General features: G+C 50.9%; 3 protein-coding genes across 3 annotated transcripts; 2 read left to right on the forward strand and 1 right to left on the reverse strand.

Annotated features, from left to right (window-relative positions):
• Positions 1-9,407: 9,407 nt before the first annotated feature.
• Positions 9,408-60,149, forward strand: NEURL1B (neuralized E3 ubiquitin protein ligase 1B). The gene is made up of 5 exons (XM_034960968.3): positions 9,408-9,966; positions 38,457-39,002; positions 52,044-52,763; positions 54,797-54,922; positions 55,307-60,149. Exons 1-5 carry the CDS (start codon positions 9,936-9,938, stop codon positions 55,549-55,551), a joined length of 1,668 nt encoding a protein of 555 aa, XP_034816859.1. The 5' UTR covers positions 9,408-9,935; the 3' UTR covers positions 55,552-60,149.
• LOC112439840 (translation machinery-associated protein 7-like) lies at positions 24,837-25,222 on the reverse strand. The gene has a single exon (XM_034960969.2). The coding sequence runs from the start codon at positions 25,201-25,203 to the stop codon at positions 25,009-25,011; it is 195 nt and encodes a 64-aa protein (XP_034816860.1). The 5' UTR covers positions 25,204-25,222; the 3' UTR covers positions 24,837-25,008.
• LOC134730406 (uncharacterized) lies at positions 27,168-37,798 on the forward strand. Its single transcript, XM_063604356.1, has 2 exons — positions 27,168-27,288; positions 34,135-37,798. Exons 1-2 carry the CDS (start codon positions 27,168-27,170, stop codon positions 34,617-34,619), a joined length of 606 nt encoding a protein of 201 aa, XP_063460426.1. The 3' UTR covers positions 34,620-37,798.
• Positions 60,150-70,060: the final 9,911 nt, after the last annotated feature.

Here is a 70,060-nt window from a genome sequence, read left to right on the forward strand (position 1 = left end):
TCCCAGCTGGGTAGAAGGGGGCTGGTTGCATACCCAAGCCAGGGGCCCAGAGCTGGCCTCTGTGGCATCTGTGCCAGAGCCAGATGAAGAGCCTGGTCTCTACACCAGGCCATGGGGCAACAGAAGGGACACACACTTGGCTTCATTTATTCTCCCAGTAACCTGTGAGACAAAACCTGCCACCCTCCTCATTCTTCAGAGAAAGAAACTGAGGCTCAGTGAAGGAGGCTGCTTGCCAGAGGCCACATGGCTGGGAAAGATAGAGCAGTGGTTTTGAGCCCAAGCCAGCCTGGCCCCAGAGTCCAAGCTGTGCCCTGCTGCACTTTCTTTTCTTTTTTGAGACAAAATCTCACTCTGTCACCCAGGCTGGAGTGCAATGGCGTGATCTCGGCTCACTGCAACCTCTGCCTCCTCCCAGATTCAAGCAATTCTCTTGCCTCAGCCTCCCGAGTAGCTGGGATTACAGGTGCCCACCACCATGCCCAGCTAATTTTTTGTATTTTTAATAGAGACGGGATTTCACCATGTTGGCCAGGCTGCTCTCGAACTCCTGACCTCAGGTGGTCCACCTGCCTCAGCCTCCCAAGGTGCTGGGATTACAGTCGTGAACCACCATGCCCAGCCCCTTGTGTGCTTTCTGAGGCCTGCTGGGTTGCACCCTCCTGATCCTCCACTTGTCTCGCCAAGATCTGCCTTTGCTCTTCTGCCTTTTCCAACCCCACCAGCCTCCTAGCAATACCTCAAGAGATGCAGCCGAATCTCGCTTTACACTATAGATGTGCTTTAGAGGAAAAGTGTACGCTACGCTGGATCCTACTGTAAACACGAGGGAATTCTAACCTCACTCTTGACTGAGCCTTCACTCTGCACCAGCTCCTTCCCAGGCTTCATCTCATTTCATTCCCACTCTAGGTGTTTCTGTCTTCACTCTACAGATGAGGAGCCTGAGGCTCAGAGCAGGAACATGACATGGTCAATATCCTCCCAGCTGGGTAGAAGGGGGCTGGTTGCATACCCAAGCCAGGGGCCCAGAGCTGGCCTCTGTGGCATCTGTGCCAGAGCCAGAGGAAGGCCTGCGTCTACTCCCCAGGGAGCCCAACTGAGCCCATGGGTGGCACATGAGGACTGGCCTCCTGGACAAACAGAGCCCAGCACATTAAGGTTTGGCTCAGGAGGACACACATGTCCCTGCTGTCCAGGACCCCAGTTCTGCCCTAAATCCTTCCCAACTTGGGATCCCCCCACTCAGGTTCCTGCTGCAGCTCATGTTACCCTGGGTGCTTCTGTGACTCCGCTGATGCTCTGAGCCCATATGGCCCCAGCTCAAGGCAGCTGAGAAGTCCCGAAAGACCACAGAGCAACAGAGGCACCCAAAGGTTCAAGGCCCATCAGTCATGATTCACTTGCACAGTTCAGTGTGGCATCATCAAGCCCCTGGCTGGCCAACCCCTCTGGTTCCCTGCTTGGGTTCCCAACCACTTGGCTGCTCCTGATCCCTCCCAGCACCAAGACATGAAGACACCACAGTGATCAGGGCCAAGAGAGGCAACTTCACCTACTGGGCCCACCCTGTGTCCCCACCCTGTTCTTTTCCTCTAGGAGAAATGTGCCTCCACCCAAGCAACTGACCCCAGGAATAATCATAATTAATAATAGTGGCGACTTCCCTTTATTAAGCACTTGCCATGTGCCAAGAACTATTCTAAGTACTTGATACATATTATCTCATTTAATCCTCAAAACAATCCTATAGGGCTAGTACTATTATTAGCTGATTTTACACATGAGAGAAGTAAGCACAGAGAAGTTGAATAACAAGCTCAAGGTCACATAGCTAGATAGTCAGGAAGCCAGATTATGAGCCCAGATGGTCTGGTTCCAGAACCTGACCCCTTAATGAATACCCTATAACCTGTGAGTGAATCCAGTCCCCGCCACTGGGTTCATCCATCCACTCATTCATTCAGTAAACATTTATTGAGCACCTACTCTGTGCCGAGGACTTTCCATGCATTGCCTCATTACAAGTTTTATCACCTGTGAGGTAGATATTCTGTCATTCCCACTTTACAGATGAGGCAACTGATGTTCAGAGAGGTTAAGTACATGCACAAAGACACACAGCCAGCAAATTGTTCAGCAGGGCAGGAGGATGCAAGTGCTCAGCCTTCAGAAGGTGGCATGGGCCAAAATATAGTAGACCTGCTGTGCCCAGCCAGGAGGCCTGGGCTCTGCCCTGCTCACAGATGATCTCTCTATTTGGCAGAGGAGGTGGAGTGGCCGCAGAGGGCTGAAATGACTTGGCCAGACTCACCCAGCCAGAGAGTGGCAGAACCAGGACTCAAACCCAGGCTGCTGGGCCCCATCTAAACTCTGTCTGCATGGGAAGGGATTTTTAGCAGAGAAGGGCTGCAATCAGCTTATGGGCATGCAGGGGTGGTCCGGTGGGGGAGATCCTGAGAAGGATAAGGCCTTCCCAAGCCCACATCTACTGACTGTTCACTGTGTGCCAGCCCCTTTTGATCAGTGCATCTATTTCTCCAAATGCCCTATGACATAGACTGTCAGCAGCTCCATTTTACAAGTGTAGAAGCTGAGGCACAGAGAGGACATATAACCCTTAAGGTCACTCAGTTAGTAAGTAGCCAAGCCAGGATTTCAGCCTGGGTTCTTAAGTGCCACACAATCCATTATTCCAGTTTTTCTTCGAAAGTCCACATCCCCCTGGGTGGGTTCTCTGCTGCTCCAGGAAGTCAGGAGGGGACAGTGGTTTATCCCAGGGCCAGACCAGGGCTGGGCACTGGACTCAGATGAATTAGCACAGCCCTGCCCTCAAGTTACTGCAGGTAGGATGAGCCAGGCCCTCTGCAAATTCTCAGCCATCTGAAGGGCCAAGAGGAGGAAAGCACAGACTCTGGGGTCAGAGTGGGCTGGGTTCTAGTCCTGATCCTGTCGCTCTTGGCTGTGTGGCCTTAGACAAGTTGCTTCACCTCTCTGAGCCTCCCAGCATGCACTGTAGAATGGAGATGATAACAGCCCCTACCTTGCAGGAGGAGGTGAGGATTAAATGAGGAGACAAATACAAGAGTCTGAGAAGCAGCTCCTTAACCCTTAACTTCCTTTCCTGTTAATAGGGTTGTTATGAGGATGAAAGAAATCAGAGTCTAAGATGTTTAGCCAAACTGTTCTCTGTCTGTGTGACTGTGGCCAAGCTATGTACACTCTCTGGGCTTCAGTTTCCCCATCTGTAAAATGGGCATGTTGACCGTACTATCTCATAGGGTAATTGTGAGGTTAATACATCTATTGTGAGGCTTAGAACATACCTGGCACTTAATAAATGTTAGCTATGATGTATAGCAATTATTGTAATCATACAGTGAATGCCAGTTATTGGGATGATAGATTGATTTCAGTTCAGTTCAACCCCTGCTGCAGGCTTCTGTCCCATGCCCATGACATGCATTTCAGAGCATCTAAGCTCTGTCCCTGTGTTGTGAGAAAGTTGAGTGTGGAGCACCCATGACCCCAGCTCCCAGTAGTGCTGCCTCCCTTGGATTTCAGGAAAATGTCAGTCCTTGGCCTTTTTAGATGTCTAGTATGGGACTATCCATCTAAATGCTGTTGATGCGTCTTTGGCCAAACTCAAGAAGAAGTTCTGTCTACTCAGCCTTCCTGTGTACCGCCGACGAGCTTCCTTTGGAGCCGGCCCCAGGACCAAGCCTGTGTCTGCATGCACAAGACAATGAAAACCAGGCGGTGAGCCTTCTTTCTTTTTTTGCCTTGGCTGCCAGGTACATGCTGCCAGACTCTACCACATAAAAGTGACTTGCTCGGCCAGGTGCTGTGGCTCACGCCTGTGATCCCAGCACTTTGGGAGGCTGAGGCAGGCGGATCATGAGGTTAGGCGATCAAGACCATCCTGGCTAGCACAGTGAAACCCAGTCTCTACTAAAAATGCAAAAAAAAATTAGCCGGGCGTGGTGGCGGGCACCTGTAGTCCCAGCTACTCGGGAGGCTGAGGCAGAAGAATGGCGTGAACCCAGGAGGTGGAGCTTGCAGTGAGCCAAGATTGTGCCACTGCACTCCAGCGTGGGTGACAGAGCGAGACTCTGTCTCAAAAAAAAAAAAAAAAAAAAGTGACTTGCTTATTGGGGACAGTGCAGTGGGAGCAACAGGGTTTTTTGGTTTGTTTTTACTTTTTCTTTTTAAATTTAAGATTCAGGGGGTACATGCGCAGGCTTGTTACATGGTTATATTGTGTAATGGGGAGGTTTGGGCTCCTAGTGTACCATCACCCAAATTGTGAACGTTGTGCCCAATAGGTAATTTTCAGCCCTTACTCCCCTCTCACCATCCTGGCTTTGGGAGTCCCCAGTGTCTATCGCTTCCATCTTTATGTCCATGTGTACCTGTTGTTCAACCCTCACTTATAAAGTGAGAACATGTAGTGTTTGATTTTCTGATTTGTGTTTGTTTGTTTGTGGAGTCTCATTCTGTCCCCAGGCTGGAATGCAGTGGCACGATCTCTGCTTATGGCAACCTCCGCCCCCTGTGCTCAAGCGATTCTCCTGCCTCAGCCTCCTGAGTAGCTGGGATTACAGGCGACCGCCACCATGCCTGGCAATTTTTGTATTTTTAGTAGAGATGGGGATTCACCATGTTGGCCAGGTTGGTCTTGAACTTCTGACCTCAAATGATCTGCCCACTTCGGCCTCCCAAAGTGCTGGGATTACAGGCGCATGCTACCACACCTGGCTAATTTTTGTATTTTTAGTAGAGATGGGGTTTCACCATGTTAGCCAGGCCGGTTTTGAACTCCTGACCTCCAGTGATTTGCCTGTCTCAGCCTCTCAAAGTGCTGGGATTACAGGCATGAGCCACTGTGTCTGGCCAGTGTTTGATTTTCTGTTTCTGAGTTATTTCACTTAGGATAATGGCCTCCAGCCCCATCCCTGTTGCTGCAAAAAACATGATTTCATCCTTTTTTATGGCTGCATGGTATTCCACAGTGTATATGTACCGCATTTTCTTTGTCAAATCAACTGTTGATGGACACTTAGTTTGGTTCAATGACTTTGCTATTGGAGCGCTGGTTTTGAATCCCGAGGGATGCCGGCTCCTGGCTCCTCTGCTCACTGCTGTGCTACATCAAGCAAGTGGCCTCATCACCGGAGCTTGTTTCCTCTGCAGAGAGGACTAAGAACCCTCTGAGTTCTGCCCCCTTCTAGCTGTGTGACCTGGGCAGCTCTTTTCCATCTCTGAGCTTCAGCTTCCTCTCCTGCAAAATGGGAATTGACTTGTATTAATGACCATGCCGCCACGCTGGGACAAGGATCACTCAGAGGGTGCAGCGTGGGGCCCATTATGCGGCTGGCACTTTGTAACCAGCAACTGAAAAATGATGCTTTTTCAGGTAAAGACCTGTCGGAAATTGAAGGTTTCATAGTCAGGGTTTGTAGAAAAGCACAGCCTTCCTGCAGCCATTTTAAAACCGAGCTTTGCAGTGTGACTGCAGATACTCGGCTCTTGAGTTGTGAGGAGGAGGCTGGGCAAACACCCTGAAGGAAGGGGTCATTTCACGCAGGTATCTGCAGTGGGCATACCCCCTAGCCTGGCACAGCAGCTCAGTGTGCACCCTTTTTACAACATGCACCTGATTGCCTGTTATTGCATGGGGCAGGGCCTGCCAGGGCATGCCCCCAGGGAGCAATGCCAGGGAGCCCGGCCAGGGCACTCCCACTACCAACTGCCCCGGGAGGCTCTGCTGACGCTGCATAATCAAGAGAGACAGCCCCACCCAGAGGCCCCTGCAACCCATGTATGGGTACTGGTGCTAAAGGAGGGTGGCACAGTCTGTGCAATTCTGGATGTGATTGGTAGAGATGTGTATGTGTGTGAAAGTCAAATCCAGGAGCTGCTGTGACTGGAGGCTGCTGCCCGGGCCCGAAGATGTCCCCACCCCATGCTCTGCCCCACAGGCTCTATGGCAGCCGTTAGTGTCTGCGGGTTCTGGTTCTGAGACCCCACCCATTCCTCTGCAGCCCTGGTGTCCTGCCGCCTTGGCGCCTGGGCAGAGCTGTCCTCTCTAACTTTAAGGGACACTGCTTAGAAGATGAGGCTTGGATATGGGCACACGTAGGTTCACATCCCAACTCCTCTTAGCAGCTGCAGAGCCTTAGGCATGGGACTTTACCTGTCTGAGGCTTGGTGTCCTCGTTTGGAAAACGGGGATGCTAGAGCCTATCTCCTTGGATGTGGTATGACTATAATATTTGGAGAAGGAAGAGATTCACATTCCATCCCTGTGGTTATAAAGTCTCCTGTGCGGCAGGTGCCGAGTCCAACAGTCCCTTCCCTTCCCTTGTTGCTGTTAGACATAGTGCCTGGATCCCAGGCCCCTAACACATGCAGACAGCATTTCCACAGTGTCCCGGCCAGCCCTGCTTGGGAGCTAGTGGGAAGAGGTGAGATTGGGAGAGGCAACAAAAATGGGAGGCCCACATCCCAGGAGATCAGCTTGGTACACAAGCTGCAAAGACAGGGGAGCACCTCTGCAGTCCTCTCAGGGTCAGTAGAGGCAGGACCAATCAGACTCATAAACCTCAAACCATAAGTCACCCCCATGGCTTCATGTGGGTTGTAGGGGCTCAGTGGATGATTGTACTGGAAGGTATACTTTAGAAGACGTGTGACTCAGGAAGCCCCTCCTCAACTGCCTGGCAGGAAATGTATGGTTTCTATCTGCACACCTCCTGGGACAGGGATCTCCCTCTCTCCCAAAGCCACCCTTCCACCTTTGTGGACTAGCTTTGTCCTCCTTCTCTAGTGTGGTGCCCAGAGCCAAAGCGACTTCTGGAATGGTCTAACCAACATGCACTGGAGCAGCAAGCCCCTCCTTTGTCCTAAAGACTATATTTCTGTTAATGCATCCCTATTTTGCTCATTTGCTTATTTTTCCCTGCACATATTACTATTCATCACACCAGGGTCTAGGGCTACTAATGGCAAAAACTCATTCTGTCACAGCTCTTTCTCTCCTCTCCCTTCTTCTCTCCCTCTCTTCTTCCCTTTCTCCCTTTCTCCATTCCTTCTTTCTTCCCTCTCTCCTTCTTTTCTGTTTTTCTCTCAGCTCAGGGCAATGCATCTCTGCAGTCAATTTATGCAAATGTGTATTGAGCACCTGTGTCTGCCAGCCCTGTTCTGGGCTCTGGGGTTTCATAGATGATTACAGCCTGCTTCCTGCCTACAGGAGCATCCTGTCTGGCAGTGGAGAGGACACAAAGGTAACAGCTGCAACACCTGTCTTGAGGGTGTAATTGAGGGACAGCACAAAGTGCAGAGGGATCTCAGACGGGTGAGCAACTGCTGTATGTGCCCCAATATAAGGCAATCCAAGTAAAGATTACAGGCAATCCCCATTCTCCCTATGAGAAGATGCACCTTATTATTGAATAATATAAACTTAACGGGGTGAAGATGAAATAGACATCTACTTGAAATATTTCATTTATTACTTTAGTTATATAAACATATTTGCAATTATTCTCATATAGAATACTAATATGGAAAGATTGCTTTTGTCAGTTTCAAATTTCAGGAAACAATTTGATTCTAATTCCTTTCTGTGTGGCTTTGACACTAGTGTCACCATCGTGTGTGTTGGGGGCAGCTTTTTACTAGAGCAGGCCCTACTCTCGGAGATCCAGAAGCTAACACACAGCCCTTTCCAATCCACATGTCAGGCAACTGCTGGGCACTGTGTCTCCACCGCAGGTCCAATCTGCATCACATTTTGACAGTAGGGATTCATTTGCTGCAGGTGAGTATTTGTGATCTGCACAACATGGCCACTTACTGAGGTACTCTGAAAGTGGCCTTTAAAAGGCCTGTTCACAACCTCTCACCCTTGCCGTCACAAAATCATATTTGTTTGCATTGCCTTATCTGAGGAAAATTCCCTCAATTCCCTTTATAATATTGCTGACCTCCATATGCAACCCAATGTCACATAGATTAAAGGAGGATCAGCCAGGTGAGGTGGCTTAGGCCTGTAATCCCAGCACTTTGGGAGGCTGAGGTGGGGGAACCGCTTGAGGTCAGAAGTTTGAGACCAGCCTGGCCAACATGATGAAATCCCATCTCTACTAAAAATACAAAAATTAGCCGGGCGTGGTAGTGGGTGCCTGTAATCCCAGCTACTCAAGAGGCTGAGGCAGGAGAATTGCTTGAACTCGGTAGGCAGAGGTTGCAGTGAGCCAAGATTGTGCCATTCCACTCCAGCCTGGGTGACAGAGTGAGACTCTGTCTCAAAAAAAAAAAAAAAAAAAAAGGGATCACGCTAATGGACCTTTCTCAAACAGAACTTTGGGGTTAAAAATTAAGTCACTGGGCGAGCACCTGTAATACGAGAAATTAGTAACTCAAATGCAAGGCAATCTTATGTTCAGACATATGACGTCAGGGGGGAGTGGGGAATCAAGGTTTCCCGGAAGTGGAAGCTTAGAGCTAGGCTTAAAGACCCTAGAACCCTCTGGGATGGGTCATGTACTGTAAGCAGAAGGCACCGGAGATGCAGAAGGCTGTCTCCTGAATACCCCGCTTTTATTCGCATAGCTTCAGGCTAGCTTTGCCCTGTACCATTGGAAGATCTTGGGCACCTCTCTTCCACTCTCAGAGCCTCAATTTCCCTATCTGTGAAATGGAAGTAATAATACATATTTCATAAGGTCTCAAGGGATACAAGAGCATGGAAAATAGAATTGAAAAAAACAGCTCATTTGGAATCGGGTCTTCTTGGGGAAGTCATTGCACTTCCTGGGCCTCAGTGTTCCAGCCTGTGAAATGGAGCTCGGGAAGGGCACAGCTGCACTTCCCACTGAGTGTGGTCCAGGTGCCTGAATGAGGAATGCCTGTTACTGCCTCTGCCAGGAACACTCTACCTATCTCTTCTCATGGCCGATGCCTTCTAGTCCATCAGATGGAGCTTCTGTGCCCCCACCCCAGATTCTCCCTATGCCCCCAAACAATGTCATCTCGTCACTCTACTGGGATCTGTTTTATTTTCTTCCTGGCTTGGATTATTATATAATGTGATCGTAATTGCTTGTTATTTCTATCTTCAGCATGCCATCTCCAGGGCAGTGGGGACCTTGTCTGTATCTACCCGGCCCAGCACAGTGCCTGGTGCATAGACTGTGCTCAATAAATATTTTAGTGAATGAGCGAATAAATTAATGAATATGGGTTCCCTCTTCCCAATCTCTGGACACTGGGTTTCTTCTATTCCTCGGCACCTGGCCTAGGGGATAGAAAAGACTCCACCCAAACCCGGGAACCCTGGGTGTACTGTCTCCAAGCCCTTTACATGGTCCCAGGGGCCCGTCTGCCTCTGTGTAAGTTCCCCCGCGGCCGAAGCACTCTCCAAAGAGGTCTCCCGGGGCTAGGACTTGGCCGGCTGGGGCCCCGCGCCTGGAAGAGGGCCTGGCACACAGTGGGCCTTCTCAAAGTGTTAGAACAAATGGGTGACAGGCCAGCAGACTGCCGATCCTGGCACCCGAGGGCACCCAGCTGCCCTGCGCGCCTTCCCGGCCCGGGCGCGGGAGCGGCGAGGGCGGGAGGCTTGGCTGTGCTTCTCCCGCCGCCTGGTGCAAACTTTCAAAAGATGCGGCGGCCGCGGCTCCGCCCCTGCACTGTTGGAGGCGGTGGGAGGCGGGGGCGGAGCCGGCGGGCCCGGGCCGGTGGCTCCGCCTCCTCCTCCCGCAGGCGCCGCCGCCGCCTCCCTCCCGGCTCCCGCCCCAGCTGCCGCCCGCCGGCTCGCCCGTGCAGCGGCGATGCCCCGGAGCGTCGACCCCGGTCCTGGTCCCTGGCCCGCCGCGTAATTAGCCTCCGCGCGCCCAGAGCGCGCCGCCGCCAACGCCGCGCCCGACGCAGCGATGGGCAACACGGTGCACCGGACCCTGCCAGGTACGCCGGGGAGCCCTGCCCGGGAGGAGGGCGCCGGGCTTCTCTCCTCCGGGGGACCCGCTGGGTGACTCTGGAGAGCTACCCCACGCCCCTTGGAGCCCTCGGCTCGCAGCGGGCTGGAGTCTCCGGTACCTCCCGGACCTCAGCTCGGCGCGCGCCCCGCGGCTGGGCTTTGCGCCCCGGGAGGGCGGGTACCGCGTCCTGGTTACCTTGGGGACCCCAGTCCTCATTCTCCCGGCTTTGGCCAGATGCGCAAAAAGGGCCGCTGGGGCGATGCCGCGCGCCCCCTCGCCTTTGTTCCAGCCCGAGGGCGCTGATGAGCAAACTCAAGGCGACCTGGGTGGGGGTGACTGGAGCCGGGCTCGCCAGGGCTTCCGACGGTCAGAAGCCACCCGTGGTGCCAAGACTGCAGCTGCCGAGAGTGAGGGGTGCTCTCAGGGGCACCCCAGTTTCCAGCCTCCCAGCGCCCCCGCGGCACATGCTGCCTTGCTTTGGCCACGTTCCCACGCGCACCCCGGTTGCGCCCCCCTCTGGTGTCCGCTCCACTGGGGACTCCTTCGCCCCCTCGGAGTCGCTGCTGCAGATCGCATCGCCCCCTAGTTAAAATCGCCCCAGAATTTCTGGGACCGGAGTGAGGGGATCCGGAGCAGGGTAACGGGGTAGGAGGAGGCCTTACTGGAAAATACATGGTAATTGTGGGAACACATCAGCGGTCCCGCGCCCGCGCGCGCCCGTGGAGGCTCAGTGCCCAGCACTTTGCATACCCCAGCTCGGTATGCAAAGAAGCTTCGCGATAAAGATGTGTATCCCAGTTTTACAAATAAAAAAATTGAGTGTCAGAAGAGGTGAAATGACTCACCCAAGGTCACACAGCTAGTAGTGGGAGAATCTGGAGTGGGACCTGTGTCTCTCTGCCCTCCCTCCCCTCACACGCCCAAGTATTTAGAAGTATTTTGTCTTAAGGCTGGGCCTTTGTAGCATCCTTTGGGCAAAAGGTGAGAGGAGTGTGTGTGTGTTTAAAGTACAAAGGCTCGGCTCAATGGGGAAGCAAGTCAGCTGTGAGGTTCATTTAGTATGAGGTTCTGGAAGAGGGACATATCACCCCATCTCTGCTGTAACACTCCCATATAGCTCTCCCTTCTAGGCATTACATGCTCTTAAAGAATAATTTCCCCTGGAGCGGGCTGAAGTGGACAGTGCTGAGCCCAGGATTCCCAGGGTCAGCTTATGGAAGAGGAGCCAACTCCTACTTTACAAGCCTCTGAGCAACTGCACTCAAACGTTCAAATTCCCAGAGAGCTGTAATCATCAGCAGAGTCACCAGCTAGTCAGTGGCAGAGGTGGGATTAGAACCCAGGTCTGCTTACTGGAGGGTGGCCTCTACCTCCTGTGGACAGGGCTATTGCCAGGTTGGGGGAGAACCCACCCGCGGGTCAGGAGATATCTGGGGATGTTGGCAAATAGGGCAGCAGATATTCTCGCCACAAAGACACTGGGATGAGGCACCTCAGCACAGGCCCCTTTGCTTGGTTTCTTAATTTAAAAATGTTTATACTATTCTAGTAAAAAGCCATTCTGCCACCTGTGGGTCAGCCTTGGGGTGCATAAAGGGACAGACACACGCCAGGCAGGCTAAATATAGCTGGAGATTTATGTATTCTCCATCCCTCTCAACTCTCTCTCTGTGGGCTGGGCCACCCTAGTCTGGGAGCTGGCAGTTAAGGTTGGTTACCCACTGCAGTGTCTAAGTATGGGGAATTCAGACTCTCCTCTGGGGCTTGAAGCTTGCACTGAGTTTGAGGAAGGGGTCAGAACCAGAATTCCTGAGTCACATCAGGTGGCAGATGCCAAGAATATGAAGGGCCGTTAATTGTTTTCCGACCTACCAGTATGAGTTTCTTGCACACCCTGTGCTGTTTTTTATACCTCTGTGCTTGGCATGTGATGGTCCCCATGCATGGATTGTCCTTTCTTGTCTAGTCTGCCTTTCAAAATCCAGTTGTCGTTACCTCCTCCAGGAAGCTTTCCCTGACCACCCACAGTCTCATCCTTTGCTCTGCTATCTGGATACCTGAAGTCCTTTCCTGCTCATCGTTGCAATGACTGCATTGTCACTGCCTGTCTCTGTGACTCTTTGCGGTTCTCTGAGGACAGAGCCCTTGTCTTGATCATCTTGTATCCCTGGTTGCCCATCCCAGAGACTGGTGCCTGGCAAGGGCTCAAAAACTGGTGGTGGAGCTCGAATGTTGCCTGAATCTTAGGCTGAAGGAACACTTGGCACAGTCTTGCCCTGTAGAATCCTTGTGCTTTCGTTCTCAGGAAAAGGACACATGCGTGGGGTTCTTTCTGCGGGACTTGAAATAGAGAGCTGGCATTTGCTGAGCACCTGGATTCCATGCCAGGCTTCCTGCATATGTGGCTTCATTTACACGCCAAGCATGCTTCTCCTCAAGGCTTCTGCACTTCCTGATCCCTCTCCCCGGCACATTCTTCTGCCCTCCTCCCCATGGCTCCCACCAGGCTTCCTTGGGGTCTCTGCTTGAATGAGGAGCCTGCTGTTGCCCCAACCCCACTCACTCCTTTGACCCAGCTTTAAGTTTCTCCTTAGCATGTGTCACTATGCGACACGCTGTATGTGTAGTTAGCAGTTTCTTGTCTGTCTCCCCCAGGGAGATTTTGTCTGTTTTATTCACTGCTATACGTTTAGCACCTGGAGCAGTGGCTAGTACAGAGTAAATGTTCAGTAAGTACGTGTTGGATGGGATGAATGGATGAATTTAATTCTTCTAACATCCCTGCAATGTAGGCATTATCATCTCCATATTACAGTTGAGAAGCCAAGGCTCAGAGAGGTAAAGTGGCTTGTCCCAGCTCACACAGTTCACCTAGTTGGCAGAACTGGGATTGAAATTTATGTTAACTTAGCTCGAAAGTCCTGCATTCTTATTCTGACATGCTGTGGCCTCCCAGCCCATGATTTAGATAACATTTATTGCGTTCCCCACCATGCACGTGGCATGCTACACTATACAATAAGGAAATGCCAAAGAAAGGGAAGGTTGTTTATGATCGATTGCGGAAGCCTCTTGGCAGCTCTTGCAAAGTGCATCAGCATATTCAGAGAAATGCCCTTTAAACAGAACGCGCAGCACAGGACCTCATATCTACTAAGCTCCTACTGTGTGCTCTACATTCTCTTTCCAGTTGCAACTCAACCCTGCAAAGTAAGGTGCCATTCTCCACCATTTTAAAGAGATTAAGACACTTTGCATACAGTTAGGCAGTGGCAAAGCTGGGCTTAAAAGACTGAGACCTGTCTGACTCCTCATACCATGTAGTCCTTCTCTCTCGAGTCCGTTAGCCTTCATCTGGGTATTTGAGGGGAGAAAAAAAGTGTAAGCAGGTGGGGATAGGGGAGGGCAGCGTTCCAGGATGAGAGTGAGGGGAGGTGGAGGGAGGGACTCATCCCCTTCTCCTAACAGCACATTCCAATCCCTTCCTTCTCGCCTCTTGGGCTCACCCGCAGCTCTGGTTGGAGAATACACTAAATTCAAACAACAGGTTGGGTTTCATCATTAAGTTGGCCCACGCTTGACCGAACCAACAGCTTTTTCGTATTAGCTCAATAACCGGGCATCCCGGAGCTTTGGAGTGAGGAAAGCGTGTTGATCCCGCTCTATACCAAGCCCTTGGTCAAGGGCTTTACCCACAGTATCTATTTGAAATCCTCATAACAACCCTTTAGAGGGACTATATTTATCCCCACTTTACAGGGCAGCAAGTGGAGGCTCAGAGAGGTCAAGGACACAGAGTAAGGGGAGAAGCAGCCTCCCCTAACCTACATGGACAGTCTGTAAGTGCTGCATCCAGACAAAGAAGCACTCGCTTACCCCAGACAGCCTGACATCCTCCCTTGCAGAGCCCCTTTCTCTTTTTGGCCCAGATAAGGGGCCATGTGGATGCTGAGCCTAGCCGGGACACATCTGCTGCTTCCTGACTTCCCATCTGAGCCATGGGTGGTGTTGCTCCCAGGGCCTGGCAGCCACTGTTTTCCCTGGATCTGGACTTTCTCAGCTCTTGGGAGGACAGCGGCCCTTGTCAACCTCCTTCCAGCCATGGCAATACTGCGTGGATGGCCCATGGAGTGATATTGCCTTTTCTCTTTCTACCTCTCCTCCCCCTTCCCCAGGCACAACTTCACGTTCAGTTGGGCTTTACCTTGCTTGTCTTGTCCCATCTTCCTCCCTTCCACCAGGTCATTAAGAACCACCTCTATCAGTGATTCTGTAGAATCAGAATCGCTTGCTACCCTCAGGAGCTGGCCCTAGTGGAAGGGGCCAACATGCTCTAACAGAATGGGACACCCAGTTGGTCACATCACTAAAGAGCACAAGTTACTGCTACCCTGTGACTCAGAGAGGGAAAGTCAGCACCCAACACTCCACGCAAGGCCTGGCCACCAGACCAAGTGGTCTCTCCACCGTGGGTTGTGACCAGCTGTAAAAAAAAATCTTTAATGACATAGAATTTTTAAAATCTGGTGCATTTATGTAGTAAGAGTATTTTTGCTTCATAAACTTTTGTTTCAGTTGCGCATGCGGGTGTGTGTGAGATGTGTGTTTTGTGTGTTGCCATGTAAAATGCATTTCTTTCCCTGGGTCACAGCGGGAGCCATTGAGAGTTGGAAGGCCCCTGGCCTACAGCAGTGCAAGGCTGGTGTTATGGTATTAGACTCAGATCTTAGAGTCAAGCTGCCTGGGTTCAAATTTCAGCTTGGCCAGTTCCCAATGGCATGACCTCTCTGTGCCTCAGTTTCCTCACAGGGAGACTAGGGGTCGCTCCTTCATGGTTGGTAGGGGTGGGAATTACATGGAATAGAGAAAGTGAGTGTTCAACAAATGCCCAGGATGGTAGCCATCGTGGTTCTGGGAAGAGAGGCCTCGGGCCTGCTCCTAGAGTCCCTGCACGGGGCTGGCTGACAGGTGCCCTTCACTCCTTGCCTTGAAAACCCTGCCCCAGGTGACCACAAGCCTCAAACCAAGGGGCTGAAGATGGGGAGGCACCCCTTTCCTGTCTACTGTCAGCAATTCCCAAGGGTTCCTTGGGCTCTTTCCTGAACACCTGATTTCTGCTAAGAAGGATATGCCTGGTGGGTTGCATTTACAGTTCTCCTGCAGGGGAACACAGCCTGGGTTTAAGGACTCAAGTTCTAGCAGGAGAGACCAACAAAGACACAGCAGTTACAGTACGTGGTCGGCGGGGAAGCTCAGGGAGTTGTGAGAGCCCAGAAGATGCAGGGGAGGCTTCCTGGAGGAGGTGCGCTCTGTCTAGCTGAGCCCGGAAAGAAGAGACATCAGCTAGGAGAAGGGAGTGAGAAAGGCTGTTCAGGGCACCATGTGCAAAGGCCTGAGGGAGGGGGAGCAGCACAGGTGTGGGGAGCTGTGGAGTTCTGAGGACCCCAGTGCAAATGGGGGTGGGATGTGAGGTCACAGCAGTGGGAAAGTCTGGAGGCGGGGGCCGGGGATAAGAGGAGGCTCCTTGTAGGCCAGGCTGCAGTCAGGAGGCTTGGCTTTCTCAGCTGCCACACTCCCAACCGGGATAATGTGCTGTGTTTGCCAGCAGGTGCGTAGCATTTTCCCTGGGCTGGACCTCAAGGGCCGCTCAGAACAGGCTGTTTAATCTCCCCCATGGAGAAGAGTCAGCTCTGCCTCTCTTTTGGACCAAAGGGTTTTCTGTACTTATGGTGCTCTCTGAGGGCTTAAAATAGAAGCCCAGAGGCCAGGTGTGTGGTTAGAGCTTAGAGCAGAGAGGGAAGAGGGAGGGCGCCAGGTCGCAGCCCGGCAGGTAACACACGCTCACCTGGGCAGCGTTGCGGGGTGGTCCGAGCTTCTGCACACCTGCCCTGCACTAGGCCCTTTATTCCATCCCATTGAAACCATCACGAGAGCCTTGCGAGGCAGTCTTCTCATGTCACAGAAGGGGAAACTGAGGCTCAGAGGGGTAGTGAGACCTGCCCGGCCCAGGTGGCCAGGAAGTGGCAGAGCGAATTGGATCCCAGGCACGCTGGGCTCCACACCCCTTCCCCTCCATCCCACAGGGCACTGCACCCTGGGGCCTCTTGCGGCTCCTCTTGCTGACTTGCTGCTGCCCCTTGTCCTCGTCCTGAGCACCTGAGCTCCACCCTTCTTGCAGGTGCACTCCCTTTGCCCTCTGAAGATGAATTACTTCTGTCCACAGCTGCCAAAATGAAGCTGTGCCTAGAGAAGCCCCCTGCCCCCGCCCACCTCACCCCAGGCCTGTAGACTCTGGAACTCAAAAGCTGGATGTGGCCTCTGGGAATCTTGCCTGAGAGGAGACGGGGTGAGCTTGAGTTCTGTGCTCCTTCTTCCTGCCCAACTAGGACTCAGGCTCCTGACTCATCTGCCTGGTAAAAACTGGCCCATGCTGACACCCCCAGCCCCCAATGGCAAGCATCACAGTGCTCCCAATACCTTCCCTGGGCCCAGGGTCCTCACAGGCCCTTCCCCCATCCCGGACTTCCAGGCAGCCCCCACCAGTCAGTGAGCAAGGGCCCAGGTGAGGGTGAGAGCCGTTTGTCATCCAGGGCCTGCGTCTGTCCTGCAGGTGAGAAGTGTCCTGTCCCCATGCTGTGCCCCCAGCAGCAGCAGATTAACCGCACAGGCTGGAGTCCTTCCTTCTCGGGTCTGAGTCTGGGCCTCGCCCCTTTTTAGCCAGACAAGTGACGTAACCTCTCTAAGCCTCGGTTTCCTCTTCTACAGAAAGGGGAGAATGATGTTACCTCTCAGGCATGCCAAGTGTCCAGCAGGTACTAAGTGTTCACACGTAGCACCTGCTAGGATTATGTATTCACTGGGAGATGAGCCCCTCCTCCACACTGATCTTAGGATTGGGTGCTCTCAAGGGAGACAGACACAAAAGAATAACCACTAACTTGTATCACGTAGCCCGTCCGTGCCAGACAGTGTTCTCAGCAGGTACGTCCATGTCTATCAGGACAAGCCCTGGGAGATGGCTCCTATTATTAGTGCCCCAACTCTTGGGAGAACGTAGGCACAGAGAGGGAAGGTAACTTTCCCAGGGAACACAGCTCAAGCAGTCCAACATGATTCCAGCTAGAGGGAAGGAATGTCAGTGTGGAAGGGAATGTTGGGTCAGGGTGGAGGGTTCCCATGGAGGACATTTCCCATTTGCACTGGAAGCCTTCGTCGTATTTGGCAGAACTCTGTAAGCATTTAGAAATCTTGGCAGGTTCATTTTTAATTGCTCACCTAGTTCTTTTACTTTTCTTTGTCTCACATCGCACCTCTAGGCATGGCAGGGTGGGGGCCCTCTCCAGGCAGCCTGTGGGTTCACCACGGGGATTCCCAGCAGATAGTCCCCAAGGTCTGGTGTGCAGATCTCCAACTCCCTGCCCAGGCAGGTCAGGGGAGAGCTGATGCCCTGAGGGCTTTCTGGGCAGCAAATCAAAGGCCATGCCATCCCCAGGGAAGCAAAGACTCTCCAGCAGCATAGTCTGGGGGGGCCATGGTGGCCTGAGAGCTGCCTGCAGACCTGAAGGGGAAGTGCATGGTGGACCCAATGCAGACATGACCAGTGTGTAGACATCAAAGGAGAGCAGATTCCAGTTCAACCAAAGGAGGAACTAACTGTGGGAACTGTCTGGAGCTGGACAGTGGGGAGAGCGTGCCTGTCACTGGAGTACACAGGTAATTAGTCAAACTGGGACTTGACATGGTTCTTGCAGAGGCCCTGGAGTATCCAATGCATCTCAGATGAATTATCCACGAAGACGCCTTTTGACCCTGGGGTCTTCCAGGGAATGCCTTCCAGCGCCCATCTGCCGAACTCCTGCAAAGCCCTTCACTTCTTTTTTTTTTTTGAGAAAGAGTCTTGCTCTGTTGCCCAGGCTGGAGTGCAGTGGTGCAATCTTGGCTCACTGCAACCTTTGCCTCCCGGGTTCAAGCAACTCTCCTGCCTCAGCCTCCCAAGTAGCTGAGACTATAGGCACCCACCGCCACACCCGGCTAAATTTTGTATTTTTAGTAGAGATGGGTTTTCACCATGTTGGTCAGGCTGGCCTTGAACTCCTGACCTCAGGTAATCTGCCCACCTCGGCCTCCCAAAGTGCTGGGATTACAGGTGTGAGCCACCACTCCTGCCTGGCACCCTTCACATCTTTCACTTAGTCCCCCTTTCAGTTCTGCATGGCAGAGGGTTTAGCCCCACTTTATAGATCAGGACATATAAGGCACAGGACAGTGACGTCACCTGCCTCAGCCCAGTTCTCATACCTCCCTGTGTCCACCCAGCCTCAGAACTTTCAGATAGCGGCAGGTGTTTCTGAGCAGAGTTTGGGACAGCCATCCCAGGACTGCAGACCCAGCAAACTCATCCCTTCTTCTCCTTTCATCTTCCTATTACCAGGACTTAGGGCCACCCAGAGCTGGCCGCTAGCCTCACTTCTAGGCAAGGGGGGAAAGTTCTTTAATGACTAAGCCATTTGGGGAAATGGGTGGGGTCGAGGTGTCTTGGGCAGTATTGGCACTTGGCAGAATGCCCACAGCTATTAAACAGTGTATTTTGTTTACATCCTCAACATTACACATTGTTTATATCACAATTGCATCCCTCAGGCACGTATTTTCTTTCCTTTTGCTACAAGGATGGATTTATGAGATGGGTCTGTGCTGTACTCCGTGTCTCCATTGCCAGGTCTGCCTGGTAACTTTCCAGTCCAAACAAGCAGATCTCCATGTCTCAGAAAAGCTTCCCTTCTCTTAAAGTTTGGTCCATTCAAGGGCAGGAGATGGCAGAGTGGAATTTCCATGTCTCTGCAGGAACTTCAGCCCTGCAGATAGGTCACTCAGGGGCTCTGTTCTCAGGACCAGAGGGTGCTCAGAATCCCCATCCCAGCTCCCACGTGGCAGATGGGGATACTGAGGACCAGAGCCTGGCACAAGGTCACCAGGTGATTACAAATGGGGTCTTTCGCTGGAATCTCAAGAAAGGTGGTGGAAAGAGGGTGGGTTTGGAGGCAGTCCCAAGTTTGAATCTCAGTTCCACTGTCTCTAAGCTGTATGATCCTGGGCAAGTCTGTTCCTCCCTGAGCTGTGTTATACACAAAGTTTTGGTGCCGCAAAAGGAATAGCACTCAAATATACATTTTCTTAATGCTCAGCAAGGCAAGTTACTTCTATAGAAGGGTGTGCCCTTACAGATGGAGCAATGGTGAGCGCACACTTGGACAAGGGAGGGGAAGGGGTTCGTATCCCTGACGCAGGTGACCCCTGCTGCTGTGTTGTTCCCCTATTGGCTAGGATTAGACCGCACAGGCTAAACTAATTCCGATTGGCTAATTTAAAGAGAATGATGGGGTGAGTGCTTTGGCGGGAGTCAGGGCAGAGCAGGTAGCAGGTAATCGGAATGAGTTAGGGTGGAGCAGGTGAACAGAATGATGGAGCAGATAATCTGAACGAGTTAGAGTGGAGCAGGTGATCAGAATGAGTTAGGGTGGAGCCTGTGATCGGAATGAGTCAGGGTGGAGTAGATAATCGAAAAAGGTTGCTTTACGAGGAAGTTTAAAAGTAGAAGGCAAAACATTGAACATACTGACATATTAATTATTTGAAAAGAAATTTAGAACTCATATCTAACAACCCCTCCCCTTGTATTTCCTTACAGCTTTCTTTTCAAACTTTTTTTAACATGTCTTGGCTTAGTTGTTCTGCTTGATTTTCCAAAAGCAGTAGCTTCTCTGGATAAGGTGGAGGATAGTTAAGTGAGGTTTTAGTAAGTGCTGTTTTTATGAGCCTTTGCATCAACTTACAGATACATGGTATGACATAGCACCTGACAAGAATAAATGCACCTATCATGGCTGCGAGGGAAATAAGAATTGAGGGTATTATTCCTTTCCATTTACTGAATTACTCTTTTAGCCATCCTATAAAGGAGTCATTTACCCGAGTTGCTGGCTAACTCATTGGATAGAGCAGTCAGACCTTGCAATGCCTTTGTTATACTTCCATTAGGGGCGGTGTTGTTTGGGATGAAGGTGCAACATTGAGTTTTAATCATGACGCAAACTCTTCCTCTTTCTGCTAGTATGTCTAGGGCTATCCTATTTTCCTAAGCCATCTGGCTAGTAGCCCCATTTGTTCAGCTATTTCTTTAACAGCATCTCCAGTGTAGTTAATAAATCGCTGTTGGTTGTAATAGATGTAGTTTATCCAATCTACATTTTTATTAACTGTCACCCACCAAAATATTGACTCAAATCCTGCAGCTATTTGATTTCGGGCTTTAAATTGATCTGGTATTCCCCATGGGACTCCAATTGCATCTAAATAGACGTGAGAGTCAAAAGACCCATAAGGGCTTCTCTTGCTTTATGATGTCTTGTTTTTCCTCCCACTGGTTGATGAAATGCCAGGGTGAAAGTGATAGCCAACTGGACTAAAACACAAGTGCCACTCCAGTTATTCGGCGGAGTGTCCAGTAAAGGTCCACCACAACACCACCATACATCCGCTCTGGGATGAACAAGGGCTGACTTATTGGTAAGCTCTTGAAAGTTCTTAAGCTCACTGCATCCCTTCAGGTCTCCAAGGAAGGCTAAGTTTCTTCCCTGTCATGAGAGACACGAAGTGAACTTAGTGTTGGGAGATGGAAGCTGGATGGCCCTCGGGGGCTGACCCGCAGGGTGCTGGACTTGGGGATATAGCAGAGAGAGAGCTTGGCACCACTTATTACTTCAGGCTGTAGAATCCTGGAAAAGAGCTACCATGCAGCCCACACCTGGTCGACTGGAAGACCACCTTAGTGGAAAGGTGACAATTTGGGCCTCTGGCCTGCCATGTACACAAGCATAACAATTGCTTTTGTTTAACGTGCAGACGGAATATTTGATCCATTCCAACCAGGCATTTGCATCTTGGTATTCTGTCTAATTGCCAATGTTTGTTTTAACTCTTTAACTTCTATGATCCTCTAGCAAAATGAATGTTTGGTTTTTAGGAAATTACAGAAACCGGTTGGGGCAGTCCATCCTTGCTGTTCAGTGGTCCACAGAACGTTGGACCAACTACGGCATAAAAGCTCTACATCAGGGGGCAAGACTCCTAGTTGACACTGGGGTCTTTATCGAAATCTTCCCAGATTAAATGGTCCTAATTTACTAATGCCCAGTCTGAAGAAAGTCAGGAGGGATAGAGGTACTTTTCTGAAGTAGAGAGCTGTCTTTGACTTGGCAAGTCCCCACAGGGTATAACAAGGCAAGCATTAAATGCAATAGTTTGAGGTGAAATTGACTTGGTTTTGTTAATAACTAGATGGTCATCAATAGAGCGAGGAAGAAGAAAGAGTAATAGAATCAAGAGTTTAGCTTTAGTTTGGTAGGGTTTTCCCCTGGGACTATGGCCCACGACTCTGGAGGGGGTGGCGCTTTCTTGACTCAGATGTGATGAGTCCATCCCTTTTTCACTGTACAAACAGCAGTCTTGGTAGTTAGCAGCACAAGGTAGGGTCCTTCCCAGGCTGGCCTGAGTTTTCCTTCTTTCCATCCTTTGATGGGAACGTGATCGCCAGGTTGGTGCTGGTTTACTGGAAATTCTAGGAGTGGTACATGTGCTAAAACACTTAGTTTTGAGGGAAAGGTAAGTGGGAGATAAACCAAGTATATAATTTCTAAGAAATTGACCTTTGTTTTAAATGTGGGGACGTCAGCAGTGGACTTTATAGTACTTGGTGCCTTCTTACTGAGAAACTTCCTTTAGCACCTGTTTTTTTTAGTTTTTAGACTGAAGAAATCCAAACACCATTTTATATTTGACAATGCTTCCTGTATGATTTTTATACCAGATAAGCTAAATTTCACCTTTATATTAGTGTGTCAATGTTAAACTTAGTTTTAATAAAACTTTGTAGACATTTAATTTTTAATGTCTGACCATAAGGTAAAATTTTTATAGACTCTTTTTAACCTTTTATAATTTTTGTTAAAGAGCAGGTTAGTGCTTTAAGAAAAACCCGTCATGTTATTTTAATGTCCAGTTCACAGAAAAACTGGATGATACCCTTTTAACTTTAGCCAATATGTTTACACACAGAATTTCCTTTACAATTTAACGTTTTAAAACTTGCTTAAACCTTCAAAACAAAAAAAATTTTAACCTTTTAATGTAGGTAAAAATCCACATTCTTATGCCTCTTTATAATCCTTTTACTAAAAGTATATTTTACTTTCCTTATACACCTTGCACATAAACTTTTTTCAATAGTTTTACATTCAGGAGGCCTAATTACTTTTAAATTATACAACATTTCTTGCATAAATTCCCTTTTATAACACATTTTTTTTCTTTCACAACTTTCAGACAATTCTTCAACATGCCTCAACTTTCTGACTTACTGCAAACATCTCTTTCTTTAAACAACCAGTTATTTTAGGACAATAATTTACCATGTAACATTCTTTTTACATAAATTCTCCCCCAACTTTTTTTTTCCCCTAAAGATGATAACCATTCTTTTCCAAAGTGAACTTCCTTCATGTCTGTGGACTAGACTGCCTAAGGCCATAAGATTAGAAGTTAGGATAATACATGTTACACTGTTAACTTTTAGCAAATTTTACTTTTATTGAAAACTTTGTAAGTTTGGGATTTCAATTATCCTTTGCTGTTAATAAAACCTTGTTCATTCCAAATTAACTTAGAATTGGTATAGATGGTTCCTTCCCGGTTCTGTAAGTACTTTAAGGCTTGGCTGAGTGGAAACAGCTCGCACTTTGAGCAGACCAATTATTAGGCAATTTTCCTAACTCTGCTTTTACAAGAGTTTCCTTATCAATTACTGAACACCTATTGTGTCTTTTTCCCTCAATCACCTGGGAGGAACCATCTATTGTCCAGTCCTGAAGGGAGCTCCTCCTAGGTCTGGTGAGACCTTTGCGTGGTAATTAATTAAGACTTAGATCCCCTGTTAGGAAACCTGCTGGGTTAAGGGAATTATCAGTGGTTAATGTTAAATCATCTAACAGAATAGCCCCATACTTTAAGATTTTTGAGTTAAACTATTTTTTTTTTTTTTTTTTTTACTTAGGATAGTTCTGAACTGGTGAGGTGTGCTCACAATGAGGTTTCCTCTAAAAGTTATTTTTCTACTTTTTTCTGTTAGCAAAGCCGTTGCCACTACAGATTGAATGTATTTGGGCCATCCGCAGGGTACTGGGTTAGGGATTTTTGATAGGAAGGCTACGGGTTGTCAGTGGCCTCAGTGCTTTTGGGCTACACCCTTGTTTACGCTGACAACAAAGTGGTATTGGAGTGTTATAGGGTCACGGAGAAGACCTTTAATTATCAATTATAGGTTCTAAATTTACCTTGGCTTTTAAAGGAATAGGGTACACTGGTTTTTTCTTAACTACTTGTATATCTCTCCCTTTCTCTTTGACTTTGTCTCTCTTTAACTCCCTCTTTGTCTTTCTGTCTCTTCTCTCTCTTTCCCCTCTCTTTTTCTCTCCTCTCTCTCTGCTGGTCTTTCCTTGCCTCTGCCAGCCACTTAGGCTGCTGTTCTCCCCTCTCCTTCCTCTTCACCTAGGGAAGGGACCGGAGGGAGTGGAGCTGCTCTTTCTTCCCCCAAGAAGAAAGTGGGGGGGTTTGTGTGAGGTTCAACCCTTGAAATCAGCAGAAGGCTCAACCCCTCAAACCAGGGATGTCTCGCCTTGCCTGTCCCGGAAGTCTCAACCCCTCAAACCAGGGGGTGTCTTGCCTTGCCTGCCCTGGAAGGCTCAACCCCTCAAACCAGGGGGTGTCTTGCCTTCCTCGTCGTGGGAGGTTGACCTGTTTCCCTCCTTTCCCCCTCTGAAGGTCCTTTGCACACTTCCCACTTGTGCTGTCCTCTCTGGCTGCTCCCTAAGGGAGAATTAGGCCCCTCTTAGTGTTGGTGTGCTAGTATAAATCCTATGGCAGGATCCACCCTAAACCATATGAGGTAGCTACAGAACCACGGAGAGGACCCACTCACTCCGTCCAGCAGTAGGACTTGCACCATCCACACACAACACCGCAAGCAGGGTGGTCATTCACACACACACACATTTAGCCCTCCAGAATTTGATCACCAAGGAAGTATTTTACCGGCTTCCACGGCTGCTGCTTCCTTGGTCTATGCACAGTTGTTGCCGCAGTATGTGAGGATCCTTTAAGCTAGGTTGCTGGCCAGTGTTTTTTTGTTTTTTTTTTTTCCCTCCACGTTGCTGAGAGCTCAGGTTATTCCTCACACTGGGTGGGTCTTGTTTCTAACCCTTGAGGCTGCCACAATAGGGCGGGGTGCACCTCCTCACAAGAACCAGAGACCGCCCCCTGAGGGGAATATAATCACGGGCGAGCCCCCAAATTGTTATATATAAAGTTTCGGTGCCGCAAAAGGAATAGCACTCAAATATAACATTTTCTTTTTAATTCTCAGCAAGGCAAGTTACTTCATAGAAGGGTACATCCTTACAGATGGAGCAATGATGAGTGCACACTTGGACGAGGGGAAGGGGTTCTTATCCCTGACGCATGTGGCCCCTGCTGCTGTGTCATTCCCCTATTGGCTAGGATTAGACTGTGCAGGTTAAACTAATTCTGACTGGCTAATTTAAAGAGAATGACGGGGTGAGTGCTTTGGCGGGAGTCAGGGCAGATCAGGTAGCAGGTAATCATAATGAGTTAGGGTAGAGCAGGTGATCAGAATAAGTTAGGGTGAAGCAGGTAATCTGAACGAATTAGAGTGGAGCGGGTGATCAGAATGAGTTAGGGTGGAGGAGATAATCGAAAAAGGTTGCTTTACTAGGAAGTTAAGTTTATTTTTTATTTATTTATTTATTTTTACAAAAGTTTATTCTTAAATGTACGACAGCTCCAAGACAACACTTAATTCCAGCTATACGTGGCAAAAGATGTTATAGCAGGGAATAGAGAGGTTTAAATACAGATGAAATAAAGGGTCACCATCTCCTCAGGCACAAGGAACAGCTTACTTTTTGCCAGATTTCTTAATTCCACCTATGGCCAAGAGCCCCTTCTCCACGGCCTTCGCTTTTAGCTCCTCGAGTTTCTTCTGCTCCTCTTTTTGTTTCTGCTTGAAAGCCTTATCTTCCTCGTCCATCTCCTTGGCCTGCTTCTTGGGCTGTTTCAGTGGCTTCTTCTTGCCACCTTCGCGGCCGGACATGGCGCCTGCCGCCGCTTCCCCGGAAGTTAAGTTTAAAAGTAGAAGGCAAAGAATTGAACACACTGACATATTAATTCTTTGAAAATAAATTTAAAACTCCTAACAACCGCCATGTCCTCATCTTTAGGATGGGGATAATGACAGTCCCTCCCTCCCTCATGGGGCTGCGATGATGAATAAATAGGAGATTCTAGGTGAAGTCCAAATCCAGCACAAGCTGGGAACTCTGTTAAGTGGCCATTACCTTTTTTCCTTGGAGGCAAGGGATCTGTGCTCCCAAAATTGATCTGTGCAGTAGGACCAAATAGTCCTGCTATAGACTATTTGAGTCAGCCCCTCACGTCCCCATGATAGATGACTGGTTGGCTAGGGAAGCAATTCTGCATGATAACCAACAGCATGCATGGGCTTTGGATTCAGACCTGAGTCGAATCCTCACCGTGCTGTTTATCTGCCTCATGAACTTGTGCCAGCCCCTTACCCTCTCTGGGCCTAATGTCCCTATCTGTGAAATGGGCTCATAGGGCTATAGAGAGGACCAGTGAACCAAGGACTGTCAGATCGCCAGAACTTAGGACACATGGGATGGAGATTCTAATCAGGGCTCCTGTGGGTGGAGGATTACCCAGGTGCTGAGGCAAGAGACTGAAGGCACAAACTGTTCCAGTATAATAAAGAAAATGGTTAGCATAAGAATAGTCATAATACAAATTAGATATAGAGATGATCATGGACAATTATCAATCATTATTATAAACATTATTAATCATTAGCTTTTAATATTACTCTTTGTTGCATTACTAATATAACCTAGGAATAACCGGTGGGTATAGGGTCAGGTGCTGAAGGGACATTGGGAGAAGTGACCCAGAAGGCAAGAGGTGAGTCTTCTGTCATGCCCGCATAAGGGTTGCTTGAGGGCTCCTTGGTCAAGTGGTAACGCCAGTGTCTGGGAAGGCACCTGTTACTTAGCCGACCACGAAAGGGAGTCTCCTTTCCTTGGAGGAGTCAGGGCACACTCTACTCCACCAGCTTCTTGTGGAAGGCTGGATATTATCCAGGCCTGCCCGCAGTCATCCGGAGGCCTAAACCCCTCCCTGTGGTGCTGTGCTTCAATGGGCACACTCCTCGTCCACTTTCATGTTCCTCCCATACTCCTGGTTCCTCTTTGAAGTTCGTAGTAGATAGTGGTAGAAGGAATAGGGAAAATCTTAAAGTCTTTGATCTTTCTTATAAGTGCATAGAAGAAAACGCTGACCTATGCTGCCTTCTCTGTCTGCTTCAGCTACCTAAGAGGGAAGGGCCCCCTGTCCAGTGATCACGTGACTTGCTTCACCTTGTCAATCACTTAGAAGATTCACCCTCCTTACCCTGCCCCCTTGTCTTGTATGCAATAAATATCAGTGCACCCAGCCTTTCGGGGCCACTTACCGGTCTCCGCGTCTTGGTGGTAGTGGTCCCCCGGGCCCAGCTGTTTTCTCTTTATCTCTTTGTCTTGTGTCTTATTTATTACAATCTCTCGTCTCCGCACACAGGGAGAACACCCGCTAAGCTCCGTAGGGCTGGACCCTACAGGCTCCAGAGCATGCCTTCCAAGCACGTAGCCCTTTACCTCTTGGGGAAGGGAGCAGAAGTCCATGCAGGCTTCCTGCAGGCATCCTCAGTCCACACTTACCTGCTCTCATGAGGCTTTCAGGCGTTTGGGGGAAGCCCTGCGTGGTGAGTGAGGGGGAGAGAGAAGAGAAGGCTGCATCTCCAGAGAAGGACGAGACACGCATCAGAGTCACTTCCTGGGGGGCCTCAGAGCCGAGTGTGGCTGGGAAGATGACATTAGCTGACCTACCTTGTGTCAGGCACTGTGTTGACCTCCTTCCCTGCGGGGATGACTTCTGCACTTTGCCGTCAGGAGCCATAGCATCTTTGTCATAGCCTTGGGAGCCAGGCTGGTATGAGTTCAAACACCCATGCCACAATTCCTGGTCATGGGCAGCTCACCCAATCTCTCAGAGCCGCCCTCCTCCCTGGGAGGGGGTCTGGTAGCCATCACCTCCATCACCGTCAGGAGGTTCCTGCAAGGTCCTATGGGTGGGGGGGCCATTGTCCCCTGGGAGGTCTGCCTCTCCCATCAGGCCCTACCCCCAATTCTTTTTCAGGCCTCAGGGACACTCAGCCCTGGGGCTCCGTCCCCCTGCTGTAATCAGTCACTTTCTTCCTTTTGTAGATGCTTTGCTTATTGTTCATCCCAAGTTCCGTCAAACTGTGGCCTTTGAGGAGCTCAAAACAAGCTGATTGATGACATTCACCACCACCCCTGCCCGCCCCCCCCCAAAGCTTCCTTCCTGAGACCAAGCCAGGGTATTGCTCACCCTCTGTGCCAGAAGGTGGATTAAGCTACTTATACGTAGTCTAGCTTTTTTCTTGCAGGTCAGGATGTAAGTGAGAGACCTTGGGACCAGCAAACATTTTGCCCAGCTGTTGGGGTGTGAAGAACATTTCTTCAGTCCAGGAGCAAGAACAGCGGACTTGCTCCAGGGGAACTTGGGCCAGTGGGTCTATTGCGCCAAAAATGCTGACCTTCAGGCCCCGCAGGTGCTCTCCTGGGGCTGAAGTTGGGAGCAGCCAGGCTTCTGGGCACCACCCAGGCTGGGGGAGTGGCTGTCCTCAAGGCAAAGAGAAGGAGAAACGGTAGGCCTGGCAACCTCAGCCAGCTTATCACTGGGCAGCTGCCAGGGGCTGCCAGGAGGAGAAGCAGGCGCTGAGGGGCAGGACCATGTCAGCCGTTGGAAGAGACATTCAAAACCTGGACTGTTTTCTTACTCCTGCCACGCTGGGTCACTTTGACTGGCATGGAAGAAAGGAAGGCCCAGGGTTTCAATCTCATTTTTCAGAGAGGTGGATCCACAGGAGTTTTTCTTCCCTGATCGCAACCCTTCAGCAGCCCCCAGAACCTTCTGGAGGACTTTAACCTCCCCTGCATGGCCTTTAAGACCCTTTGTGATACTGCCCCTGACTCCCACTCCACCCTCCCCTCTCCCTTCTGGCCTGTACTCCTCACAGTTCCCCAGTGCTCTCAGTTGATTCTCATCTCCAGGCCTTTGCTGGTGCTGTTCCCTCTGCCTGAAACACACTTCCCCATCCTTTGTCATCCTCGCAGCCCTGCTTCCTCAGTCTGCAAAGCAGCTCCCCTGAGAAGCTGTCGCCACTGCCCCAGCCCTCCCTGGCCACCACCCTGTGCAGTCATGGGGTCTGCTTATGTCCATCCTTGCAGCTGGTCTCAGCTCGAGGGGGCGGGGACAGTGTGTGACTTGTCAGTGCATGTACCCGGCAGCCAGCGCGGGCCCTGGCCCAGAGCAGATGCTCTGTAAATGTCAGATGAAGGAGGAAGTGATGTACTCGAGAAGGAATGAGGGCACATTCCCCCCACCTCTCACTGCAGTGGGGCCCTAGCCCTGGGAGCCGGCGCCTCTGAAGTTGGAGTTTCCTGGGTCCCTTTATCAAGAAGAGACCACAGTCAGGGGGCCCGGCAGAGGGTCGGAGTCAGCTTGGGAATCCCAGCCCTGGCTGAGCATGCTTTGAGGGGGCGTCGGGATGACCTCACCCCCTGGAGGGGGCGTCGGGATGACCTCACCCCCTGGGAACTCTCGCATCAGAGCCCACTCAAGCGGAGAGGTCTGCCACTTAGGCCTGGATGGAGTGAGCTTTTCTCCCTACAAGCAGCATTGCAACCTCTGGCCTCTCTGGGATGTCCTTGCAGCTGTTGATGGGGTTTTGTTTGCAAAGCAAAGGGAGCAGAGTGGTAGTTTCCAGCGCGGGCTGGCCCTTTTCCCTTGGGGATGCTGGCCAACCAGGCCTCTGAAAAAGGGAACAAAGTCCAGTAAGCTGGTGTCTGTCTCCTGAGTGCCTGTCACTGCCCCATTTGGCAGAGGTGAGGAAGGGTTGGTTATGTTTTTTCTTTTCTCTTTATTTTTTTTGAGATGGAGTCTCCCTCTGTCGCCCAGGCTGGAGTGCAGTGGTGCGATCTCAGCACACTGCAACCTCCGCCTCCTGGGTTCAAGTGATTCTCCTGCCTCAGCCTCCCGAGTAGCTGGGATTACAGATGCCCGCCACTACACCCGACTAATGTTTGTATTTTTAGCAGAGGCAGGGTTTCACCATGTTGGTCTCGAACTCCTGACCTCAGGTGATCTGTCCACCTCGGCCTTACAAAGTGCCGAGATTACAGGCGTGAGCCACCGTGCCCAGCCTGGTTATGTTTTTTTCCAGCCCACTTTTAAACCCACCAATGGAAAATGGAACTTTGTTGGCAAAGGTGACTGATATCTTGGCCCCTCTGGATATGGCGGGAAGCCTTGCTAAATACCAGCCTTGCCTTTTCCTCTCTCTAGAGCACAGCCTGCCCCCCTCACCCCAACACACATGAGCACCATGTTGCTTCCTACTGCCAACAGTGCTGGTTTACATTTTGGACTGGGGCAAATGTCATTTGAACCAGAGATTTCTCACTCAAGGTCTACAGTCCAAGGACGCATGTTATAAAGGTCCAGGTCCAGGAAGCCCCTGAAGTTGAATATCAGATTGTGCATGGAGTCTGGGTATGTTTCTAGGGGGAAACCCTGAAGTTGAATATCAGATTGTGCATGGAGTCTGGGTATGTTTCTGGGGGGAAACCCTGAAGTTGAATATCAGATTGTGCATGGAGTCTGGGTATGTTTCTGGGGGGAAACCCTGAAGTTGAATATCAGATTGTGCATGGAGTCTGGGTATGTTTCTGGCGGGGAAGCCTCTATAGATTTTATTGCTTCTAACAAGGTCCATGAACCATTCCCCACGCCCCGCCAACCCAAAAGTTATGGCAGCTGCCTTGAAGAAGGGGTGGGGTGGAAGAAAGGGCATGAGCCTGGTCCTCTCAGACCCTCAGTTTCCTCATCTGGGAAATCAAGGTGGTAAAACCCACTCTGCAGAGTTTTCCTGAAGATTAAACCCAATAAACCAAGACATGTACCCACTACATAGCAGAGGCCCAGTGAAACTCCAGTGTAATCCTCATGTTCAAAGGAAGAGGCAGAATAGACGATTCTCCCATTTGGCAATTCCCTTTCCTGGTGGAGAGGAATCTGCTGAAAACCTCAGCCAGCATGCCATCTGCGGAACTCCAGCAGGCTGGAAGCCGGCGTCTTGGGGCCAGAGTATCGGGAGCTGTTGCTTCCTGCCATCCTCCTGACGGTAACTGCCATTTCCTTGGGCTCTTTTTAGATCAAAGGAAGGGCTAGGCTGGAGAGATGAGTGGGGACCATTCAGGGGATGGCACAAGGCGCATTTAGGACGCCTGCTGGCATAGTTTAAAAATAGGCTTCTGTCCTTGGACACCAAGGGGAAGCAACCCCAGGGTTTTCAAGAGGCCTCTGCTGGCCAAGGTTATGAGCCCTACACGGGAGAAAAATGTTTCAGAACGTATTTTCCCAGCTGCCACAGGTAGGTATCTCTGACCCAGGAATAAACCTTTCCTAGTCAAAGGAACTAAATAAGGTGGTTAAAGGAGGAGATCAAGTGTTTAATGAGCACCTACTACATGCCACACACTGTGTGTCTGATGAGTTTGCTTTGTGTCATCCTCACAACAACCTTGCAGGGTAGAGATGATTTTTCCTACTTTTCTAGGTTGTTGGGGGCTGGGGCAGGGGGAACAGAGAAGTTAAGTACGGACCTCAAGATCACATGGACCGCAAGATCACACAGCTAATAAATAAGCAAAACCAGAATTTAAACCCAGGTCTGACTCCAAGCCTGTGCTCTTTTTAACCACCTCTCAAACTGTGATGTAGAAATAAAAAGCATGAAAGAGATGGAGGTGAGGGGCTTACCCAGTGGTTGGACTTGTTATTTCCCATGGGGAAGGGAAGGGAATAGCTGTTTGTTTAACATCTACTATGTGCCAGGACTTCTGCCGGGATTTTTCTATGCTCTCATTGCCCCTGCCAGCAGCCTGAGACAGGGGTCTAAGGTCACGTGCCATTTAGACATGACAAAACTGCAGTTCTGGGAGGTACAGTGACTTGCTCAAGGCTCTCAGACAAATCAGTAGCAAAGCACAGGCTTTCATCCAGAGCCCATGAAGTAAATCTCAGAGCCACTCAGGAAGCAGTTCTTATGTTGACCGGCCTTCCAGAAAGACTTGCCAAGGCTGGGCAGTGGTGACCCTGACAGCCAGAGTTCCCTCCTCCCTAACCACCCGCAGACACTCATCACCCACCCTCCAAATCTCTGCCATGCATTTCGAGTCCGGGCACTGTTTCATTGACTAACTGCTGGAAAGACACTGCCCTCTAGTCTTGGTGGGGCTGGAGCAGCCTGTGATTAACCATGGGGGTTAGGCTGGGCATGGTGGCTCATGCCTGTAATCCCAGTACTTTGGGAAGCTGAGGTGGGTGGATTGCTTGAGCCCAGGAGTTCGAGACCAGCCCCAGCAACCCTGACTCTACAAATAATAATAATAATAATAATAATAATAGCCGGGTGTGGTGGCACACACCTGTCATCCTAGCTACTTGGGAGGCTGAGGTGGGAGAATCACTTGAGCCCGGGAGTTTGAGGCTGCAGTGAGCTGTGATCATGCCACTGTACTCAGCCTGGGAGACAGAGCAAGACTCTGCCTCAAGAAAAAACTTAAAAAGCCATGGGATTGACCAGGTGCAGTGGCTCACGCCTGCAATCCCAGCACTTTGGGAGGCCGAGGTGGGCAGATCACTTGAGGTCAGGAGTTCGAGACCAGCCTGGCCAACATGGCGAAACCCTGTCTCTACTAAAAATACAAAAATTAGCCAGGTGTGGTGGCGGGCGCCTGTAGTCCCAGCTACTCAGGAGGCTGAGGCAGGAGAATCGCTCGAACCTGGGAGGCGGATGTTGCAGTGAGCCAAGATCACACCACTGCACTCCAGCCTGGGGGACAGAGGAAGACTCCATCTCAAAAAAAAAAAAAAAAAGCCATGGGATTTGGGCCAGGGCTGTCCCTTCTCCCTTCTATGAACGAGAAGGGCAACTGCAAAGGTCTCCACTGAGTTCCCACCTCACAGAAACCGCACCTCCCCCACTTCTTCTTAGAGTCCCTGGCCTCAATTCTTGGTCAGAAGTGGGGGGCACGGCTCACTGGCTGGGGCCAGCACCCACCCAAGGCCAGCAGGGCCTCGGTCTTTCATGGGAGGATGGCCCAGGGGATTTAGTCACTGGCGTGGTTTGGGGGCCTCTTCCTGGCAGAAGAGGTTTTATTTGTTTATTATTATTATTATTATTATTATTATTATTATTATTATTATTTACCAGTGACAGGGTATCTGTTTGAGTCTGGTCCTGGTGCCAGAAGCTAAGGATCTCTGCACCCGCAGACTTGGCCATTTTGGGGGAATGGCTGTAGTGACTGCCAGGAGGCGAAGGGTGGGGGACATTTGGCCCTCGATGGAATATTCCGCAGCCATGAAACAAGCAGAGAAGGCTTGGGAGCGATGTGGGAAAATGCTTTCGATGTAATGTTGAATTAGAAAACAAAAAGCAGGACACAAAATTGTCTGTGCACTCTGATGGTAAGAAAGTTAGGAAACTACTTATATTACTGAGTACTTCAGTGGTACTTATGGAAGAAAGTTAGGACAGGGGGAAAAAGCACGGGCTTGAGGTCAGACAGGCTGGGGTCATATCTCAACGCTGCCCCCTTGCAGCTTCAGGGAAGTGTCTTTGCTGCCTAGAGCCTTGTTTTCTCCTGGAAAAATGGAGACACCAATCCTGTAGGTGAAGCTTTGTTTTAAGAATTAGCTGGTATCATGTGTCAAAAAAAATCCAGCACAGCCATGGTACATCGTGAGGGCACAGCCCACAGTTCTCATGTGGGATCAGGACTGGGACAATGAAAAATGCAGAGACAGGGTTCAAAAGTTGGGAGAGGCAGCGGGTGGGGGGGACGGGTAGATTTTTCTCCTCTTTTCTGAACTTTCTATGATGTGGCTGTTGTGTTTGTTGCAGCAATTTCAATGATAAAGTTCAGGTTTGCCACTGACATCTCCAAACTAGGATGATCCGCAGGGCCCTTGGAGTCCACCCTCCACATTTTTCTGTTTCTTATAGGAACCACTTTCCCTGAACCCAGCTAAAAGCAGATGCTGGTGTACTATTTGAGATTGCTTATTGTTTTTCTTTTATTTTAAGCATCTTCCATTTGTGTAAATAACACATCCTCTTAGAAACTTTTTAACTCTAGTTTTCTTTATCTCACGTCAGCGCTCTGGTCTTGGGGAGGAAAAAAATAAAGACTGTTTATCTCTTATTCCCTGAAGGAAGTCAGATCATATAATCAAGATTAAACAAATATGTAAACTTCGCTGGTTACTTGGCCGCATTTTTTCCTAACATATAGTTGGTTTTGCAGGAAGCTTCCCCTATAGAAACAAGGCAGTACTTCTCTCCACCCCAGTATTCATTTAAATTGCAGGCCGCTCTTAAAGAACATCTCTTGGGATTCCCAAGCCCTTCTGTAAAGAAACTCTCTGACTGAGAGATGAGGTCGGAAAACAACAGTGATGGGGAGGGGAGATAAAAATCATCAAATAAGGGTGGCCATGGACGCTGGTGCTCAGAAGGGCTTTTGATATGTGGTCATATTTAATGTTTCCTGGAGGATTTGCCAGCTGGAGGGGGCCTTGGCCTGCTGGGCACTGGGGGAAGCTGCACCAGGAGCTGAGTGTCGTGCACAAGGCCACCGTGAGCGTGGACAGCACAGGCTTCTGCTGTCCCTGAGCTATCTCTGCCGATGGTCTGCACCCGGGTGCTGTTTCCCCTGCTCACTTGGGATTTGTCCATTCCTCTTAACCTCGTGGTTCTAGAGATGGCCCACAGCCTGACTCTGCGTCCACCCTCCCTGCTGCCCTGGAGGCCCCTCCCTGACAGGCAGTGCAGGTGTGGCCGTGGCCCTGCTTTGCCAAAAGCCCTGTAGCGGCTCCCTCTTGCCCATGCAGTGCGTTCTGAGCCTCTTGGGCTGGCATTCAGGGCCTTCCCACCTGGTTCCTGCGGTGTCTGCAGCACCCTCGCCCTCACCTCTACAAGGCAGTGACTGCCCAACCTGGCACACCCCCTGCCACACCCACCGTATCACTTTACCCTCCCCCCAAATTCCAGCCTCCCCCTGCCTCTGCCCCTACCGTTCCCCTCTGCTCCCTCTCCTCTCTCGAGACCTGGCTCAGTGGGCATCCCACTATTCCCAGCCCCTAACTGAGTCCAGGGCCTCCTCCAGGCCCCTAGTCCCCCCGGTGCCATCGCCTGAGATGGTCTTTATCACGCCTGTTGTCGTTGGGCATTCAGTTGTGTGTCTGCTTGACCTGGAGAGACTCAGATCTCCACGAAGGCAGGATGTGTGTGATCTGCAGAAAGAATAACTGGATGAAGAAATGAATGAGCAGTGGAATGAACGTTTTGTCTGCTGCCTGTGCCAGTCCAGTGCCTGGCAAGTCTGCCCAGGGGTGAAGGAGGTCAACAGGCAGCCTCTTGCCTCCCTCTCCTACCTTAGGGGTCTATGGCTCAGCCCTTCTATCCATCTTGTGTTGGTTTTTAAAAGGCAGAGAGACTATGGTAAAATGGTAAAAAAACAAACAACAACAACCACCACCACCAAAAAAAAAACAGAGCTGGGATCACACACACCTGGCTTCAATCCCTGGTTTCATCTCTGCCCTTAACTAAACCAGCTGTGTGACTTTGGGCAAGTGACTGAACTCTCTGAAACTCCATTTCGTCATGCATGCTGGGGATGGCTAACAGTAGTCCTTACCTCACAGAGACACTACGAGGATTAAATGATGAAATGCATGGCACATGACCAGCCTAGAGTAAGTGTCTGAATGTGCGGTGATTCTATCAGTCAGGACATTGTTGGTTGCTAGTATCAGAAACCCAGCTCAACCTGGCTTAGAGCAGAAGAGGGCGCCCCTAGCCAAAAAGTCTGCAGTCATCTGATTGGCCACCCTAGTATCTAGAGTTGGAGTGAGGTCGATCCACTAGCTGGTGGAAAGCGAGATCTCCCAAGGAAAACTGGAGCATAGTAGCCAGAAAAAGAGGGATGGATACTGGGCAGGCAGAAGCAGCAGGTGCCCCCATGACTAACTGTAGGTGGGAGGTGTAGAAAGGCAGAGGCCTTCACCACGGCCCAACGCTGAGGGAGGTGGTGCTCAGCCACCCCTCGTGGGCCTTACCCTTCTTCCATGAAAATGACCTCCATATTCTGCCTCCCTGCATCAGGGGAGGCCTGGCCAGAAGAGCCCAAGAAAGGGTTTTCTGCCCTGACCCTGACTGACCTTGAGCTTGGGCAGACCCCTCTCCCTCTGTTGGCCCATTTTCCCATCTGTAAAATGGGCTTGTTGGAGGAGATGATCCCTGAGGTCTGCTCAAGCTCTAACTGTAACACAGGCAGCAACTGGTGTTTATCAAGCCTGGTGTGTGCTGAGCCCAGGGAAACCAAAGACGGCATGGACAAGCCCCTGCCCTCCCGGATCTACTACTGGTATCTCCCTACCCTGTCCTTACCACCACTCTGCTTCCCATTCAAGTGTCTGTTGTAGAACCAAAAGGCCAGCTGGGCATGGTGGCTCATTCCTGTAATCCCAGCACTTTGGGAGGCCGAGGTGGGCAGATCACTTGAGGTCAGGAGTTCAAGACCAGCCTGGCCAACATGGTGAAACCCTGTCTCTACTAAAAAAAAAAAAAACATTAGCCAAGCATGGTGGTGCACACCTGCAATCCCAGCTACTCGGGAGGCTGAGGCAGAAGAAGTGCTTAAACCCAAGAGGTGGAAGTTGCAGTGAGCTGAGATCATGCCATTGCACTCCAGCCTGGGCAACAGAGAAAGACTCCATTTCAAAAAAAAAAAAAAAAAAAAAAAAAGATCCAAAAGGACTTTTTCAATTTGTTTTATCTATTGAATATAGTTGAAATGTCCAAAGCAAGTAGACTGAATGTTTTCTATTTTCCTACATAAAAATGAATGAAAACCTTCAAATCTCTACTACCTTCAAGACATATCCAGAATCTGACCCCTTCCCACCAGCTTTACTGGTACCTACCCCCAATAGGAGCCATCATGATCTCTGCCCTGGAATAATCCAGTAGCTTTGCTGGCCCCAGCATCCTTGCCACCGCCTCCCAGCAGTCCACTCTGCACACAGTGGCCTGAGCACTCCTACCATGTCTCTGCTCTAAACCTTCAATAAGGTCTCATTGCATTCAGAGTAAAATGGTTAAAGAAAAATCAAACAATAGGATCTCCCCACCCCCCACCCCAGCTCTGATCTCATTTCTACCCGCTTCCCTCCTTGCTCCTACCATTCTGGCTAACTGGCTTCCTTGTCATTTCTCAGTGACACCTCAGGGCCTTTGCACTTGCTGTACCTCCTACCTGGAATGGTCTTCCCCCAACCACCCTCCCAGCTTATTTGCTTGCCTCCTTCAGGTCTCTGCTCCAAAGCCACTCATCAGGGAGGCCCTTCCTCAAAGTCCTAAGAAAACACCTCTCTCTGCCCCGCCTTGTTGGCTGAATTTTACTCTGTAATGCTTCCCTCCAGGAAGAGTACGTTTTTCATTGTCTGACTTTGCCCACTGGAACGTCAGCTCCATCAGAGCAACAGCCTTGTCTGTCTTGGTGATTGCTGTATTCCCAGTGCCTGGCATGGTGCCTGGCACATACTAGACACTCCCTTCATATGTGTTAAGTGAAAGAATGACTGAAGCCCCTTATGTTCCTTTCTAATGTGGAACCTTGGCTTTTTTATTCCTTATATTTTGTCTTCTGTGGGCCAGCGGCTTCTGTTTAGAGAGGAGCCTCCCAGCTTCCAGGCGTGATTTCCTCCCCCCGTGACTGGGCCTTCCTTCTCCCGTGACTGGGCCTTCCTTCTCCCAGGGCCTGGGAAGGGGAGCCATGTCTTGTTTGCCTCATCATTGCCTCTCCCTCTTCATTTTCCCCTGCCCTAGCTCGCATCAGGCTCAGGATTCATCGAACCCCCCCACTTCCACTCTGTGGTGTGCCCAGAGCACAGTGCACCCCATGGCTGGACGTGGGAGGAGTGGTCTTTCATTCCTGGGGTTGCCATTCTCATTGTGTGCCTTGGGCGGCCTGTGGTTTCTGAGAATTTGCCATGAAAATTGTACTCAGCTGCTGTGCGAAGAGCAGCAGAGATTCATGTAGTAATCTCCCGCCCTGCCACCTCCCAGGATCCCAGAGCCCCCCAGGAACCGCCCCTAGGATGGGAGGAGGAAAGGCAGGGGGAGAGGAAGACACCCACTTGATATTGAGCCACCTGGCTTTGTGACCAGATCCTTTGAAAGACCACGCCGGGATTCCCCAGGTCCTTCAGAGCAGAATGTCTTTAGAAATGAACCCCAAAGGTGTCCATTCCGGAAAAGCCAACGTTGCTCATAAGCAATGCCTTCATTTTCTGTGGCTGAGGGGAGGGGAATCCCTGAATCCTGGCTTGGATGTGCTTTGGAACCTCAGTAATATATATCATCAGTAATAATATCATATTATTAATGACTTGTTACATACACACGCTGTGCCAGGTAGTACTCCAGGGATTTCATCCACATTCTCTTTCAGCAGCTGTGTGAGTGGAGTCATGTCAGGCAAAAAGACAAGCTAGAGAAGTGACAAGTCTGCCCCATACCTCCCACCTAGGAAGTGCCAGAGCTGGGATTCAGGCTGCCTTGGCCGTTTCTATTGCCTGACCTGTCTTAGCTTTTGAATAAAAGTAGGGGAGGTATTTGGATGATTTGCACAGAGAAAAGCAGCCAAATATCTCCACTACTAACCCCAAGAATCCAGGGCTCTGTTGCTTTTGGAGGGACTCTGTGGCCCAGAGGTGGCCCCGCGAGGTCCTTGTAGCTGTGGAGGGATTTGATGGGGATGGGGAAGTTATTTGGCCCCTGGCTGGCTGTCGTGGTAAGCTCTTGGTGTTGGCGCCTCTGACAGGGAAACAGCTCTAGTGCTTCACCACACACACTAAACCTTGGTTCGCTTATCTGTGGCACGGGTATGCTGACTGCTGTGGCAAAGAGATTAGGGCCAGTTAGGGTCGGTCTCCCTTTGGTCTAGCCTGGAACCTTCTTATCAGTAACCAGTCCTGTTAAAATGGAATTTCAAATGAAAATGATTGTTAAGTAAAGACCAATCGGGGCCCGCAGGAGTTCGGAGGAGGCCTAACCGTGCTGCCTGTGTCTTTCCGCAGACCCGAGCCCACCGGCGCGCCTCCTGGCCACCCGGCCGTGCTGCGGCCCCGGCCCCGAGCGACGCCCGGTCCTGGGCGAGGCGCCGCGCTTCCACGCGCAGGCCAAAGGCAAGAACGTGCGGCTGGACGGCCACTCGCGCCGGGCCACACGGCGCAACAGCTTCTGCAATGGCGTCACGTTCACGCAGCGGCCCATCCGGCTGTACGAGCAGGTGCGGCTGCGCCTGGTGGCCGTGCGCCCTGGCTGGAGCGGCGCGCTGCGCTTCGGCTTCACCGCGCACGATCCGTCGCTCATGAGCGCCCAGGACATCCCCAAGTACGCCTGCCCGGACCTGGTCACGCGGCCGGGCTACTGGGCCAAGGCACTGCCCGAGAACCTGGCGCTGCGCGACACGGTGCTGGCCTACTGGGCCGACCGCCACGGCCGCGTGTTCTACAGCGTGAACGACGGCGAGCCGGTGCTCTTCCACTGCGGCGTGGCCGTGGGCGGCCCGCTCTGGGCGCTCATTGATGTCTACGGCATCACCGACGAGGTGCAGCTTCTGGGTAGGTCGCGGGCGCGGCGCCCCCTGGGGACCTGGCAGCGGTGCCTTTGCGCGTGGGTGTATGTTTCATTAGTAGCCACAGTCACTTATGGAGAGCTCCTTTTGCCAGGCGTGGCACTAAGCGCTTTACGCCTTTTAACTAATTTATTTCTCACAACAACCTACCCTCCGGTTTTACAGATGCGAAAACTGAGGCATAGAGAGGTTAAATTATTTGTGCTGCAAAGCCAGGATTGGAACCCACATGGTTTGAACCCATGCTCTGGCCCAGGTTCATTCACTCACTCATTCCTTCACTTCCTAGTTTATTTGCTCATTCATTCATTCATTCATTCACTCACTCATTCCTTCACTTCCTAGTTTATTTGCTCATTCACTCATTCGCACATGTATTCATTTGCTCACTCCTTCACCCATTCATTCACACACTTCCATTTGCTCATTTAGTCGTTCATTCACTCATTCAGCGTCAAACTTAGGCTCTAATCACAAACACCCATGGAGTACCTCCATGGCATGTACAGAGAGGAGTTAGGTGTGGCGAACCCTGGCCCACATTAAGGGGCTGGAGGTGCTGGGGAGGCTGACAGGTGTGAGCCCGATTCTCACGGAGGAGGCAGCGGCTAATGCCCAAATCCTGATGGTGAGAATTCATGGGAGTAGAAGTTTGCTACCTGTATCTCAAGACCTTTTTTAAAAAATTGAGGTAAAATTCACATAATAGAACAGCAACCATTTTAAAGTGTACAGCTGAGTGGCATATAGTTGTCAGCCATCACCTCTATCCAGTTCTAAAACATGTCATCACCCCAAAGGGAAACCCTACCCATTAAGCAGCCACTCCCTGTTCTCCCCTCGCTCCAGCCCCGGCAACCACTCATCTACTTTCTGTTTGAGACCTTAGCTCTTGAACCTACAGGTTGCACCGGAACCAGCCCAGCCTCGACCTCTAGGGGAGTAAAGGGAGAGCAGGTTTGTCAGGGAATCTGGACACAGCTCTTGGTGTAGCTTAGTGTAGCTTATGTGCATTGTTGAAATGCATGGATCTAAAGGTTTGCAGGTGTTGACAGACTGATGCACCTGTCCGTAACCCCAGAGGTGATCCTTCTGAGTCAAGCCTTCTCTTCTCCAGAGGTAGCCACTGTTCTGATTTTTCACCATAGGTTAGTTTTGCCTGTTTTTGAACTTCATGTGAATGGAATCGCACAGTATTTGTCCATTGGTATCTGGCTTCTTTATCTCAGCATCGTGTTTTTCAGATTCATCCACATTGTTCCTGTATCAGTAGTTTGTTCCTTTTTATTGCTAAGTATGCTAAGTAGTAGCCCATGAACTGGATTACCAGAGTTTGTATATCTGCATGTTTGGGCTGTTTCTGGCTTTTCAGCCCTGCATCTTGTGGGAAAACCCTGGCCTGGGATTCTTGATCCTCTACCTCATCCCCTTCATTACCCCACCATTGGGCAAGGAGGAAAGATTCATGCATCCAAGCTATGCCCCAACCCACAGAAGTAGGAAGACAGTGGAACATCTGAATGGTCAAGAGCAGGGTGTTGCATCACATAGAACTCTGTTGTAGAACTGACTCTCCACTTGCCAGCTGTGTGGCCTTGGCCAGGTAACTGAAACTTTCTGTGCCTCAGATTTTTTTTCATCTGCAAAATGGGCACAAGATAGCACCCACCTCATGGGATTGTTGATAAGGTTACATGAGATGATGTCTGAAAGGGATGCAGCACAGTTCCTGATATAGAGAAGGCACTCAAGAAATAACAGCTAAGAAATAAGAAGCTCTGCCTATTTGCAAGTGAGCCGGAGCACATGTCCAAATTCCAGGCTTAGACCAGATTGTGAAGAGCTACCCACCCTCCAAGCTGGAGCCTACTTGGGCATTTTAACTATGTCCCCTCATGCTCTTTTCCATGAAAGGCTTTGGTATTTCACCTCCAGGAGATGCAGGTTTCTGAAACCTCCTAGATTTCCCATCATCTTTTTTGGAGCTCTTTTTTCCTATCCAGCAGGGAAGCAATCCCACCTCACTCACCTGCTCATTTGCAGCCCATGTCTTTGAGTAACAGCCAAGAAATCACAGCCACTCCATAATCAGCTCAAGTGGATTCGGGTTTTTAAAAATACAAATTGGAAGCAGCCTTTGATGACTTAATGAGACTGCATAAATCTGTGAGGTGAACTCTCCCCCCTCCCCCACTCTATTTCCTTATTCAGCAAACCCTTATTGAACTCCTTACAACATTCTAGGAAGGGAGAGGTAGAGTCTGCTGGAACGTCACTGTGACATGGCAGACATGAGCCTCAGCTTCCCTTATCTACAAGTAGTCCCTGAGCTGTGCTCATTGATGGAAACTACCTGGCACAGGTGCCACAGGACAATGATCACAAAATTATTCTGTCCTTTTTTTTTTATCTGCCTCATATGATCTGCAGGAAACACAAACATATATAAAAGAAGAAAATGGTATTAGAAGGAATTTCATCCATGGGTGATGAGATAATGGGTGAATTTTACTTCCTTATATCTCTGAGTCACCTTTAAAAAATACATATATGGAAAGAGCTTGTATTGCTTTTACAGTCAGAAAGAGCAATAAGGTTATTGTCCTTTCTGAAGGTTATATGAGATAATAGAGGGGAAGTTTCTGACACGTGATTGAGGCTCAATGAATGTTTATTTTCTTCCCAGAGGAAAAGCAAGTTGTCATTGGATACATCTGGGTAAAGGGATTATGAGTGACTTTTTTTTTTTTCCAAAATAACAGTGATTTATAATCAGGAAAAATGTTGTAATAAAAATAAGCTAAGCAGTCATGATTTTGTATGGTTTAAGTACAGGAGACAAATACCCTGCTGTTTCCAGGACAGGATGAGGCACCACGAGAACATCAAAAATCCCACCCAAAATCTCCCAATACCTGGGAGAATTTGGCTTCCTGAACATGGTGTCCAAGGTACCCAATGGATACATAAAGAGACAGCCAGTTTCTGTGCTATCCTGAGCACTCTGAACTCCTTTCCATCACAAGGAACAAGGGGCTGACATGGTTCCTTTAGAGCTGCTCAGTTGTAAATTCTAGAATTGAAAACCCCTGAGACCTCTTCATTCCTCCCTCACCACAATCAGGTCCCACTGGATAAAACCTGAAAACCAACAAACAAAAGTGGCATCTGGGTAGGGTTGTCAAATCAAGCAAATAAAAATATAGGACACCCAGTTACATTTGAATTTCAGATAAACAAGGAAAAAAAAGTTTTTTTGACACAGGGTTTCACTCTTGTTGCTCAGGCTGGAGTGCAGTGGCATGAACACAGCTCACTGCAGCCTCGACCTCCTGGGCCTAAGGAATCCTCCTGCCTCAGCCTCCCGAGTAGCCAGGACCACAGGCTCATGCCTGGCTAATTAGGAAAAAATTTTAGTACAAGCGTATCCCATGCAATGTTTGGGACGTACTTACGCAAAAAAAAAAAAAAAAAAAAAAAAAAAAAGTGTATTTATCAGAAATTCAAATGTGGCTACACGCGGTGGCTCACATCTGTAATCCCAACACTTTGGGAGGCTGAGGCAGGCGGATCACCTGAGGTCAGGAGTTCGAGACCAGCCTGGCCAACATGGTGAAACCCTGTCTCTACTAAAAACACAAAAATATAGCTGGGCATGGTGGCAGGCACCTGTAATCCCAGCTACTTGGGAGGCTGAGGCAGAAGAATCGCTTGAACCCAGGAGGCAGAGGTTGCAGTGAGCCGAGATGGCACCATTGCACTCCAGCCTGGGTGCCAGAGCAAAACTCCATCTCAAAAAAAAAAAAATTAAATTAAATAAAAACATGTAACTGAGCATCCTGCATTTCATCTGGCAATCCTTGTCTAAGAAGCATCCACCCCATCTTGTGGGGCTGGGGTATGTTTTATTTGCCCTCGAGCCAAAGTCTCAGAAATAAAAAAGGGCTCATAGGCCTCACATATTTCTTTTGCCTGGTGGAACTTTGAGCCCAGCCCAGTATCCTCCTGCACAGAGTCCAGCTGCAGCAGCGAGTGCTGCATCTATGGGGCCAGACCGTGGGGTGCCCTTTCTAGGTAAAGAATCCAGAGTCCCGAGAAGGAAAGTGACTAGCCTAGAACCACCAGGACGGTCAGTGGCAGAGCCTGGACTGGAAGACTGCTGCGGCAGTATTTAGTTCGCATTGTGCTCACCTGGGGAGCTTTGACAATCCCACTTCCCAGGCTGCACCCAGACCAATTAAATCAGAACCTCTGGGGGTGGCACCCAGGTGTTAGGATTTCTTAAGGGCCCCCAGGTGCTGCCAGGGTTGTGCTAACGATCCCCTTTGCATAGGTGTACACTGCCCCTTCCTTCCTCCCTCCCTGCTTGGGAACCTTGGGTGTCAAGTTCTTCGGACTCCTCCGTCCAGGGGATACAATCATTGGGCCATGTAGACCCTGTCTCTTGCTTTGACTTTTTCGCTTCATCCCCAATCCCCACTCCTTTTCATGCCTTCTCCTGACCAGATAGGCACCACTCTGATTCATAATCCCATGAATGTATCTTTTGGAGTCTCGTTCTGTTGCCCAGGCTGGAGAGCTGTGGCGCAATCTTGGCTCACTGCAACCTCTGCCTCCCAGGTTTAAGCTATTCTTCTGCCTCAGCCTCCCAAGTAGCTGGGATGACAGGCACTTGCCACCACGCCCGGCTAATTTTTGTATTTTTAGTAAAGATGGGGTTTCTCCTGGGTACCTGTTGGTCAGGTTGGTCTCGAACTCCTGACCTCAGGTGATCCGCCCGCCTCGGCCTCCAAAAGTGCTGGGATTACAGGCATGAGCCACCATGCCTGGCCAAATGTATCTTTTAAAAATAGGTAGATTTGTTTTATATGCTTATGTGGATGGTATTGTGCTAAGGACCTTATTCTGTTTTTCTTTTTCCACTCACCCTTCTTTAGGATCTATCTGTACTGTTGTATGCCTATCTGGTTCCTTTCTCCCTCGTGGCCCCTGCCCATTGATGGACACCTGGATTACGACCAATCCCCCAAGCCACACACACAGACAGTACTGTAGGGTGCATTGTCTCAGGGCTGCTCTATGCTTGTTTAATGGTCTCTGGGGTACAGATCAGGAGGGGCTTGCGGGTCCTGGAGTGGGTCCATCCTGAGAGGCTTAGATTTCTCGAGATGCTCCTCAGGGCCAAAGAGAAGGGACTGAGTGCAGGAAAATTACTTTTCGCTGAATTTAGCAGTTCCTGGAGCCAGGAGAGGAAGCTTCTGCCAGGCCATGCGCTCCCTTCCCTCCCTTCTCCCTGTGGCTCCAGGAAGCATTTATCACAGGTGGAATATCCCTTGTCGGAAATGCTTATGACCAGAAGCATTTCAGATTTTAGACGTTTTTGGATTTTGGAATATTTGTATTATAGTTAACATTTCAGCATCACTAATCTGATATCCGAAAATCACTGTTGATGATTCTAGATTAGTGTTTTTTCATGTTTTGTGCCCAAAAACTTCAGAGTTTGTAGCATTTCACATTTCAGATTTTCAGATCGGGGATACTCAACTTATGTCTCTTTTCTATGGAAGCCCTTTCTGGAGGTCCTCGAGTTCAGGCCAGGCCCTGTGCTTTTTTGAGGCAGCCCTGCCCTTCTTCCTAGGCAGCTCCAGGGTGGTCAGTGTCAGCCCTGCTGTCCTTCCTTTGCCCAGTCGTGGGAAGCTGGTCAGATTGAAAAAGCAATGCCAGTCGGGGGTCATGGCATAGCAGACCATATTGTCAGAAATCTTTGGTTGCAAGGGACAGAAACTCAGTTCAGTCTCACTTAAGGAAAAAAAAAAAAAAAAGAGGAAGCATTAGTGTCTCATGTGGCTGAAAATTCCTGGGAATGGTTGCCTTTAAGCCTGGCTCAATGCAGGGACCCAAAGAACTGCACCTGGAATACTTGTCTGTCTTCATTTCTCATTTTGCCATCTTCTTTGGTGGCCTCATCCTCAGCTGGACTGTCCCTTTGGGGTGGAGGAAAGGCCACCAGCATTTCCAGTCTTGCATCCCACGAGCTTAACAAATCCAACAGAAGAGCTGCTTTCCTAGAAGTCTGCCTGTCGTCTCTAGATGTAGCCTCATGGATCTGGCCTGGGTCACACGCCTATCCTTGAACCCATCTCCATGGCCAGGGGCATAGGATGAAGTGATTGGCCAGGTTAAGGCCCCCCTCCCGACTCCTGAGGCAATGGGAGGTGGGGGTGGGGCAGTTCCCTCCAAAGAAAAGCTGGGTGCTGTTACCAGGAGAAGGGGAGTGGATGCCAGGCAGCCAGAAACAACAGTCCTGCATGGGCCTTGGAAAGGTGTCATTTGCCCAGCTTGGAAGCACTGAGATCCCTTGTTAAAGATAGTTACTAGGCACTTACTCTGTGCCAGGCACAATGCTGAGAGCTTGACGTGGGTCATGTCTTCTGTTCCTTACAAGAATCCTGTGAGGCAGGAAACTCATTTGCAAACTCCATGTGGATAGAGAACTTGGCCAAGGTTGCATAACTGTTGGTGGTCCTAAAGTCAGAGTTTGTTCAATATTGTTATAAACAAAGTGTGTGATAAAGACCTGAACTTACGGAGTTAAATGCAGGGTTCGGAGGTCTGAGCGCACCATTCCAGGCTGCAGGAGAGGAAACTGAGGCCCAGAGAAAGGCAGGGACTTGCCCAAGGTCTCCCAGCTGATCAGTGGCCACGGTGGGGGAGGGAGGTGTGGACCCAGGGGCTGTCTCGGTGAGGGGCCTGTAAGCACGCCTTGGGCCGGGAGGAATGCTGCTGTGCTGCTGGCTTCAGGCAGAGCCCCAATGGGAGCCACGCGGAGTCATTAGCTTTGCGGTTAATGTTCTTTTTTCCAAACAGACCAGGCCAGCACCCACCTCCTCACCCCAGCGTAAATCATTTGCATGGCAGGGTGTCCTGAAGGGTTGTCCTTTCTCAGTCTGGAGCGAGACCGCCGCTGCATGGCCGCCAGCCTGTCCCACCAAGGGCTTCTGAAGGCCTGTTCTATGCAGGCACGGAGCTGGGTGCATCGTGATCCCACTGTTCTGCCCTCTTTAATCTTCCCCACAGGCCACTAAGATGGGATGAGGGTCCCCATTTTGCAAGTGGGGAAACTGAGGTCACAGCCAGAATTGGCCAGGGTCCAACCGAGGCCTGTGTCTGCAGTCCAGCCTTCTCTGGTTGGCAGAAGGGCATCTGGAAAAGCACGAGGTCAGTGGCGCACAGACCCAGGTCATGCCCCAGCACACCAAGGCCAATGTTTGCCATCTTCTTTCCTAGAACCCCAAGCCCTCTCCCTTGGTGCCCACCCCCTCGGCCTTCCCCCCGTGGCCGTGGATAAGGAGCTCTGCTCCTGTCCCCTCCTGCCTGCTCATAGACATGGTTCCTGTCATTTGTCTATTTCCTCCGCCTCCACGGAATCATCCCCATGAGCACACAGAAGAGCCCCGGTGGCGTCCGTCTTTCTAAAACACCCTCCATCAGCCCCCTCACCAGCCACAGTCCTGTCTCTGCCCTCCCTCCCTCAGGGCAGGTCTTTCTTAAGTGCTGGTTATGCCACCCTCTCCTTTTCCCTCTTAAGCTGTGCCCTGAGGCGTGAGTCCCTGCCCATCACTGACCTTCAGCCTGTCAGACCCTGAGCCTACATCCTGGGCCCACTACCGGGCCCCTCGCTTTCAGCCCAGGTGACCTCTCCTGGCTGCGTGAATGTTGCTGCTTGTGGCTCCTGGGCCTTCCCGAGCTCCCGCTGTTCCTCCTGCTTTCCTAGCCACCCCTCGCCCTGCCTGTCCTCCCTATGTTGAAAGCCCCAGGGTTCTATCCTGGGCCCACTCTTTCCTTTTTACTTTCTTAAATTGTGTAATACAATATGCATATAGGAAGGCATCTAAGAACAACTGTAGCATTCAACAGATTGTCATAAAACAAGCCTGTGTCTGTCTGCCCTCTTTCTCCAAGTTATCTGAGCCTATCATTGGGCTTCACATCTAGGCTGTTGACTCCCAAACCCATCTTCCCAGCCCTGACACCTCCGTTGAACCCCAGCCTCCCACCACCTGTCCAGCCTCTCCTCCTACATCTGAGGGGCATCCCACACTGAACATGCTTGGACACAACTCTTGAATCTCCCACCTCCTGCTCCTCAGCCAGCCCCATTGGCAGTAAGTAGCACCACCCCCTTGGTTGGCCATTGGCAGTAAGTGACACCACCCCCTTGGTTGGCCATTGGCAGTAAGTGACACCACCCCCTTGGTTGGCCATTGGCAGTAAGTGACACCACCCCCTTGGTTGGCCAGTAACCCGGTGTCATTCTCGATTCCTCTTTTCCTTGCCTTGGATCCATTCTGTCAGTGAGTCCTGTCATTTCTGCCTCTAGTACATGGCCCGAGTCAGTCCCACAGAGACAGAGTGGTGATTGATGGATGTGTTTCTCTGTCCCCAGTTGTCCCTGCCTTCATTTTCGTGTCTACACCAAGATGGTTTCATTTGAGACATACATTCTGCTTTACTTCCAGCCCAGATATATTGGACCTAAGAGAGAAAGGGGAGGGGAAAAAGGGAAGAGCTAGGCCCTGGAAGTGGCTTGGGAGAGTGGGAGGTCAGGGGCCTGTCCCAGCCTCCTCGTACCTGACTGGGGACTGCTGCAGTGTGTTGGTACTCAGTGGCTATTCATGGCAGGGAGGCGGGGACATTAGGCCCGTGGAGACTGAAACTCCAACTTTGGCCGGAGGCCAAGTCCCGGTGCTGGGCTGCTCTCAGAGCTGAACGACAACAGCAGCATTGGGAGGCAGTATTGCTAGCCAGGGGCCTTGCTCTGGAGTCAAAGCCTGGGCTGGAATCCTGTCTGTCACCCCCAGGCTATGTGACCTTCAGTAACTCACTCCACCTCTCAGCGCCTCAGTGTTCTCCCACTGTGAAATGTGCCCATTTTACAGAGCCACATAAGATAGTGGTGAGGACCAAAGGGGACCATCAGGGTATGGAGCTGCGTCTAGCAGGCGCTCGAGAACGTGGTTATGTGTGTACTTGTTTCAGCCACCGGTAGAAGCTGGGCAGTCTCGACACGCTCCCTCGGTGCCTCTTGATGTTGCTGGATTTCTGCCTATAGCCGACTGGTTCTCCTTAGAAGAAATGCCCCTTTGAGCAATGGATTCTGAAGTGTCTGGCCTAGGCTGGCGCTGTGCTGTCTTGGGCCTGTCTCAATCAGGGCCCATGCCCAAGAGGAACAAAGCTCCTTCCACAAAGAATAAGTGAGGCCATGCAACCTTTTCTGAGGGGCTGCCGTGTGCCAGGTACCCAGCACAATGTCACATTCATTATAACCCAGCCTTGTAGACACGCCAAGCTTCCAGCACCTCAGTGCCTTCACATGTGCTGTTCTCTGTGCCTGGAGAACCTGCCCGGCCACCGATGCCTTATCTCCAGGTCACAGCCTGTTGATCAGTCAGGGAGGCCTTTTCTGGTCTTAGTCCCCCTTTATACACCCTCAGAGAATCCCAGCTCTGTCACTCCCCAGCTGTGTGACCTCTTGGAGCCTCAGAGTTCCCCCATTGACACTTCCCCACATAGGACAGAGGCTCTTGGTGGCACTTGGCCCAGTTTTCTGTAAGATGGCTTCGTAGAGCCTTTATCTCCCACTTGAAAGGGAATTCCATAAGCACAGGAGCCACGCCTGTGTGTTCACCTCTGTTCACCCAGCACACAGCAGCGCTGGGCCCACAGTGAGTGCTCTATACGTTTTTATGATCATAATTAATGTTTTGAGCACTTAGTGCCATGCTCTGTATTACTCTTCATGACAGTAATTTCCATAACATGGGGGTGTTTACCACTATCACTCTATCACTCTATGTTATGCTGAGGGAGCTGAGGCTCTGGGAGGTGAAATGGCATACCTAAGGTCACATAGCCAGGAAAAGCCAAAGCCAGGACTTGAACCTAAGCCCGCCTGTCTCCATAGGCCATGCTCTTAATAAGGATGCTGCACTGATGGGCTCCTGTGTGGAGCCGCTGGGGGACAAGAGGAGGAGAGTTGGCGGGGGGGAAGGAGCAGGGCAAGTAAGGCCAGCGCCTTTAGGGGCGGGCGACTGTGAGTGGGGCAGGGAGCCTGGGAAAAGTGCATTGCACTGACACTTCCAGAGACACGTACTTGTCTAAAATGCCTTTTTAAAAAAAGTGCTTGTTTTATTCTACCTTTATTTATATGCCTTTTTTCTGATTATAAAAATCAATTTATGTTCATTAGAGAAAACTAGAAAACTATAAGAAGCAAATTTCTACCCAGAGATAACCACTCACATTTTAATGTATATTTTTCCTATGAATCCTATGTGCACATTTTCCACAAAAGTAGAATCAAACCATGTGTTCAGTTTTGAATGTTTTGTTCATTTAATGTTATATCATAGGTATTTTCCCATATTATTAAATATTAATTGAAAACTCAATTTTTAAAAATATTTTTTCCCATAAAAATTTGTAGCTGTATTAGTCTGTTCTTACACTGCTATAAAGAACCACCTGAGACTGGATAATTTGTAAAAGAAAGAGGTTTAATTAGCTCTTGGTTCCGCAGGCTGTACAGGAAGCACGGCTGGGGAAGCCTTAGGAAACTTACAATCATGGCAGAAGGTGAAGGGGAAGTAGGCACAGCTTACTTGGCCAGAGAGGGAGGAAGAGTGTGAGGTGGGGGAGGTGCTACACTTCTCAACAACCAGATCTCGTGAGAACTCGCTATCGTGAGAAGAGCAAGGGGGAAGTCCACTCCTATGATCCAATCACCTCCAACACTAGGGATTACAATTTGACATGAGATTTGGGCGGACACAAATCCAAACCATATCAGTAGCATACAAGTTTATTGAAGGAAAACTAGATAATACAGAAAAATCTAAAGAAAAGTCCTTCATGATCTCACCCCGAGATAATTACTATTAATATTTTGTCTCTCCATCACTTGATTTCCTATGCACATAAATAAAATGATACAGACAGATGTAGACAAATGCACACATATGTACTTTTTTAAAGAAACAAACTGAAACCCCACTTCTTCCCTCGAGCTATGGGAAGCACCCTCGCTAAGGCAAAGCATACACACTCAGATGCCCAGAGTCCAAACAAGTAGCTGACCCCTTTTGCTGAGACCTTGAAGAGGGCCACCTCAGGCGCATCAAGAGAGATCAAACCACCTCAATACAAGGGCAAGCTTCTTTAGCCCGTTGTGGCCAGGCCAGAATTCAGGTCCTACTGCCAGATTTACTGGTTTCCCAAGTGCTATAAATCCAGTTTAAGTGAAAGGTGTCTGAGGGGGTGCATTTGGACCCACCGGGGCCTGGGGCATAGTTCGAAAAAGCATGTGCATTCTTATGATTTCATTTCATATTTGGAAAACTAAAGAGGAAATATTTTTCAAGACACTATAGAATGGTAACATTTAACAAAATCTTGGCTCAAAGTGGTCTGTTTAAAAAGTCTAAAACACTTATTTTCCTATTATGGTAAACAAAAATGTTTGTATCACTTAAAAAACACCTTCACAATATTTTAATGACTCTTTCCTGATGTTGTTGTTATTTAGCATAGCAGTCTCTTCTAGACCTTAGTCGTTCCTTCATTCATCCAATAAACTATTAATAGTGAAGGCTATTTGCCAAGCCCTGAGAACATGGTGGTGACCAGACTGACACAGACCCTGCCCTCAAGAGATTCATATTCCAGCTAGGGAGGCAGAAAATAAACAGGTAATCTACTAAAGTACGAATACCTGTATTACCCAAATGATAAACACTATTTTTGCTTTTTTACCTATGTCATATGAAGAACATTTTTTCAAATCACTAAAAAGCACTTTAAAATATTTTCATAACTGTAACTTTTAAAGAACTTTCCCTTCGGCCGGGCGTGCTGACTCACGCCTATAATCCCAGCACTTTGGGAGGCCAAGGTGGGCAGATCACTTGAGGTCAGGAGTTCAGGACCAGCCTGGCCAACATGGCAAAACTCCGTCTCTACTAAAAATACAAAAATTAAGCCGGGAGTGGTGGCAGGCACCTGTAATCCCAGCTACTCGGGAGGCTGAGGCAGGAGAATCACTTGAACCCAGGAGGCAGAGGTTGCAGTGAGCCGAGATCACGCCATTGCACTCCAGCCTGGGTGACAAGAGCGAAACTCTATCTCAAAAAAAAAAAAATTTCTTTTCCCTTCATTTAGTTTTATCAACTGACTCAATCTCCCGTAGACTTTTTTCTGTCAATGCTTAAACACCTATCCAGGGCCAGGCACTGTGCTCTGTGCTGTGGACACAGCAGTGAGGAGACACCCAGGTCCTCCCTTCTTTCAGAGGCAGCATGTGTTGAAGAGCCCAGACTCTAGGGCCAGACAGCCTGGGTTCAACTCATGGGTTCAAGTAGGGGCTTTGCCACTTAGTAGCCATGTGCCCTTGGTCATGTTCCCCAACCCCTGTGCCTCAGTTTCCCTGTGAGCTCAATAGCAGGCAGTAACCGTACATGCCTCACAGAGTGGTTGTGTAAATTAAATGAGGTAGCGCGCGAAAGCTTAGAAGTGCCTGTTGCGTAAGGCCACGAGTACAGGTTTGCTCTTTTTATTGGAGCTTATGTTCTAGTTGGGGAGACGGACAACAAACGATTTTTAGATGCCCTTTTAATGATCGAAGTATGGAAACCTCGGAAAGAGGGAGAGAAGGGGAAAGGGTGGAGAGAAAAGGAGGGATGGAAGAAGAGAAAGGAGGAGGCAGGGAAAAAAGGGCCTTATCTGCCGGTCCCAAAGGTAAGAGCATGTCAAGGAAACCGAGGATGGTGCTTAATGCAATTCTGTGCTCCTGTGACTCACTAAATAACACAGATGGACAAAAGGAGAGTTCGAAGCCGGGGTGGAGTGGGGGCTGCTCGAGGCCCGGGTCGGTCGTGGAGGCCTGCAGGAGGCAGCGGGCGAGGAGGGGCTCGCGACCAGCCTGACGCGCGGCCTCTCCCCCTCCATGTCCCTCCCTTTGTCCGCACAGAGAGCGCCTTCGCTGACACGCTGACGCCCGCGCGCCTCAGCCAGGCCCGCTTCAGCGCCTGCCTGCCGCCCAGCAGCCACGACGCGGCCAACTTCGACAACAACGAGCTCGAGAACAACCAGGTGGTGGCCAAGCTGGGCCACCTGGCGCTGGGCCGCGCCCCGGGCCCACCGCCAGCCGACGCCGCGGCCGCCGCCATTCCGTGCGGGCCCCGTGAGCGCCCGCGGCCCGCGTCGTCGCCGGCGCTACTAGAGGCCGACCTGCGCTTCCACGCAACACGCGGGCCCGACGTGAGCCTGTCGGCCGACCGCAAAGTGGCCTGCGCGCCGCGGCCCGACGGCGGCCGCACGCTGGTCTTCTCCGAGCGCCCGCTGCGGCCCGGCGAGAGCCTCTTCGTGGAGGTGGGCCGTCCGGGGCTGGCGGCGCCCGGCGCGCTGGCCTTCGGCATCACGTCGTGCGACCCGGGCGTGCTACGGCCCAACGAGCTGCCCGCCGACCCAGACGCGCTGCTCGACCGCAAAGAGTACTGGGTGGTGGCGCGCGCCGGGCCCGTGCCGAGCGGCGGCGACGCGCTCAGCTTCACGCTGCGGCCCGGCGGCGACGTGCTCCTGGGCGTCAACGGGCGTCCGCGCGGCCGCCTGCTGTGCGTCGACACCACGCAGGCGCTCTGGGCCTTCTTCGCCGTGCGCGGCGGCGTCGCGGGCCAGCTGCGTCTCCTCGGTGAGTCCCCGGCCCCGCGTGCGCGAGGCCCCGCCCCTCCCCCGTCCCGTGCCGTCTCACCCTGCTGCGCTCTTCCCCGGCCCCGCCCCGCTCGCTAGGCGCTGCACCGCCCGAGGCCAGCCCGCGGTTCCCAACTTTAAGCGCCCGGCACGATCCACCCCGTCCAAAATTGCCGGACTCCACCCCAGAGTTCCGGATTCAGTGGGTCCACGGTGCGCCCCGAGAACGTGCATTTCCGACAAGTGCCCGGAGATGCTGACGTTGCGGCTCTCTGGATCACATTTTGTAAACCACCGACCTAGATAGGTAACCGGCTGATCTCCGAGCTTGGCAGGCTATATCCCCTCGGTAAATCCCCTCGGTGCGATTTTTAGTTCCGTTGTTACGATTTGTTACATTAGGGTGTTTTTAACATGTAATGCACAGTAAGTGTAGGGAAAAAATAAATTCGACTGCGCATGAAAGAGGAAATAAGAATAGTATCGTCCACAGAAAGTGCAATGGAGGCCTGAACCATCCTATTTTGAGATAATTTTTGCCTTCATTAATGCCACAAATAGGCAGGAGCAGCCACCAGCTGTGGGCCGGGCCCTGGGCACCAGGATAGGGCCAGCAGAGGACAGGACACACTCCATGCCGGTTAGGAGCTCACAGACACCCTAAAGGAGAGTTGCACGGTGTGACATTTGCTACAGCCGGGGGCTCCTCTCCCAGCTTGGTGGAGTGAAGGAGATGTTCAGAGAAGGCTTCCCAGAGAGCCTGGCTCCAACTTCATGGCTCAAAAAGTAGAGTCCAAGCAATAAGAAGCAGTCAACAGCTCATATGCTCCCTCATTGAATTTTATCCTCCCTTTGACCCTATTGAAATCAGTATCATTATCCCCACCTACAGATAAGACAGTGAGCACAGAGAGATTAAATGACTATCCCAGGGTCACATCGCTGGTCAGCTTTGAAGATGCTGGACAAATCACAGATTCTCCTGAGCCTGTTTCCTTCTGTAGAAAGAGAGTGATACCTGCTTCATGGGGTTGTCATGAGGATGAAATCATGTGCATATAATGCCTTGAGCGGGGCCTGACACTGGTTTAATCAGTGGTAACAGTCACAACAGCAGCTGTTGCTGTCTTCATGAGGGCAGAGGAGGAGCCGGGTGGCAGTGTGGTTATTTGGTCAGAGTGTTTTTTGGGGAGGGGGAAGTTGTGTTGTTTTGTGTTTTTGAGGAACCATCAGACATAGTCATCATTTCAGCCCGAGACGAAGTGCCCATTATCTGTCCATTCATCCTCACGTAGGGCAAGGGAAGGGGCATCTCTTCATCCTAAGAAACAAGCTGTTATTGTCTGAACCAACAGCAAGCTTGGGGAAGAAAACTCATCCACGTTGGGCACTAGTAGTCAGGGATCTTCTCGCAAGGGGCAAAACCCCACTCAAAGTGCCCTAAGCAAAAAAGGAAATGTCTGGGAGTATATTGGGTGAGTTCAGGAATAGCTGGATCTAGGTACTGGAAGGATATCAGCAGGATCCTACCTCTCTTTCCAACTCAAAGCTCTGCTTGCCTCTGTGTTGGCATCACTCTCAGGCAGGCCTTTGCCACGGGTTGGCTCTTCCAGCTCCAGGCTTCCCTCCCAATGAATGGAATGAGTTCCTTCTTTCCTAGTAGTTCCAGTAAAAGTTGCAGAATTGGGTCTCGGGCCTTACGGGGGTTATGTGCCCTTTCCTGAACCACCACTATTGAGACCAGAGAGTGGAAGTTCCTGTTGGCCTGGCCCTTATCCTATGAGGGAGGGCACATTAGTATCCCAAAAGAACATCCCAGGGCTGTTTCTGAAAGAGAAGAGAATAGAGGCCTGGTAGACAAAGAACAGAGGCACCACACTTGGATGCACTCTTCACTCCTCAGCAGAACCCTGGGAGATACCTCTGCTCCTCTCGTTAGACGGGAAAGCTAAGGTGCAAAGCAGTGAAGAACCATGGACTAGCAGGGCAGGTCCAACCTTCCACTGCCCCTGATGGAATCTCTTTGGGCCTCAGGTACCCTGCAGTCCAGCCCTGCGACCACGACTCCATCAGGGTCCCTCAGCGGCTCCCAGGACGATAGTGATTCAGATATGACCTTCAGTGTCAACCAGTCCTCCTCGGCATCTGAGTCATCCCTGGGTAAGGAAATGCAAACCCTGGCAGGGGCAGGGGCTGGCAGCTGGCCTGGCTCCTCCGGCTGTGCCAGTGGTCTTCCAGGGGCTGAGCAGGGTGGCCGCCTTTCCCCCGCATCCTCTCCTTCCCTCAGCTGTATGCCCAGCTGGAGGGAGGAGAAGTGTCTAGATAGGGCATTCCAAAGGGTGACGATGGTGGCATTTTATCTTGGTGTTTGGGAGTAGAAGAGTAGAGAAAGGTGCAAAACCTGCAAGGTAAACTCAAATTAGTATCTCCCAAAAGTATTCTCCCACCGGTCCCACCAAGAAGCCCTGCATTCTCGGGGTTGCCCCAGCAGAGCCCACCTGAGAGAGACATTGTTGACATATGTCCTCTTCTCCCTTTCGGCAGTGACGGCCCCCAGCTCCCCGCTGAGCCCCCCGGTGTCCCCCGTGTTCTCCCCACCGGAGCCGGCAGGCATCAAGAATGGCGAGTGCACGGTGTGCTTCGATGGCGAGGTGGACACGGTCATCTACACGTGTGGACACATGTGCCTGTGCCACAGCTGCGGCCTGCGGCTCAAGCGGCAGGCCCGGGCCTGCTGCCCCATCTGCCGGCGGCCCATCAAGGATGTCATTAAGATCTACAGGCCATAGCCTAGCCTGCCCACGGGCCTTGGCCGGTGCAAGGTCACCTTTCTGAAGCCCCCCTGGGCTGGGCAACCACATGGCTGCCGGGGAGTCCACGGGCAGCGGCCATCTCTCCAGTGGTGGGCAAGGTGTGACAGTCGTGGAGCGAGGCCCACAGGGCCTCAGCCCAGGCAGGGGTTGCTTCTGGCTCCAAAGTGCTTTGCCCCCAAAAGGCCGTCCCAAGAGCAAGCTCAGGAACTGCCTGGCAGATCACCCTGTCCCTTGGTGACCTTTCAACTGGGAAACAGCGTCCTCTGTCTGTGCAATGCTTCTTGCTGGGGTTGGGTTGAGTGTGAGAGAAGGGGAGGGGAGGGAGGGAGAACAGAGAGAATGTGTGTGTGAGAGAGAGAGAGAGAGAGAATGAACGTGTAGCGATTTTACCAGGGGTCCCTGCTCCGGGAGGAGACGTGCAATCCGGAGCCCCGACATTGGCATGACTAGAAGTTGTTCACTTTCTGGGGATGGGACATGAGCTGGTTTTGAATGTATGAAGCTGACCCTAACAGAACTCCCTGGGGTGGTGTAGAAAAGAGATGCTCAGATTTTCTAAGGGGAGGCAAAAATAACTCATTGTTTACAGCTCCAAAGCATGAACTCCTTGAGGGGAAGGTGGGTGAAGAACAATTCACTTCTTCATTTCTTACTGGGTCTTAGAGCTGGGTGTGATGGGCACCGAGGCCAACCCCTCTGGGTTGTGTCATCTTTTCACCCCTTCACCCCCAGACTGTCTAATAATACACACATCATACCTTGTCTCCGTCTCTGGAGGCAAGTCTCTGTAATGCCCTTCCCCATCTCCAAGGAGAAGACCAGCAGTAAGTTCTGTTTTTCTGTGGGAGAGAAAGAATCCTAGAGGCAGGTGACCCACCTGGAGCTGGAAAGCCTACTCCACGATGCAGACAGCTCTCTACCTTCCTGTGGTGGCCCCTGGGCCTGGCATTCCCAGGGGACCTGCTGGCAGGAGGAGGAACGAGGGCTTTATAACTTTGGTTATAACTTTTGGTCTTTGTTCTGATTCTCAGTGTATCTTCCTCTGCTGGTTACTAAAGTGTTCACTGATAAGTATGTTAACTAATGATCGAGACAGTAACTAAAAATGCTGGCACTGGGATTCTCTCCCTTCCCAGACCTACCTGCTGGTATTTCCTGGGACCCTGACCCTGCCCCACCCCCTCAGCTGTGCCCATCTCTGCAGACTCCCAGATCACATCTGGGCTGATGGGCTGGCCCAGGCCTGTCCCTCCCTTCTTGCCCCCAGTTCTGGGTTCCACCTCTGCCCTCTTCTGTGCTGTCCCATTAGGGAAGTCCCTTGGCCTGTCTATTTTTCAGTTCCCAATTAGAAGTCTAGAACCTGACAACTCCAGGAGTTCTTGGGAGGACAAGTACAACGTTCTAAAAAGCCTGAGACGCCTTACAAAAAGCAAGTATCATTTGTAGTACAATTCCTAATCTGTTCATGTCCTGCTGAAGGAGGGAAGGAGGGAGAGGAAGGCAGGGGAGTTGATGCATTCATATAACAGACACTTGCTGGGTGTCTGGGTGCCCAGAGCAAAGCTGGGCCAGGCCCTCACCAGATCAAGCCCCATAGACCAGCTGGTGCCCGTGCGATGCTGGCGGTTTGGGGCCTCCTGTTCCTCCTCTAGCTGGGAGTAATCACGGTTGTCTGACCTGATTCCAACTTAAGGTCCCCACTCTCTTGCCCCATCAAGAATCCCTGATTATTTACTTTTCCCTAGAAAATCTGGGGAAATTCCCACATTTTAATTTTGCAGCAGAATCTTTTGAGCAGCTTTTGGAACCACAGTGTTTGCCAAGATAAGAGTTTGAGAATCCAGCAGCCCTGGGTGCCTGGCTGAATTTGGTTTCCTGCATGTGCTGGGTGTGGGCGGGGCCACGCACAGGCCCTGCATGGGAGGACTCCTCACCCCAGGCCTGTGGTGCTGCAGACAACCGTCTCCTGTCTACACTGTGACCCAGCCACAAGCTGTGGGGTCTCAGTGGCCTGGGGGAAAGCAGCTCCACTCTCCTGCCCTTCCTGGCTGCCCCTATGGGTTCCAGCTGGGGTCACGTCCAGCCTCCACTGGGAAACCAGTGACTGAGGCCTGGACCCAGAGGTGGACCAGGCATCTCCTGGCCACCTGTGACCTGGGAAGAAGCGAGTCAGTGGCCCGTTCAACCTGCTCTGCAGCTGCTATAAATAGCCTCCCTGTTTCCAAGAGGAGGTAAGGAGGTGTTTATCTTCTAAAAACCAGACGTTTCCTGATGCTCTGAGCGTTACTCAGTGCTACAGAGGAGATGCACACGTCCCCACTATGTTCTGTCTTGAGAAGGGGACAAGAGAAAGAGGAAAAGGAGCCACTGTCCTTTATTTTGCACCTACAGCGTGCCTTGGCACTGGGCTAGAGAGGCACCTTCCTGCGTGAATCCTGTGCGGCAGGTCTTATTGCCATAATAAGTCACATCAAAGACACTGCTGGTCATAAAACACTGTTTTACATACCACAGGGAAAAACGCTGCCAATCTTAACTAAGATGCTACAACTGTACAGTTCCTTCCAATCAGAGATGTTCACGTGTGAAAAAAAACCTGTGCTACTTACAATCTATGAAAGCTGGTATTATCCCACTTGGCAGGTAAGGAAACTGAGGTCCTGTGAGTGAAGTGACCTCATGATCACACAACAGGAGATGGCAGGGCTGGGATTCAAACCCGGGAGTGTCTGCTGCCACATCCCACACTCCCACTGCCTGGCTCCAAGTCCCAGGAAGCTCGAGACTGTGAGTTTTCTCCCTTGAAACTCACCTGGAGAGAGTCCGGGCACCTGTGCCTATGTGGAGGGTTCCAGCCCCAGCCAGGCCCCTCCGCTGCCCACACCCTGGGAGGAGAAGTGGCCTCCCTTCCAGGCTCATCTGCTCACTGCCCGCATTCTCCTGGCAGAGCTGAGGTCTGAGAGATCTGGACTCCAACCCAAGGGCCCTCTCTTGTTATTCAGGGGTGTCCACAGTTAGGGAGGGACCTGGGGCCTTGTCCCACCACCTTCCTAGGCCCCGTGATCACCACCCCCTCAAGCGGGGCCCCAGCCCCCTGAGCACCCCCTCACGTGACCCAGCCCTCGGCTGTTCCAGGCTCACTGCCCATGGTGTGCTCTTCTGGGCCACAGCAGCCAGGGCTCCAGGGCGAGGACAGGGGAGACCTGAAAACACCCCGTTGTTCATGGTCTTGTGCCCGTTCATTCAGAGCCTCCTGAAAAACTGGGCTGTTTGCAAAGCAAATCTGGCTCCTTGTCCTAGCAGGTTCTCAGAACGGGGAGTCCCCTGGGATGGAGCTGCTCCCCTCACGGCAGCACCACGTTTCCAGTCCCTCGATGCCACTAATCAGCATGGACTGTGTTCAGGACACAGGGTGAACTTTTCTCTGACCCCCGGTGCTGGGCCTGTGCCAGCACGTAGTAGTTACTCAGTAGAGGTTTGCTGAGTGAACCAGAAATCAGATTATGAGTGTTCAGGGGTTTGATAAAACAGCACCACATAACGCACACAAAGATACTCCAGAAACATTTGCTGAGTACCTAGTATGTGTGAGGTGCTGTGAGGATAGAGCAGAGAGGACTGTGCCCCAGCTGTGATGCCGGCAGAGGTGACACTAAGAGGGAAATGAGATATTTGGGGCAGAATCCACTGGGCTCTCTTGGCCATCCGCTGCCTTGGGTCCGTTGAGGTGGGTGCCCAAAGGCTGCCTTCTTGACCAGAACCTGCTGTGCGCTTCACAGAACCTCCTCTTCATTGGAAATGCTGGGCACATTGCAGTCAGTGAGCTGCTGCCAAAACGGCGTTAAGTAGAACCCCCAGAGGCCTCGCCGGTTGGTGATCACCCTCAGGTCCTGCCAGGGAGACACAGTGAGGAGGTTGACTAATTGCTGCTTTCAGGCCCTGGAAATCAGTCGCCAAGGCCCAGGAGAACCCCGGTGAGTCCGTCCAGTTGAGGCAGAGAGGCAATAACCTCCCATTGCTCAGCCCTGCGCCTGCCCCAGTCCTGGCAGGGGGCACCGGCTCAGGAACACGCGGCCTCCTGGCATTTCTCGGTATTTAACTGTCTCGCTGTCTTATCTGAGTCCCTAATGAAACGACTTGTGTGACAATCTGTCTGTGCCTTACGAAAGTGTCTGTGCACTTTTTATCCTTTTTAAAAGCAACTTTTAAAAGTGGATGGGGAGGGGGGCTAGCATACGTGGTAGGGTCCTAGAAATCTGTGGTCATCGCTGAAATCCTTTTTGCATCATGTTTTTTGATGTTGGAGTGATGAAGTGTACATCCCCCACCCCACACACCACTACCTGTGTACAGACCTTTTAAAACATGTCTTCTTTTTCTGATTCAATACTGTGACCTCTCCAATACAGTCTAATCCTTGGGGATCTGTAATCAAGGTTTTAAAACCTGGGAAGTGGGTTGGGAAGGGTTTGCACTGGTCTTGCGTGTTGTGCTTTTCTGTGTTGTGTGTTTTGATTTTTGTCTGTTTTTATCTGTTTTATATTGACATAATTTTCCTGTTTAAAAAAATACAACTTTGGCTTGTTAAAAAAAAAAAAAAAAGTCTTCAGAACTCAATTTTTAAAATCCCACTCACATACACTGATGGGGAGTGAAGGTGAGGATCCAAATCATTGCCAGTCTTGAGGAAATAAGTTGCAAAATGGCTATAGAACCCCGACAATGTTTGATGCCTTTGCCAAATAACTCACTTCTGTGAAAATCACAAGGAAATCATTCTAATCAAGGATGAGATCTATGTGTAAAGATATTCACTGCAGCATTTTCTAGAGTGGTAAAAAGCTGTGAGCAACCCTCATGTCCAACAACCAGGGTGTATTCACCAAGACTTGGTTACAAGTGACAGAAACCCAACTCAGATAGGTTTTAGGGGGATAAAGAACTAGGGAACTGAAAAGTCCAGTAGCAGAACTCACTCTACGTGCAGGTAGAACCAGGGTCTGAAATGCTGCATCAGGACTAGCCTCTCCCCTCTCACTCAGCCCTGTGATCTGGCCCCATTCCCAGGCAGGTTCTCAAGATGCCTCCTGCAGGGCCACCAGCATCCTGCCTTTGAGCATTCCCTGCACGGACCAGCTCAGATCACGTGTTCGCTCCTGAACTAGTCACAGGACAGGGAGATACGGGGCTCTGATTGGTCAGACCCAGGATGGGTGCTCACCTGCACCCAATAGCTGCCCTGTCTGAACTCTGGGCTGAAAGTGGGGAATCGCAATCTCCAGAGAAAATGAGTCCTAAAGAATGCATGCCCAAGGTGGGCAGATCATGAGGTCAAGAGTTCAAGACCATCCTGGCCAACATCATGAAACCCCGTCTACTCAAGATACAAAAAATTAGCTGGGCGTGGTGGCGTGCACCTGTAATCCCAGCTACTCAGGAGGCTGAGGCAGGAGAGTCACTTGAACCTGAGAGGTGGAGGTTGCAGTGAGCCGAGATCGCACCATTGTACTCTAGCCTGGGTGACAGGGCGAGACTCTGTCTAAAAAAAAAAAAAAGAAGAAGAATGCAGCGTGGGCAAAAACAACAGGCCTCTGTGTAGGGAACGGGAAACCATGATACCGACACATATGGGGCTAATGGCATGAGCATGAAGCCAGACTGCCAAGGCCTCACCAAGACATTGGGGAAGATGCTTAACGTCCTTGTGCTTCAGCTTCCTCATCTTCAAAGCAAGAACAATAATAGTTCCTGATTTTAGGATGGGTGTAAATGTTATTGAGATCATACCAGTGATGTGCCAGGCACAGCATCTGGCACCCAGCACCAAGCAACAATTGTTAGTTTGTAACACAGGAACGGGTTTATGTTAAAGTGTGGTTAAAAAAAAATCAAGATATAAAATTGCACATACATCATGATCTCACAGATGAAAAAAAAAACAAAAACACCAACAGCCCAAAAACCTACCCATGCATTGGAAAGACCAGAAAGAAAGGAGTGAAATGTCCATGAGGGCTGTGTCTGAGTGATGGCCTTATTGGTGCCTTTTTCTCATACTTGCTCATTATAGAAAATTTCCCAAATTTCCCAAATTTTCTATAATGAGCAAGTATGACTTTTCATTTAAACTTGTTACTTGGAAAAAATGATCTCCCTACTCTGCAAAAGCCAAAGAGAACAGCTGGCCCTTGCTGGAATTTGTCAGGAATTCCCAGGCTGATTGTCTGTGAGTTTAAGATCCAAATTTAGTCTGGTGGAGATAAGGACCTGTAAGTTTCTAGCAGAGGCCAGGCCAGGCTGACCAGTTTGGCTGGGCTTCCTCCAGGGTAGGTTTTGGGGCCCAAATTTCTGGGGTGCAACGTGGCAGTGGTAGCAGGAGTGGGAGCGGGGAGTAGGGGAATGGGGTGAACAAGGAGAGGGAGCTGCCCAGGCCTGCTCCTTCTGGATGGTTAGAAGAGCCTGGCTTGGTGACACTGAGTTTTAGGAAGCAATGGGATAAGAGAAACCAGCATTTATCAAGCAGCACAAACCATGGTTCTCACACATTCTCACAATGGATCTTCACAATAGTGTTCTCATTTTACAGGCAAGGAGGCCAAAGTCAAAGTAGGATTGGCCCCCAGGTGGGCCTGCTCCAGAGTCAAGGCAAAATCTTTCAGAGACACATTTCACACCCCTTTACCAAAGTCTTAGTGAGGGGCCGAGTCTGTCCAAAACCCAGGATCCTTTCTCCCCTTCCAGATTTCCTTCCCACAACGCTATGTCCTTCTACTGGACCAGGCAACATTTTCACAGACGCTATCTGATAATCAAGACTTTTTTGAATAAAGAAAAAAAGGTAGGGCTAGGCGTGGTGGCTCAAGCCTGTAATCCCAGCCCTTTGGAGGCCAAAGCGGGTGGATCACCTGAGGTCAGGAGTTCGAGACCAGCCCGGACCACATGGTGAAACCTCGTCTCTACTAAAAATACAAAAAATTAGCCGGGTGTGGTGGTGTGCGCCTGTAATCCCAGCTACTCAGGAGGCTGAGGCAGGAGAATGGCTTGAACCCAGGAGGCGGAGGTTGCAGTAAGCTGAGATCGTGCCACTGTACTCCAGCCTGGGCAACAAGAGCGAAACTCTATCTCAAAAAAGAAAAGAAAGAAAAGAAAAAAAGGTCATATTAATCTAGGCCCACTGCATTGTAAGAGACTGAAACCCAATTTAAGAAAAAAAAAAAAAAGAGTGGGCAGAATGTACTGACTCACGCCCAGAACAGATCAGTCTAGCTTCAGGAACAGCTAGATCCGGGTATTCACATGATGTTGTCAGGCCTCTGCCTCTGTCTCTCAGTTCTGCCTTCCTCTGAGCTGATGGCACTCTCAGGCAGGCTCTCCCTTTGCAGCAACCAGAACAACCTCCAGTGACTCATATCATGCCAGTTTAGTGACCCTTTAAAAAAGTTTCAGGAAAAGTCCCAGTGCTGTCTCTCCTTTGACTCCTTGGATCAAAAGCTCAATCCCTGAACCTGTCACATGCCCACACCTGATACAAAGCTAGGTATGGCATGGCCCTTACCCTCAAGAACCAACCAATCTGGAGGGGAAGGCAGACCCCTAAACAGACGTGTTTAGACCAGTGCACTTCTGAAGCTGTGGGAACGATCCAATTCAGGCCACGAGGGCTCGGGATCATTCAACGATGCAGTTAGGCATCCTTCTTTCTCCTGGCCCTGTGTGTTCTTACCGACACCTGAGCCATGTTCCCTGGCACATCCAATTCCTCCTCCCATGCTGCAGTGCACACAGCCCGTGCGCTAACCCTCACCAGCCCCTGCCGCCTGTGGTGCACCTAGCCTGGGGCGGTGGGGGTTCACTATTGTGCATGCAAATCCCTTTTTCTCATTCCCTGAGTTCCTGCAGGACAAGCAATCCTCCAGAAAGATAATAATACCGGATCATTTAATAAGCACTCAGTGTGTGCAAAGGACATCCATGACATCAGTAAATCCTCACAACAGTTCTCTGAAGTGGCTCCATCATTACCTTCATTTTACAGGCAAGAAGCCAAGACTGAGAAGGAATCAGTAACTTTCTCCTACTTTATATGGCCTCTCAAAGACAAAAAGTTTCTTCGCTTTCTGTTTGTAATTATGTCCTTGGACCTAGACCCCCTGGTTCCCAAGTGCAAATGGGCCTAGAACATTTGCAGCTGTGATTTCACAGACTCCCACCAGCCACCCATTGTATTACAGTCCCATTTTACAGGGAAGGGAAGGGGCTGCCCCAAATCACACGGCTTAGGAGCTGTGGGGCCAGGATTTGAACCAGGCCTGGCTCTTTCCACCACATCACAGCATGTCTGTGGGTACATTGTCAGGAGGAGGGGGAGGGAAAGGAGGAAGGAGAGTAAGAAGAAAAGGACAAGAAAAAAACAGCCAGATTCAGCACCTTGAAGGGCTTTTTCTAGAAGAACATCAGCTGTGTCCTGACTCACACAATGCCTATCCGTTCAATTCCAGGGACAGGGAATATTTGCTTTTCCCTTCAGGCTCTGATCTCCCGGCTCTTGGAAGCTCCCACACAGGGATGTGGAAAACACGATTATTCCAGGCATCGAGCTATGGGAACAGAACCCCGACCTTGGCTGTTAAATACACCTATGGAGAAGCTTCCAGAAGCCCAGCAGTGGGGTGTTTTGGGGAGGAGATACATCAAAACGAAATGCCTCAGGCAGCCTGATCCCCTTTCCTCAGCCTCCTCCCCTCTCAGCTTGGGCCTTCCCAGGTCTAAACCCTTCTCCCCAGACAGACAGCCTGACTCTCCTGCCTCTCCGACTGGCCAGCGAAGACCTTGGCCATCCTTTCAGGAGCATGTGGGCCTGCTTAGGAGGGCTGGGCCGGCCTGACTGAGTTCACATCCATGCTCTGCCCCAGCCAGCAGAGGACCTGCCCTCCCCACTGGGCCTCCTGAGGGTGCCTCTCACATACCAAACTTTACGTGAATGTGCCCCCTGGAGCTGCACGATGGGGATGCCCCCTTCTGAGCCTCACCCTCGTGGCCCCTACGTGGGCCCTGTAAGACCACACCCTCCCTCAGCCCTTAGGAGGCTGCATCCTGGCATCTTAGCTCTGAGCTGGGGTTTCCAGTGTGATGGGGTCTAGTGTGGTGGGTGAGTTCCCTCCAGCTGAGGGGACAGGCCTGCCTGTGGTGTGGGATCTTGGGCAAGTTACATACCCTCTCTGAACCTCGGTTTCTGCAGCTTCGAAGGAAGAGGGGTGTCAAATTGTGTCAGAAAGTGGCTGGCATATAGCAGGTGCTAAATGTTTTTTAGGAGTATTCTAGACCCTGCTACACCAGCTACCCCTCGCCCATGCCCTCCCCTGTCCCATCTGGGCCAGGGGCTGCCTCCATCCTCCTACAACCTCCTGGGCGTCCCGTGCCACCTCAGTGAGCCTGCCCTGCGACACTGTCAGCAGCATCGGCAGGTGATGCGGCGCATCCCCGGCTCCCAACACAGGGTCTACCAAACAGGAGAGTCTTAGTGTGTACACCCCTCACCCACACCCAGTGTGGAATTTCTGGCATTAGCACACCTCCCTTCCACAAAGAATGAACCGGAGTGGTGATCTGCCGGTGGGGTCGTGCCAGGCCTCGGGGCTGGCCCAGGCCCCCGCCCCTTGCTTGTCTTGGTTCCCAGTCAAGAGCGCTGGCCCCAGGCCTGGGAGGCTGACCGACCTCAGACTCCAAGGGGAAAGCCACACTTTTGCTCAACTCCCAGGAGCAGCCCCACATTCCAGGAGGGGCGTGGGAAGCGCCAAGCCTTCCCCAACTGAGCTGAGCGGGGAGCTGCCTGCAGCCACGCTGGCCCCCCCAGCCTCAACGCTGGCCCAAGCCCACTTTGGGTTCCCCAGGGACAACCACCCCACCTCAGAGGGATGGAGATGGGGCTCTGAGAGATTGCCACGGCCACCCCAGGAAAGAAACACCAGGATGTTCCCAGGGAACCCTCTCTGGCTTCCCCATCTGCCCGCAGTTTCCCACGCTGACTCCGTCTCCTTTTTCTGGTGCCACCCCACCCCTGATCAGCACAAAAAGAGTTCCCTACATGACTCTGAGCAATGGCAGACTCCCTTCTGCCTCTGTCCCTCTGACAGGTGGTCCCAGGGCTGTCTAGAACCTACTCCAGGGCCATCCCTCCCGGCTGACCTTGCTATCTCTCCACCCTGGAGTTATTTCATCTGGAGGTGTTATGAATACAGACCCGGCTTGGGGGAGCCTCCCGCAAGGTACTACCCGAGCTGGACCTTAGATGCTGGACAGCCCTTGGCCGGCAGAAGCTCCTCCTGAGCACTCCCTGCAGAAAGGAGCTGCCCAAACGCAGAAGCTGATGGGCCCCGTGCTGGAGGAGCCCTCCAGGGTGGGGGCAAAGGTCCCAAGAGACATTTGCCTTCTGCAACAAACCAGCCTTTCTCCAAGAAGTTCACACGACCCTGCTGGCTGGCGCTCCTGAGCAGGCTTCCTCCCACGGGGCAAGCTCCCCTTGGCCTCCCAGGAAAGGATGGACGGACAGGCAAAGGGCAATGAAACGGCCTGGGCTGGGAGTGATCCTGGGTAAGGGCCCCGTCCCCTCGGGCTTCCCTTTCCGCGCCCTCACCATAAGGGAGTGAAACTGAAAGTCCTGAAGTTCAGGGAGGTGGCTCTCCAGGCTCCTCGGCAGAAGGCGCGGGGATTGGACGGTTTCTTTCTAGAAGATGGAGCACTGTCGCTCTCTAGTGGCCACGGTGAGAAGTGGCAAAGACCTGAGCAGAAAGACACTGGTCAAGGTCCAGGTGCTGGACAGATTTACACCCCCTACCATCCCCCCGAGCGCATCCTGCAGAAGCCGCGACGACCGGGAAGCCAGACTCCTGCAAATGGCCTTGTGGACCTGGGTAACCTTGAGGAGGCACGTCAGGGTGACATTGAGTCAGGGTCTGGGGTCAAGTCTGCGTTTGGGGGTGGACTGGAGCTGAGGGTGTGGTGGGCTGGGGCTGGGGCTGGGAAAGGATCTCCCCGGCCCTGCAATGCTGGGAGGATGGCACATGGACACGACGTTTCTTTACTCCGGTCCTACTGACCTGACCCGCTCCGTTTAACCCGCACGTCTGACCCTGTACCGGGCACATTAGAATAAAACAAGTAGGGGAGGAAAATGCAATATTTTTAAACCCTCAAAGATAGACAGAAATGACAATGCAGCTACAACTGCACCTTTGGCCATCCAAAAAAAAAGTGCCTCCCCAATGCTTGAGATATTTATGCCCCAGCTGGTTCAAGAGAACTTTGCTCTGGGGCAGGGCACGGTGGCTCACGTCTGCACTTCTGGAGGCCGAGGTAGGTGGATAACTTGAGGTCAGGAGTTCGAGACCAGCCTGGCCAAAATGATGAAACCCCGTCTCTACCAAAAATACAAAAATTAGCCGGGCGTGGTGGCGGGCGCCTGTAATCCCAGCTACTCAGGAGGCTGAGGCAGGAGAATCGCTTGAATCCAGGAGGCGGAGGTTTCAGGGAGCCGAGATTGCACCATTGCACTCCAGCCTGGGCAACACAGCCAGATTCTGTCTCAAAAAAAAAAAAAAGAGAGAAGTTTGCTCTGGGTTTGTGACAAGCTCTGTAGATTGGAAACCTCTGTAGGTTCCGCCTTTCCAGCAGGCGTAGCAGAAACCCAGCACAACTGGCCTGTATCAGTCTCAGTGCAAAGTATTTACTGGCTGTGCTGTTGGACTAAGCGGGTTGCGAATGATGACAGCACCATCCTCCTCTCTCACTGCCTCTGCACACGGTAGCCCTGGCGTGCCCAGAGTCATATTCTCCCAGCTTGAGGTCCAGCCTTACAGCAAGATCTGGGACTGTATCTCCCTGGACCGACTTCAGTACGAGAAGAATATTAACGATACGTTGTTAAGTAAAAAAATTTAAAAGCTACAAAATCATATATACCATATGATAACATTAAAATATACATGAATAATTAGTCATGGGAATAAAAGGCTGAAGGAATGTACCAAAATGTTAACAAAAGTCATCTGGATGGAAGTACAATGAGGGTGAAATAAAAGTGGTTTAATTTTCTTCTTTTGCTTCTCTACACGTAAGAAAAATTTTAAATTCTATAAGAAACATTTATTGTTCTAATAAGAAAAAAGTTGTTATTGTTTAATGCAACAAAGGTCTGGATAAGGACATAAAAAAAGAACTGACAAGAGGAGACAGTCTTCCAAAGACAATGGTCAGGCCAGCCGTGGGGCTCACGCCTGTAATCCCAGCACTTTGGGATGCCAAGGTGGGCAGATCACCTGAGGTCAGGAGTTCGAGACCAGCCTGCTCAACATGGCGAAAGCCCGTCTCTATTAAAAATACAAAAATTAGCCAGGTGTGGTGGCGGGCACATGTAATCCCAGCTACTGAGGAAGCTGAGGCAGGAGAATCACCTGAACCAGGGAGGCGGAGGTTGCAGTGAGCCGAGATCATGCCATTGCACTACAGCCTGGGCAACAAGAGCAAAACCCCATCTCAAAAAATAAAAAATAAAAGACAGTGGACAAAGTAGAGCCCAGTGAATTAGCAAATCAATCTAACACGACAAATCTCTGCTCTCACCATCCTCATTACCAGGGGCCAGGGCCAGAAATGGAAGCAGATGTTACAACAGAATGGCCAGTGTTCTGGCGAGGGTAAAACCAGGACATCGTGGGAGCCCTGACTAACCTGAGAGGGTCAGGGGAGGTATCCAGGAAGAGGAAACTTGGAGGAGCATTTTGAAGGGGGCGCGTGATAGCCTCCAGGTGGAGAAGAGGAAGGAAGATTGCCAGGCAGATGGAGGAGCACAGCGAAGGCCCAGGGGCAGCTTATTCCAGCTTGGGTGGCCCATCAGGCCAATAACCACAGTAACAACAAAAGGTATAGAAGAAGCTGGTTTGGAGAGGATGCTGAACTCCACCTTGAGGATTGCTTTTGAATATTTCTTTTTAAATAATTCTTTTTGCTTTCCTTTCCTCCCTCACATAAAATAGAAAACACGCTCTCAGCTGCTAAGCCTCTCCCCAGGGGTGTGGTTTGCCTAATAAATTGCAAAATTGACCTACTAATGCTAAGAAGTTAAGTCAAATTAAATCACAAGAGAGTTTCCAAGGATTGCTTACCATTCCCTACTTGTCTGCCAGGGAAGAAGGCGCCAAGCCCTGGGTGTGGATAAGATAGGAGCTCTGTAAGCTCTGTGACCCCAGCACAGCCATTGGCACTTGCTACCCTCGGATCTCCAGGAACCGGTGGAGAATAACCCCAAACCGCCAAGAGTTTGCCTCTCTCGGCATGCTCTGGCTCCAGTGAAGTTATGAGACTCCCACCCCTTAAAGAGCTTAAAGACCTTAAAGAGCCCACCCCTGCTGTAGAGAGAAGCGACAGCTGCCAGGCTCCGCCCACCCCTCCTTCATGGGTAAATGAGAAGGGCCCACCCCTCCTTCCTGGATAAATGAGGGTGTGAAGGGCCCAGCCCTTCTCTACGGAATGCCGGGGCTGCTTTGGGATGTGTGGCTCGGTGTTCAGTCACCTTGGGAGTCAGAACCAGGTTCAGCCTCCGTGGCAGGACACCCAAGCTCTGTCACGTCTGTTCCTACGGCTCCTCCTGCCTCCCGCCTTACTCCCCCACAGCTCCCGCAGCCGCCCTGCCCCTTTGTAGTGCCCTAGCCAGCTCGAGCCGCCTCTACAGAAGGATTGCTCATGGTTCTAAGTGTTAACTGAGTCTCCTTGACCCCTCGCATTTCCCGCCCCCCGCTCCCCGCCCCACCACCCCACCCCGCTTACCTAGAATCTTTCCCTCCCTCCCTACTCAGTGGAAAGATGCCTCAGGGCAGAAAGCAAACAGGAAGGACTCCGGATTTACTGCATAACTGATGCTGTCGGAGCAGCCTGGGCTGCCAGGGGAGCAGGCAGAATAGTGTTCTGCTCCTACTCCCCATCAACGCCTTGGCACTATACCTCTGGAACTTGGCCATGACCTTGAGGGAAAGGGAAGGCACCCCAGTGAAATGCAGTCTCAAAATGGAAATGAAGTTGTTGGGAAGACAAGCTCATTAAATGCATGCCTGAGTTTATGGGTTGAGACTCACACCTGTTGCACACAGGTGTCTGTCTCAGTCTGGAAGGTTCCCACCCACACCCCAAAAACACACACACACACACTCACACTCACACAGCCTGGATCATGCCTCCTTACCTGCTCACCATCCAAACCTTGGTTTCCCTATGACCTCCTCCAGAAAGCCTCCCCCGACAGACCTCACCCCTGCCCCCACATCACCGGGCTGGATAAATCTGTAAGCATTTTCTTCTCTGTCTCCTTCAGTACCTATCAGCTCCTCAAGAACAAGGATGAGATCTAGTTCACTGTGGCATCCCTATTGCTCAGAACAGTGTCTGGCACGTAGCAGGCACCCCACAAATATTTCTTCACTTAAACAAATGGCCA

Source organism: Pan paniscus, chromosome 4 (assembly GCF_029289425.2).
Source record: "Pan paniscus chromosome 4, NHGRI_mPanPan1-v2.0_pri, whole genome shotgun sequence".
Lineage (NCBI taxonomy): Eukaryota > Metazoa > Chordata > Mammalia > Primates > Hominidae > Pan > Pan paniscus.

What these genes read in the sequence shown, in the direction of transcription:
- NEURL1B (XM_034960968.3), top strand. Translation starts at nt 9,936, where the DNA reads ATGGGCAACACGGTGCACCGGACCCTGCCAG. An exon ending in CGACGAGGTGCAGCTTCTGG is followed by an intron (nt 39,003 to 52,043) that starts GTAGGTCGCGGG and finishes TTGTCCGCACAG; the next exon opens with AGAGCGCCTTCGCTGACACG. An exon ending in GGGCCAGCTGCGTCTCCTCG is followed by an intron (nt 52,764 to 54,796) that starts GTGAGTCCCCGG and finishes TTTGGGCCTCAG; the next exon opens with GTACCCTGCAGTCCAGCCCT.
- LOC112439840 (XM_034960969.2), bottom strand. Translation starts at nt 25,203, where the DNA reads ATGTCCGGCCGCGAAGGTGGCAAGAAGAAGCCACTGAAACAGCCCAAG.
- LOC134730406 (XM_063604356.1), top strand. Translation starts at nt 27,168, where the DNA reads ATGCCACAATTCCTGGTCATGGGCAGCTCACCCAATCTCTCAGAGCCG. An exon ending in GTTCCTGCAAGGTCCTATGG is followed by an intron (nt 27,289 to 34,134) that starts GTGGGGGGGCCA and finishes CCTCCCTGACAG; the next exon opens with GCAGTGCAGGTGTGGCCGTG.